Source organism: Silene latifolia, chromosome Y (assembly GCF_048544455.1).
Source record: "Silene latifolia isolate original U9 population chromosome Y, ASM4854445v1, whole genome shotgun sequence".
Classification (NCBI taxonomy): domain Eukaryota; kingdom Viridiplantae; phylum Streptophyta; class Magnoliopsida; order Caryophyllales; family Caryophyllaceae; genus Silene; species Silene latifolia.
This window is the reverse complement of record NC_133538.1, coordinates 343,503,045-343,575,133: the sequence shown is the minus strand read 5'-3', so window position 1 is coordinate 343,575,133 and position 72,089 is coordinate 343,503,045. Positions and strand designations below refer to the sequence as shown.

The 72,089-nt window shown below is 36.7% G+C and overlaps 3 protein-coding genes and 1 long non-coding RNA gene across 4 annotated transcripts; 1 reads left to right on the top strand and 3 right to left on the bottom strand.

Annotated features, from left to right (window-relative positions):
- The first annotated feature begins 26,299 nt into the window (after positions 1-26,299).
- Positions 26,300-34,146, top strand: LOC141626439 (uncharacterized). Its single transcript, XR_012536021.1, has 3 exons — positions 26,300-26,587; positions 26,705-26,837; positions 34,099-34,146. It is a non-coding gene; the product is annotated as an uncharacterized LOC141626439 (long non-coding RNA).
- Positions 34,147-37,581: 3,435 nt separating this feature from the next.
- On the bottom strand, positions 37,582-39,578 carry LOC141631524 (replication protein A 70 kDa DNA-binding subunit C-like). Its single transcript, XM_074444183.1, has 9 exons — positions 39,423-39,578; positions 39,075-39,342; positions 38,886-38,973; positions 38,655-38,785; positions 38,489-38,573; positions 38,278-38,398; positions 37,991-38,166; positions 37,787-37,910; positions 37,582-37,683 (listed from the first exon to the last, which is right to left on the bottom strand). The coding sequence occupies exons 1-9, from the start codon at positions 39,576-39,578 to the stop codon at positions 37,582-37,584; spliced, it is 1,251 nt and encodes a 416-aa protein (XP_074300284.1).
- A 3,016-nt stretch (positions 39,579-42,594) lies between these two features.
- Positions 42,595-43,522, bottom strand: LOC141631523 (uncharacterized). The gene is made up of 2 exons (XM_074444182.1): positions 43,121-43,522; positions 42,595-42,981 (listed from the first exon to the last, which is right to left on the bottom strand). Exons 1-2 carry the CDS (start codon positions 43,520-43,522, stop codon positions 42,595-42,597), a joined length of 789 nt encoding a protein of 262 aa, XP_074300283.1.
- Positions 43,523-54,392: 10,870 nt separating this feature from the next.
- Positions 54,393-57,177, bottom strand: LOC141631521 (uncharacterized). The gene is made up of 2 exons (XM_074444181.1): positions 56,724-57,177; positions 54,393-56,365 (listed from the first exon to the last, which is right to left on the bottom strand). The coding sequence occupies exons 1-2, from the start codon at positions 57,175-57,177 to the stop codon at positions 54,393-54,395; spliced, it is 2,427 nt and encodes an 808-aa protein (XP_074300282.1).
- Positions 57,178-72,089: the final 14,912 nt, after the last annotated feature.

Below are 72,089 nucleotides of genomic sequence, written 5' to 3'. Positions count from 1 at the left end.
GTTGGAATTTATGTGCCTAAACCAGCATTTAGTAATGGTCAGCTTTACATAGAAGCGTTAAAAACACCGTCATCCGAGGGATTTGGCTTCTCATTGATGATAAAGACCAAATGTATTAAGGCCACACGAAAAACATTGTTTACAAATAAATATTTTACATGAAACTTCAAAGGATAAGTAGTTTTAAGTAGTATACATAGTCAAAGACTATTTCGGTAAAAAAATTGATGGTGCGTAAAACAATAATAATGATAACTCTATAGTTCAACTATTTCTCTGAATGTTATACAAGTGATGTATTTAATACCATGGTAACTTTAACCAATGCTTTCAGCGTTGCCATAAAATACTAACTTGATAACCCAACGATTTTAGCGACGTCATAAACTACTAAATGATGTTTCCAAAGATGATACTACTAAGTGCCCCCGGCCCTTGTATCCTATTAAATAGAATCACAAATATTTTTTATTGTTGTTTAAAGACTACCAATTCTGTTGATATTCATTTTGGATTTGATTTTGCGAAAAGTATATAAGGAGCAAATACTCTTAATTGTAAATAGTAAATTATGTTGTAAGAGATTTAACATTTTCTCTGAACATACTAAATATATATAATCTTGACACCTGTTGTTTTATATGACATTGATATCATTTTTTTAAATTAAAATTAAGTTGTGCCTGTAACAATGAAAAAACTAACAATATACTCCCTCTATTTTTTTATGGGTTTTTCTATCCTATGCCCACAAGGCATAGGATAAGAAACTCAAAGAGGAAAGTATTAATGATGTTTTTATGGTAAATTACAATATTCTATCACTTTACAAGAAAAACATCATTAATTCTTTCCTCTTTGAGTTTCTTATCTTATGCCTAGTGGGCATAGGATAGAAAAACCGTTTTTTTATATATGACTTTCTCACATTTCGAGACACTCCCTTCTCTCTTCAATATCTTTTAAAATATAAGACTAAATATTATGATATGTATACTCATATGAAAGAGTTTTTCGTAAAGAATTTAATGGTACAATTTTTATATTTTTTGAACAAATATATTTTTGTAAATATTAAAGTCAAAAGCTTACCTTGTAAATGCAAAACGTCATATATAAAAAAATGGAGGGAGTACTATAACTACTTCACTTGATATTATACTATTGAATGCCAAATCTTTTATGCTAAAAATACTAATAATTCATCGGTGATCAATTACACCAACCACGATTTTTTTTTTTCATCAATGATTTAATATAGTTGAACTTTTTTTATCAACTTTAGTATATGTTTTTATATATAATCCTATTGGGAGCCCCGTGCATCGTACGGGCTTGCAAGTTTGAGAAAATATAGAAAAGAAAATGGAATTGTTGTATTTGGTAAGGAAGGTATTAAATTAATGTCTTCTATATGCTACAGTGTCAGAAGTTGTATATCAATGTCCATTGAAGACAAAACAATCTAGTGCTACAGTGTCAGAATACGGGTCGGATAATATATTACGATAAATTCATGATATATCATGTCTTCAATGAGATTTTCGAGCGATACAACTTGCATAATAATTTATTTCATTAACTTATTATCTCTAACAAATCCACCGTGCTATGTTATAGTGCTTATGGAGCATTCGAAACTGGGTTCTGTTTCAAGAAATGGAGTTCCATCCCATTATGTTTTATAATTTTTGGACACAAATTGTGGGAACGGCTGATCAAGTTATTGAAGGGACTCAAAAGGTTACGGGTATGGGTGAGGCCTCTATCACCTCGCCGCAGATGGAGAGTCATTTATGGATTCGAGAGAGTAAACCTGTCTATCTGGTAGGTGAGATTAGACATTGTGATTATGTTCGAGTGATGGTTGACGCGGGTTGGAAAGGGAAGGACATTGCGGGAGTTAGCTGGGTCACTTTGTCTGCAACTGGAGAACAGATTATGAAGGCTGAAAAAAGGATTAAAGCTGAGTCCGCTTCACAAGCTGAAGGACTGGGTGTACGTTTGGTTCTTCGGCGGGCACAAGATCAAGGAATTCGCCACTTGCAGGTTTCGACTGATTGTTTTTGCCTTGTTACTCAATTGGCAGGGGTTGAGCGTCCCCATCATCACCTACAGGCGGTTCTGGCTGACATCAAGTCTTACTTTCCTTTCTTTCATTGTTTAGCTATTAGTTATATTCCTAGATCGATTAATAATGTTGTACATGGCCTTGCGTGTAAGGCTATGGTTAGTTAGGTACACCTTCTTTTACAGCTGCCAAAAAAAAAAAAAAGATAAACGCCTATTTAACCCTAGCTCCCACATAGAATTGGCTGCTCAAGGCTGAGCTTGGTTTCAAATGTAAGCCAAATGTCTTTTTTTTTTTTTTTGGTGTTGACCAGAAGTATCCCCTACCTACAGTTGGAGCAATATTCTTCGAGAATACTGAAGGTAATTTAATAGGTTTACCCCTCCCAAGTCAGGTCTTTTTCATTCGCGAGAGTGAGAAATCTAACCCATGACCACTTATTTAAGAGATGAGAGCCCTTACCACTCACACCAGCCAGTTTTGGTAGAGTCAAATGTCTATGCTAAGAATTATGGAGTACCCGGCCATTCCCATCTACTTCAGATGATTCATTCACTATTTGAGTATTTGATGTCAAACTTGATAAATTATAATCTTTATTATATTTCGTCAGATAAAAAAAAATACTCCAATATATATATTACTAACATCAAAAAAACGTTTGCCGTTTTTGGGAAGTTCCGAGATATATATCTTGGCTTAGCATCTTTAAGCTTTGAGGAGAAAAGTTCATAGCATCGGCTCTACCTTGTTCAGTTGTTCATATATATTCTCACAAGCTTTGCTTTTGATAAAACTCCTCGTGGAGAAATAAAAATCAATTTTATTTTCACCCAAGAACTCTCTAATTTCAAGCTTCGTGAACTATAAATATGAAATTATAAAATTATAAAATCCATAATTATGCAAATTTAGTTACTAATATTAAAATACTTATTGAGGAATTATTTTCATTAAACGAATAAAATATCACTTCAATATAAAAACTACGTACATATTATTTCAATGGTCAGACAAAGTTAACAAATAGTAGTGCTTAGCTAAAGTTGACGAACCCGATATCTTACCGTCACGTATTTGTTTCCTAAAGTTCCCCTTCATATGATTATAATACATCCTACATTCCTATGTGAACAATAACAAACGAAAAGCAGAGCAAAATGAAGTAATTCGAAAGCATTAATGATTACTCCTTAATATTTTCTGATGAAAAAAAAAGAGCTTTGAAAAATGTTTGTATGATTGAAATTACGTTTGTGTGGTGTTCTACTCATGAATTTCTTTAAGGTCGGCAACATACAATTACTCCGTAGTATATAAAACCGCATTAATCAAAACTAACTCACATAAAAAAACGTTTTGCATAAAAATACTCATGCAAAGTCACCGCAACTAATAATATTCACGCAGAGTAACTCAATTGACTGTACGTAGTATGTAAATAAGCACACATATTACTAAGTTTAATATTAAAAACATATGATTGTTTAACTATTTGCATACTCAACAGTTCGTGTTCTATAGTTTTATACTCCTTCCGTCCCGGTCAATTGTTGTCCTTTGGTTTTGGCATAAAGACTAAGGAAAGAGAGAACCAATAACTAAATGACAAGTGGAACAAATTGAATGACAATGATCAAATTACTCATCAAGTTCATTCTTTATCGACTGATATATAATCTGTTGTATAAACAGTTGGTCAGTCAAGTTAGTTATAGGTTAGTTACAAGCTGACATCAGCATAAGTTAGAAGTCGGTTTATGTGGCTATAAATATACACCAACCACAATCATTGTAAACATAAGTTTTGATCAATAATATTACAATTCACATTGTTCATTACATCTGCATTATGATTTCATATGGTATCAGGAGAAGTTTCTAATCCTGGTCATTAATCTGATTCTTGACAAAACAGATCAAGAATTCAATATTTTTCGCTTCCGCATTCATCAAATATAAAGTTTGTTACTGTATCTCCATCGTCTTTATCACATCATTCATCACATCTTCTTCTCTGAGAATTCATCTCCACGCACCTCCAGTTATGACTATTTTGAAGATCCTTTGTTCTTATCCACATCAGATCAACCCAATGTAACTCTGGCCTCGTTTCTGTTTGAAGGTCACGATTTTTTGGGGTGGAAACAAGAAGTTTACATGTCTCTCACCTCCAAAAATAAAGATGGTTTTTTGGATGTGGTACATGTGCCAAACCACCTGTCACTGACAAAAAGTTCAAGCAATGGTTTCGTTCGGATTTAATGGTAACTAAGTGGATTATTAATTCACTTGATAAGTCTATCAGATAAAATCTGAAGTTTGTTAAGTTTGCGAAAGAACGTGGGCGTAATGTGTTGAGAGATATGGTATACGCCAATGCCATTGAGATTTATCAGCTCAAGAAAGATTTGGGGGCAGTCAGTCAAGAAAATTCATCACTGGTGGATTATTACAGTAAGATAAAGCTGCTATGGGATACTCTTGATAGTGTAGATCCAGTTCCTACATGCAGTTGTGGTAAACTTGATCTTTGTTCTTGCACTTTGATCAAGAGGATCATTACTAGAGAGAATAATGGCAAGTTAATCCAATTTCTCATGGGGTTAAACAAGGGTTATGATATCTTTGTTAGAACACGATATCATCAATGGAGCCCTTGCCTACTATTAACAAAGTGTTAGGACTCTTGCAAAAGATTGAGAGGCGAAGCAGATTACAGATGGTGTTGAGGTTTTGATCAAGTGACTTTGCTTATCTTTGTTGGTGTTCAAGAAGATAATCTGCAGACTGGTTTCCAAAAGCTAAAGTTGGTAATCAATCATCCGGGAATTCAAGGTTTTGTACTCATTTGTAATGTTACAACACATAATACCAAAGGATCTTTTTGGATCAATAAATGTCCTCATTGTGGAAAAACTGGACACAAGCCTTCAAATTGTTTCAATGTTAAAGGTTTTCCCAATGACAGAAACAATAAGGGTAAAGGGAGAGGTGGCTATGGTAACAAATCCACTTCTCAGAGGTCTAATGTTAAGTAGACTGCCAATAATGTTGATATCTTGGATGTGGATTGTCCCCTTGATGATTCTGATCAACAAAATGGGTTTAAGAATGGTGCTTCTTCTCCTCTGGATTCCAGCATGATTGATGGTTTAGTAACCTCTGTAATTGATCAAGTCATGAAAAGGATTGCTGCAGAGAATTCCCAGATATCTCATTCAAATTTTGCAGGTATGGTTTCTACTTTTTCTCAAGTAAATTCTGTTAATTCACTTAAGCATTTCCATGATTAGATCATTGATACCGGTGCTTCTGATCATATATATGACTTTCAATGTTATTTTCTCTAACATTGAATTATAATCTTTATTTCATGAAATAAAGATTAATCATAAGCAAAGATCATAAAAACGTTTGAGAGTATATATTCTAGAGTCTCCAACTTTTCGAGCGATATTATTTTTATTTCATGAAATAGTGAAAGTATTCTTGTGTAAGGCGACTTTACACAAAGATCGTGTAAACGGATCCATACTACAAGAAAATCATGCAATATTAGTGTGAAGTGAAATTTAGATGGTGAAAGGCGGAGTGAAAAGAGGAGTTAGGTTCAGTGGTGTGATATTATATAGTATAACCCGTGATATTGTTTAGTACAACCAGTGATATTATTTATTGTAATGTTGATATTGTTTTGTATAACTTTTGATACTCTTTTATTGGACTCACAGACTAAGATACAATATCACAAGTTATACTAAACAATATCATAGCTCGAAAAAAAAAAAAAAAAAAAAAACTTTTTTTATCCATAATTTTTTTATTCATAAAAAAAAATCGTGATATTTTTGTGTAGAGCGTGTAGTACATAAGTGGACTCACGGGTCTCAAAAAGATAGGGTGGACTCATGTATGTATGTATATATATATATATATATATATATATATTGACAAGTTCTCCTAAGTCCTTAATATCTTTTGAGTCCCTAAGTCTTTATTAGGGCCCTTGGATTAGGAGAATGGAGAGTGGAGATTTGCCTACTTTAATCCCACTATAGGCGTGAAAAAAAAAGGAAATAGGTTGAGGAGGAGAGAGGATGTGTGTGTCAGTACAATTGCCTATTACCCACTGTGGACACACAAACACATGCATAATCACTCAACAACCTTCCTCAACACATTTCTAAACATACTCCACCAAAAACACAATTTGAAAAAAATACTCATCAGACTGGCGATTATTTAGAGCAAATCCTACTTTCTTCATTTATCATCTTCCTTTATCAGCTTGCTTTATCAGCTTCCTTGATCATCTTCCATTATTATCCTCCAATCTCAGAAACAAACAACAAGACCAACGTCCAACGTAAAAAATGACGGATTTGAAAATGATAACATTTGGCCATGGTAATTATTGGATTGTTTTCTTATTTTCTTCATTCAAAGTTAGTTTATATATCATTTTTTTATGAAAACATTAGGTTAGATATGAACAGTTGTTTAAATATGACGAGGAAGTGTATTTTAGATTATTTTTGAAGCTTGTTTTTTATTATGTAAAATCTGTAAATCAACTCTTTTAACATGAACTCCATCATTATAGAGTTCAATATCAACTCTGTGAATAATAAGTTAAACTTCTCGATGTTGGAGTTATTTATATGGTGGAGTTCAACATCATATTTCAGGTTTGAAATTTATAACTGTGAATATAGTATCTGCAACATGACTGTAAGAAGACGAATAAAGTTTAACTGTAACATTAAAAAGTGTAATTATAATGGGATGAAATTGTAATTTTAACTGCAAAAGGTGTGATTTTAAGCCACCAAAGTATTATTGTAATTATTATGGTAGAATTGAATTTCAAAAGTGTAATATCTGTATCTTAAATTGAAATTGTCAAAATTGTAAGTATAACTGATAAAAGTGTAATTATAACTGATAAAAGTATAATTTTAACAGGTAAAAGTGTTATTGTAAGAGACAAAATATGTAAGTTTTCAAACTGTAATTCTAATAATAACAAGTATAAGTGTAATAGACAAAAGTGTAATTATAACAACCAAATGGTTTATTGTAATGAAAAAGTCAAAGTTTTGAAACTGTAATTGTAATAATAAAAAGTATAATTCTAACAGATTAAACTGTAATTTTAACAGGTAAAATTGTTATTATAATAGGCAAAAGTTCTAAATTTGTAAACAGTAATTCTAATAGTAAAACGTATAATTTTAGCTGAGAAACGTGTAATTTTGACTAGTAAAAGTGTTATTGCAAAAGACAATTTCTGTAAGTTTTCAAACTGTAATTCTAATAGTAACAAGTATAATTGTAACAGCATAAAAAGTGTAATTTTAACAACCAAAGGGTTGATTGTAATGAGAAAAGTAAGTTTATAAACTGTAATTGTAATAGTAGAAAGTATAATTCTAACAGACAAAAGTGTAATGATAACTACGAAAAGTGTAATTTTAAGAAATATATAATTTTAACAAATATATGGGTTACTTTAAATTGTTATGAAAACAATTGATAATAATTACGCCATTGTCAGATAATATTGAGCACAATGGAAAACGAAAGCCGAACGAAGAAGAATTTTGCAAAGACGTTGAAGCTAAATTCACCCCCTATGTTGGTCAGGAATTTTTGGAAATAGAGGAAGCAGTGACATTTTATAGAATTTATGCTGTTGCTTGTGGTTTTGATGTGCGTAAGTACACGACTAAGAGATGGCGTGGAGGGGAGATCAAATCTAAACTGTTGGTTTGCAACCGGGAGGGGTTCAAACATAAGGGACAATTGGAGTGTAGTGGCGGCCAGGACTCAGGTAGGAGACACAAAGTCAGGCGTGTTGGTTGCAAAGCGAGGATTAGGCTATTCGTGATGAATGGGGAATTACGAATTGACAGATTCCACAAAGGGCACAACCATGAACTCGTATCGACCCAGATAGAGAGTTTCAAAAGTTGGCATGCAACATAACAGACTATCACAAAATGATAATCCTTTATAATTCAAGGGTGAGTTGATTGAAATTACACTTTTCTTGATTAAAATTACACTTGTTTATGTTATAATTTCACTTTAAATTGTTAGAATAACACTTTTGTCATCTAAAATTACACTTTTTGCGTCTACAATTACATTTTTTCTTGTTAAAACAACACTTTTCTTTTTTTGAACTTATACATTTGTATATGTTTGAATTATGTTTGTGTTGATTAAAATACGTACATCTAAAAGATTGTCTATAATCAACAGCTGAAGATAGGAGCTACGAAGACTTACAAAATTTTGAAGGAACATGTTAATGGGTTTGAAAACATCGGAGCTAGTTTGAATGATTTTAAGAACTTTCACAGAGATGTGAAATGCTACATTCATGAACGGGACGGTCAGATGTTCGTGGACCACTTTAAGGAATTGGCTGTTATTAGACCAGGGTTCTTCTTTGACTACGATGTTGATTCTGACGGTAGCCTTAGTAAAGCTATATGGGCCGACGGAATCGCTAGAAGGAACTACTCAGTTTTTGGGGATGCCGTGTCCTTCGATCCGACGTATTCCACCAATAAGTATGACATGTCATTCACACCTTTCACCGGGGTTGATAATCATAAACGATCAGTGACTTTCTGTGGAGCGCTTGTTGCTCATGAAGATGCAGACTCGTTTAAATGGGTTTTTACCCATTTTCTGGCTGCGATGGGTGGCAAAGAGCCTAAGTACATTATCACCGATCAGGATCCTGGAATTCTTAAAGCGGTGCCATTGGTGTTCAAGACAGCGCGCCACCGATATTGTATGTGGCATATCATGAACAAGGTGCCAAGCAAGTATGAAATGACGAGAGATGATTATTCAGTGTTTCTAAAGAAATTGAATGCCATAATATGGGATGAAGACATTGAAGCGGCAGAGTTCGATGCAAAATGGGAAGAAATTGGCAGGGAACACAATGTTAATAACATTGACTGGTTCCAAGAAATGTACGCTAAAAGGAAGCAATGGGTTATGGCTCATTGTAGGGACCTAGATATGGGGGGTGTTATGAGGACAACCCAAAGATCAGAGAGCGAAAATAGTTTTTTTAAGAGATTTGAGAGTAAGTCCGGAACATTAGTTGAGTTTTCGATGCGTTTTGACAAATAGCGATGGACCAAAAAAGACACACACGAAACAGTTTGACAATCGTAATGTAGACACACTTTCCCTGTAATATCAACGCATCTAGCTATCGAAGTCCACGGGGCGCAAGTGTACAGCCATAAAGTATTCGAGGAATTTCAAGAAAAGGCCAAGTGCTCAATCGGTACTTGTAAAAGCAGAGGATTCACTGAGTGTGGCTCTTTAGAGGTGACCACTGTAAGAGATGCAAACAGGGACAGAAATTATGAGGTCACATACTGCCCAGGTATCATTTTGTAGCATTTGTTTGTTAAAATTATACTTTTATCCGTTAAAATTATACTTTTGTTGATTAAAATTACACTTAGGGTTGTTAGAATTATACTTTGGGATGTTGAAATAATACTTTGGGTTGCTAAAGTTATACTTTAAGCCATTAAAATTACACTTTTGTTCATTAAAATTACACTTTGGGTTGTTAAAATTACAAAATAGGTTAAAATTATATTGTGTTGTTAAAGTTATACTTTTTTCCGTTAAAATCACACTTTTATTGATTAAAATTACACTTTTGTGTATTACAGTCACACTTTCTTCTGACTTATTTAACTAACATATTACTCTATATTGTTGAACTAGATACATTGAAAGCCACTTGTAGCTGCAGAATGCTTGAGAGGAAAGGCATTCTTTGCCGGCATGTCATATGGATTTACTCGTCAAACGGAGTGAAGATTATTCCAGAACAATGTGTTGTTAAAAGATGGTGTAAAGATGCAAGGTTGTCTAAAATGTTCGATTGTAATGGTGAAGCAACTGAGGACGTTGATATAATAGATGGAAAACAGATTGCGATGTCAGTAATGTGGTCGGAGATTCATCAGACAGTTGGTATGCTCATGGGCAAAATGAAGAATGATGTCGACAACTTTTCTAATCTAATTAGACAGTTTAAGGAGAAACTTTCACCATTAGGATCACCATTGAATAAAAAACAACAGTTGGAGAAAATTCTTGGATGTTCTCCTAGTCAGGAGATAACCATTTTGCCGCCCAAGAAATCCAAGAACAAGGGGAGCGGAAAGAGAATGTTGTCGATGAAGGAAAAAGCAGTTGCTTTGGCAAGGAAGCCAAAACGTATGTGTAAAAATTGCAAGCGATTATCTAACCATGACAAAAGGAACTGCCCCAACCCATTCGCAGAGCACCCACCATTGTCGCAATCGTCAACACCCTCGTCGGAAGAAGAAGAAGACGAAAAAGAAGAAGAAGAAGAAGAAGAAGAAGAAGCGGAAGAAGAAGGAGAAGAAGAAGAAGAAGAAGAAGAAGAAGAAGAATAAGAATAAGAAGAAGACGAAGAAGAAGGCATCTTAGAATAATCAATATAATACCTAATAAGTAGTACATTTTTTTGGGTATGTCTACACAAAATACGAGGTACAACATGATGTTTCGTATTGTGTTTAGACATCAAACTGTCAGGAAGGCAACTGGTCGCCTTTGGTATTACAATGTATTTTGTTGAAGTATTTTTTATTGGACGAAACAGTTATAATGTGCTAAACAAGAACGTTGAATTTTTCACTCTTGACTATTATGACAAATTATGTTCTTACAATTACACATATCTAGGGAATAAAATTGCAATGACCTCATATCTGCTTAGGGTAGGCTTGTTATGATCAGAATTACACTTAAACTCCTTATAATTACAGAGTATGCAATTCAGTTACACTTCATCTATAGTAAAGCCTTATAACATAGTTAAGTGTTCATTCAAAAGTATAATTTTAACTTTGACAAGTGTAATTCTAAGGGCAAAAAGTATAATTCTAACGGACTAAAGTGTAATTGTAAGCTACAAAAGTATAATTTTAACTTTAAAATGTATAATTTCAAAGGACAAAAGTGTAATTGTAACAAACAAAAGTATACTTTTTATTTTAAAAGTATAATTTTAACTGACAACCTTGTAATTTAAGCAATTACTGATAAATATTATTGCACCATCTTTTAACAGCATAACTATATTTTCATAAATAAAACACCTAAAATGACACTTTTGCCTTTTAAAATAACATTTATATTTTGTGTAATGTAAGGTCTATCTGTCACTGATATGGCCGGTTAGAATTACACTTTTGTGTATTACAGCCACACTTTCTTCTGACTGATTTAACTAACATATTACTCACAATTGTTGAACTAAAAACATTCTTTGCCGGCATGTCATATGTATTAACATAAAACACCTTGTCTTATAGAATGTTGAAAAAATTGTTTCCACAAAAACTAACTGTCTAGATGAAGGTTGCTAACATCTACAGATAATACAAAGTATGAAATAAGTGTTTACATAGCCAAGGCAATATTCCCACAAAAACTTAACTACTAAATTAAGGATGTTATTTTTTCACATTAGCACGGGCGCCTACGCTTCGTTGTAATACCTTCCACAGTTTGTCCTTTGTGCTAACAAAGGCTTTGACCTTCTCGAGCACACCTTCGCGCAAAACGTTCATGTCTGCTAGAACGAGGGTAGCTATCAGCTGGATCACCAAATAGCGCCTTGATTTCTTCTTCTCAAGGTCTTCATGCTGAAAAGGAAGACCCTCGTATAAGAGCATAGCCATCATGGTGAACAGACCCGACTCTGGTTGGTTGAGAGTAGGTGACATCCCGCTGAAAGGTATCTACCGCAACGCATAATTAGGAATTTCCCGTGCCCTAGTGTTCTTCTTTTCCTTATCCCATAATTCTAAATAATCACTCACTGCGCTAGCCTGCAAATGTACATAATTACCTCAACAAACTGATTGAACAAAAAAGATAGCATTCGGAAAAAAGGGATGGAAAATATCTTACAATTAAACGCGCTGCTCTTCCAAACTGCGACTTTTTCAAATGAGAATGCCTTTGCCCGTCCAGCAAGTCGACTGTATTTGATTTGTGATTGATACATACGCATGTGAAATGGTCAACAATGCAGAACGAGACAAATAGCAAGTCTGTTGTCAAGTTAAAGGTTCGCTCACTGTCGACGATGAAGGTGTCCCAGAGCTGGTACATGTTGTCATAGTTGCTGTATGATTGTGTGCCTGGTTGTTCAAACGTTTCAAGCAATCCCAACAGTATATCCTTTAAAAGGCAATAGTGAACATGATTAATGTGGTTACTTTGTCACCTAAATTGACACTATTGTCCCTTAGAATTACACTTAACACGGTTAGAATGACACTTTTGTTGATTAAAAGAACTAAAGTGAAACATTCACATAATATAACTGTAAGTTAGAAAAGTGTCATTCTAAGTAACAAAGGTGTAATAGAACTGGGCATAAATATGATGCAATGGTTAATGGATTTACCATGTGACGTATACCAAAGAATGACATCCTTATTTGGTCGCCATATTCCTCCTTCTCCAAATGGTTCATCAAAATTGACCAGCACTTGATGACATTCAACGACATAAGGTTTTTAGGCAACAGGGACATAATATTAAAGAAGTCGTTAATTAAAGTAGAATAAATGTGAAAAATAATCTGAGTATCCTTGATTAAAGAAGTCGTTAATTAAAACAGATTAACAGACCGTTCATCATAATTGTGGTCATCTAACAAGCAATAGTCGGCAACATGCTTCCTCCTCTGTTTAATATCCTTGATTAACGCTTGGTTGCTCCGGAGCATCTTGGACACCACATTTGTGTTGAGACCACCTCTACCACAGTCGAGAGAGTAGCCCAACCCGTCCCCCTTTCCACGAGGATGGCTCTTAACAGATGATAGCGCTTTACCAGATGGAATGCGCATGGCAACAGGTGTCGCCTCCATAACGGGCTCTTCAGATTCAGTTACGCGCGCATGTTTTGTGGATTCCGGCCCTATGTCACCATCTGTTTTCCTCTTAACAACATACAACTTTCTTGTCAACGGATGTCCAGCAGTTGCTTTGAAATAACCAACCCGCATCAAGATGTCCTCTCTGATACTGTTAATGTCACAGAGGACGAGTGTTGCAGCAATCTCAGTACGGTACAAACTCATAGCATCCTCTTTCCCGAAGTCACATTGAAAAGGGCTTCCGCGGTAGAACATCATATGTAGCATCATGAAAACACCACAGTCATTTCTCGAATACCCTTGAGCTTGCCAGTTTAACTCTATGTTGACGATCTTAAACCCACTGACCTTTGCCCCCTTAGACAGCCCTTTAGACACCAAATACTTCCCCATTATATTTGCCTGAACATGAATAAGCGTCAGCGAATTAACGTGGTACGACCCATATAAATTGGTTGACTTTTGGATATCGTACACTTACCGAAATATGCGCTATCCCTCCGTAAGGGAGCGTTTCTAATGGGTCATCGTATTTGCGGTTGTCGAGGTAGTCAATATGCTCGGTGAGAAAGTTGATGCACACGCAGCTGTAGTGATCACCGTCACCAGATAACACGGGCAGAAAGATCTGCATCGTATGTGGCTAATATCAGCAAAAGGAAACCTTAAAAACCATGATAAAAGATTACATGTTTTGTTACCTACCATGTCCGTGTCAAGCTGGAATGGTACACGGCAGAGTTCAGCCCAGGCATCCCACCCACCAAAAATGTCTTCGTCTTTGTTCAATACTTTCCCAAGCTTTTGAGCATTCCAAAAAGACCTTGCGGGGTCCTTTTATTTGAAAAGTGTTAAATGCGTGATCAGATAATTAAAATAGCTATTTTATAAAAATAAAGTGAAACTTTAAGCAAAAAAAGTGTACTGTTAACACATAAGAGTAATGTTAAAAGTATAATGTCAACAATAAAAAGTGTGATTCTAACGGCCAAAAGTATCATTTTAACGCACAAATGAGCAATTTTAACATATGAAAGAAGAATTTTAACTTTAAAAAGTATAATTCTAATGGACAAATGTGTAATTTTAAGACACAAAGGTAACATTTGAACTTACAGTGTGACTTAGGCCAAAGAAACAACGGGATATGTCCGAAGGTTTCATGATGTGGTTGAGTAGCAAGCACCAACCATCAATAACACTTGTCATGATTTGCTCCCGAGGGTTCAAAGTTGCAATATCTTCCCGGGTAATGAAATAAAAATCGCTGAATTGGACCAATCGTTCACTACAACCCAAAATTTACTTAGTCAACAATATATATATATATATATATATATATATATATATATATATATATATATATATATATATATATATATATAATTAGGAAAGTTTAGGGCCTCTTGTAAAAATTTAATACACTTACAACTCGGAAAACGCGTCTGACTGATTGAACGCATAGTCAATCAAGTATTTCCTCTCACTAAACATTGGCACCAGGAGCTCCTGACTGAATGCTAGGTTTCTCGTCGCAAAACACAATTCAGGATTAGGTGCTCCACAATCAATAGAACACCCAAGGTTCTCAATGACGTGATCCATGCACGGTAAGGGCTTACTTGAGTGAAGTAAAAAAGGATGGTAGCTCAGATCACTGTGAGGGACGTACGGTACTGGGATAGGAATGTCGGCGTTCTCTGCCTCTGGTACTACGTCAGCTGTTACTTCTCTGGGCTCGATAGTCCCTCCCGAAGACTTCACGGCATCATCCTCCACTGCCGCATCTGTAATAAAAATAGTGTTATTTCATCATCAGAAAGTAAGTGAAATTGTGGCAGAGAAAAAAATAAAGTTTAGTAGACAAAATTATAAATCAAACAAAATAAAGTGTTATTTTATCACAAAAAAGTCTACTTTTAACTAAAAATAGTGTAATTCAAGCAGACAAAAGTGTAATTGTAAGCTACAAAAGTATAATTTTAACTTAAAAAAGTGTAATTGTAGCAGAGAAAAATGTAATTCTAACACCATAAAGTGTTATTTTAACTAAAAATTGTCTAATTGCAGAAGACAAAAGTGTAATTATTAGAAATAAAAGTGTTATTGTAACTTCAAAAAGTGTAACTTTAGCAGAAAAAAATGTAATTCTAACAAAATAACTTCATCCATGGCACTTCTAAACTCTGAAGGTCAATGCATTACCTCCGTGATCCTTCACTGCAGCCCCATCCACCACCTTTTCTACCACTGTCTGAGGACTTGTTTCCAAATTTGGCTCATCATTATTCCACCCCCCTCATTTTCAAAGATGCACGAGATATTGGGTGCTCCTCGAACAATAGCGTTTACGTCCGCAGTAGAATATACAGTACTTGTCCATTCTACGTCCATAAATTCCTTTGCCTGCAACGCAAATACATATTCCGGCTGCTCGTTACCCTTTAACAACCGCTTATCATTCGTTGTGCCTCCGCCGTTTCCGGCACCCTCTTCATAATGTTGTTCGGCTGCGCGCTCTGCTTCACATATCTCAGATGTTGAGAATAGGAACTGACTTGCAGGAGGTGCAACTTCTATGTTCTGAACTTCCACCAAAGCATTATCCGCCTTCTCAGGCTCCGCAGAATCAGGCCCACTAAATTCCAAAGATTTCGAATCCACTTGTACAGCATCGTCTAATGTTGCGGTAACCACTATTGTACTTGAAAATTGGATACCAACCTCAGCATTCCCCTTCCCAATCTTGTCATCGTCCTTGTCCGTCTCGGCATTCATAACTTCACTCACATGCACAACCGTTCCTGTAGAGTCCGAGGCCAATTTCACCAATTCTGTTACCTCACCAATTCCTTGGTCTTCTCTGGCTGGCATTTCTGCTCGGCGCTCCGCTTCAATAATCTCCGCAGACGAAAATAGGAATTGAGTGACAGGTGGATCAGCGTCGGTGGGCCCATCCTCCTCATTTTTTTTGTCAGCTATCTGAGGTTCCCCGGCCACAGGCACCCCCATGTCCATAGTCTGCTCTTGTTCCTTTGCAGCAGCAGCATTCACATAGAACTTCTTCTCAGCCTCATCAACCTCTTCTTTTGAATAATATTCTTCGAGAACTTCCCGGTCAAATTTAGGTGGTCCGTCAACAGCCACCTCCTTTCCAACTACCTTCCTCCTTTTGTAAATAACAGAAATATCACGAGTACTACAAACGTCCACGTTGGTGTTCTTACTGTAATCATCTCTGTTAGCAGCGTCCTTAAATTCAGGCGTGCTGTAAAATTGCACCGCCTCCATTATCTGTTATGTAGACACCTCCTGTGCTTTCTCAATGTCTACTTCATCCGAAACAATTGAGGCGGCCACCGTGCCTTCGAGGTCTGTACCAACATCTACAGTCACCTCTTTCTCATTATCGTATCCATCATCCTCCATATCATCACCATCCTCCTCATCCTCAACATCATCACCATTCTCATCATCTCCCTCGTCCTCATTACCATTGTCCTCCTCTTCATCATCATCCCCAACCTGCTGCTCGTATCCGTCGTCATCTACCTCGTCATTCTGATACTGATCACTTGGACTTTGTTGCAGCACAGGTGCTGATTTCACGGAACGGTTTATTCGTTCAGCTATCTCCTGCATTTCCACAGCATAATCCTTCATACTTTGACTTTTAAAGAATGATTGCGTGCATTGTGTAGCGACAGGGTCACTAGAATAGTTCAGACCCCTTGTTAACCTTTTGAGCGTCATGGCTGCATCTGCATACCATGAATAGAAGACAGTATCATTCCTTTGCATCTTCAAGTAAAGCTCATGCACATCCTACATTAAAATACAGATATTTGGACAAGTGTTCAGTCAAAAGTGTTCATTCAAAAGTATGATTTTTACTTTGACAAGTGTAATTCTAAGGGCAAAAAGTATAATTCTAATGGACTAAAGTGTAATTGTAAGCTACAAAAGTATAATTTTAACTTTAAAAAGTATAATTTTAACGCACAAAAGTGTAATTGTAACAAACAAAAGTCTAATTTTTAAAACATTAAAATTAGCCTTGACAAATGAACAAATAACACTTACATCTACAAATTTCGAGCTTTCAACTCCTCGTCATCATCAACACCAAGAGAGTTCAATCTCGATGAACTTCTTCCCCGTCCTCAAGTTGAAGTCACTTGTAATGCCGCATCACTAACCACATTTCCAATGGCCAACACTTGGCTGTCATTAGGCACCCCGCCAATGCTTAACAGTTCTTTTTGAAGGCACCGAGGGTACTTGACCAAGGACCAAGTTAGCCGACCCAAACGGTTCTTGTCAAGCTCACCATGTAGTCTGTCAGAAAGCGTATGCCGGTCCCAGTGCTTAATGAGAGGCATGCTGTGGCGACAACTCTTTCCACGGAAATCGAAACGTTGAAAGTACGTGATGATTAAGAAGGGGATACACCCCAACAACGTCTGTTTATTTTCACCAGTAGCTGCCGCAGCCTTCACCAAATGTTCCAGCACATAAGTACACCAATCGTACTGCGTAATCGAGTCCACATCTTCAACAGCTCTCAAAAGCTTGAAGTCAACCCCACTATATGACGTTGGAGTTAGGAATGATGACATGGCGAGCAGAACAAACAGCCTGCAAAATTGAGGACCTCCTTTTTTGTATTTTTTTTTAAAATATCTTGGAAGACAATTCCTAAATTAATGCCTTCGTTAACCCCTTTTATGTTGTACGCTTTTCGCCATTTATCTTTCAATTGCTTGTTCTCCGGCGCTTGAGAATCCTTCTGGCGGCCCGTAGGTACTAGATCAACAGTTTTAGGACTAAGTGGTAACATAAAACAGTCATACACGTCATGCTTGCTGACCATGAACTCCTTATCCTTAGCTGCCCGGAAAATATACGATTCGTCACTGAATGCTTTCAGAAAATCTTTAACATGACCCATCGGATATGTTTTGAGCTTAAGCTACAGAATACCACCGAAACCGATCCTCCGTACCGCATCTCGCTTGTGCATCATTAAGCTTTTCAACGAGCTCAACAAGTCGCTTTGGGCACTTGATGACCACCTTTGCAATTTTGTTCGTGGCTGGTTTCGTTGGTTTGGCTGGTTTGGCAACAACAAGCTCCTTATTCAACTTGACAGGCACCTTTGCTTTTTTGGACTTGCCTGATTTACCCTCATTTCCATCTGACATCTGTTAACATTACTCAAAATTAATTGTTGCATAAAAAAAAAATTACTACAAAAAAAAAAGTTTAAATTGTAGCAGCATAAAGTGTAATTATAGCAGCCACAAGTGTAATTCTAACAATATAAAGGTGTAATTATAGCAGCCACAAGTGTAATTCTAAAAAAAATAAAGTGTTATTTTAATGACAAAAAGTGTAATTTTAACAAACAAAAGTGTAATTGTAGCATTTAAAGTGTAATTCTAACAAAATAAAGGGTTATTTTAACAGCAAAATGACATTTCAACGAGAAAAAGTGTAATTTTAGGCGACAAAAGTGTAATTCTAACAAGATAAAGTGTTATTTTAACAGTAATAGTGTAATTTTAGCAAAAAAAGTGTAATTGTAGCAAAGATAAAGTGTTATTTTAGCAACAAAAGTGTGATTCTAACAAAAGGGTAATCAAAAGTGGGATTTGTAGCAAAGATAAAGTGTTATTTTAGCTTACAAAAGTGTAATTCTAACAAAATAAAGTGTTATTTTAACAGTAAATGAAAGTGACATTTTAACGAGAAAAAGTGTGATTTTAGTGACAAAAAGTGTAATTCTAACAAGATAAAGTGTTATTTTAACAGCAAATGATTGTAATTTTAGCAAAAAAAAGTGTAATTGTAGCAAAGCATAGAGTGTTATTTTAGCAACAAAAGTGTGATTCTAACAAAAGGGTAATCAAAAGTGGGATTTGTAGCAGCATAAAGTGTTATTTTAGCTTACAAAAGTGTAATTCTAACAAAATAATGTGTTATTTTAACAGACAACAGTGTAATTTCAGCAAAAAAAGTGTCATTGTATCAGCATAAAGTGTTATTTTAGCAACAAAAGTGTAATTCTAACAAAAGGGTAACCAAAAGTGGGATTTCTCCAAAAAAAGAAAATGGATAAAATGTAATTTTAACAAAGAAAGAGTAATTGTAAGCAACAAAAGTAGAATTTTTCAAAAAAATCTGACTAATCTTAATGAATATGAACATATATGCTAAAAACGTTAGTTGACAAAATACAGTGATCATAAATAAATGTCCTACATGTCCTAAATGTGCTAAAAATAACTGGCTAATCAAAATGAAGAAACCAAATACAGTGATCAAATAGAACAGTACAGCAACAATGGTGACAAAGTACAGTGATCAAATACAGTCCAATTACATAACAATGTCCAATAAATTAAAAAAAAACGTCTAAATAAATGAAGAGAAAAAAATCATAAAACTCTTAAAACCCAAAAACAAATCATAAAACTCTAAAAACCCAAAAAAAAATACCTTCTGAAGTAATATGAATGGACGAAAATGGCAGCTTGCAAGTGAGAAAAGAAAATGGAGAAAAAAACGATAATAAGGTAACAAAAAAAGCGATAAAATTGGGGGATTTAGAGAGCAGTTTGGGGAAAAATTAATGGGGTTTAATTTGGCGGAAATATTTTGGGGGAAAATTAGTTTTGAATAATCAATTGGTCTCCCTTGTGACGGGTTACCATTTGTGACGAATATTTTGTGAGATAAAATGGTAACAAAATGGGTTAGTGAAGAAAGGGGACCACATGAATAGTGTTGCAGAGAGAGAAAAAGTGGGTACATTGTGAGGTAAAATGGTATCCGTCTTCAGCTTGTGACGGATATGTCATGTCTTCAATGAGAATTTGTGTTGAATAATAGAGAGATGATAAATGGGGGGAAGTTTGTAGGACGTGTGTGTGTGATGTTTTGATTGACAACCTGCATGCACGCTAATACCCTATGAGTGGTAGGAGGAGAGAAGTAATTATTTTAGCCATTAGAATATTATTATTAGTTGCTTTTTTCTTTTAATCTAAGCCATTCAATAACATGATCTAAGGGTAGACAATGGAACTTATGGACTCAAATGTAAGACATGGACTTAGTTGATCTTATTAATATATATATATATATATATATATATATATATATATATATATATATATATATATATATATATATATATATATATATATATATATATATATATATATATATATATATAGAGAGAGAGAGAGAGAGAGAGAGAGAGAGAGAGAGAGTTCAAATTTAGTTGAGTCCATAAATCCACATCTCTACCATTTGATCTTACAAGATGAATGGTTGAGATTAAAACAAAAAAACACTCACCCAACATGTAATTAATGATTTGTCTCCCATGATTTCAATTACCAAGTTTTCTTATCAATTACTTTCTCTTTTCTATCAAATAATTTATTAAATTAATATACTATCATTTATATTTCAATTATCAAAATATTAGATTTAAAAAAGGAAATTTCATACCCGCGTAAAATAAAAACGGTTTCGTAAAAGACTTCGTAAATCTTCATCCGGACTCCGATTATGGAGAAACAAAATCCTAAATTTAATATTTTTTTGAGCCTGACGCAATGGTAATATTTTCGATTACCATTGAGTTTTTGAAAATTTGAGTTCTGCTAATTACTCGCAAGTTACACCTTATTTGCTTGAAATTAACTCATTTGCTTGAAGTTACACCATGCCCACCTGAAGTTACACTATTTATACTTGAACCTAATTAATTAATTTACTCATATAATTAATTGGACTCTGAATGAAGAGGCGAGGGTGGTGGGACGGACTAAAGTTACACACTTGCTATATTAAAGTTATACATGTCACCTATTAAAGTTACACCTTCAACAATTCAAATTAGATAGACATGTGATAAAGTTTAACAAATTAAAATTTTTAATGTACAAAATGACCTTAAAGGACTAAAGTTACAACCCAGGTTAAAAGTTACACTCGCAAAACACTAAAGTTACACTCGTAAATCAATAAAGTTCCATAAACTTGTCCTAAAATTACAGAAATTCAAAATTATTAAATTAAAAATTTTATATTCAAAATGACCCTAAAATATTAAATTTACACACGTGAAAAATTAAAATTATACTTATAAAGCACTAAAGTTACACTCATAAAGCACTAAACTTACACTCATAAAGCACTAAAGTTACATAACTTGTGCTAAAATTACAAACATTCAAATTAGTAATATTCAAATTTGTATATACAAAATGACCTTATAAGATTAAAGTTACACTCGTAAAGTACTAAAGTTACACTCGTAAAGAATTGAAGTTACACGATATACAACTGAAGTTACACACTATATAATTGAAGTTACACCCTTACAAAAATAAAGTTACACACTATATAATTGAAGTTATAACCTTCATCAACAATTATCAAACCAAATCAATCAATCTAAATCTCACATCTTCATTGTCAATCTATAACACCAAAGACATATCAACATCTTCATCATCAATCAATATCGCCAACGACTTATCATCATCATCATCATCATCATCTTCATCTTCATAAAAAAATTACAATTAATAATAAAAAAAATTAGATATAATCCATCAAAAAAATAATCATACAAATCACTCTATTTAAAATTATCAAACCATTTTAAATACCTAAGCAACGATTCAACAAAATCTTACAAAAATTAATAATAAACAAATACAAACCATTATATTTCTACCACAACCGATCAATCTATAACACCAAAGACATATCAACATCTTCATCATCAATCAATATCGCTAACGACTTATCATCATCATCATCATCATCATCATCATCATCTCCATCTCCATCTTCATAAAAAAAATTACAATTAATAATTAAAAAATTTAGATATAATTCTTCAAAAAACAATTACAAAAATCACTATATTTAAAATTATCAAACCATTTTAAATATCTAAGCAACGATTTCAACAAAATCCAACAAAAATTAATATGAAACAAACACAAACCTTTATATTTCTGGCACAACCGATCAGTACTGAATATTTTGAAAACTCAATGGTATATAAAAATATCACCATTGCGAAGGGCTCGAAAAAATAATAAATCTAGGCTTTTATTTCGCCCTAATCGGACTCCGAATGAAGATTTACGGAGCTTTTTATGAAGTGGCTTTCATTTTATGCGGAAATAATTTTTTTTATTTGGTTTGCAAATAAAATAAAAATGAGAGATAAAATGAAATTATAAGAAAAATAATTAATTAGTGTATGGGAATTTGGTGTATGAGAGACAAACAATTAATTATGCATAGAGAGTGTGAATTGTGTGTTTTTTAGTGTTTTTTATCTTTTAATCTCAACCATCCATTTTTTAAGATTCAATGGCTTAGATAAGGACTCATGGACTCAACTTAGAATAGTGGACTTATAGGATCCTATTTATATATATATATATATATATATATATATATATATATATATATATATATATATATATATATATATATATATATATATATATATATACTTAAAAGAGGAACTTTTGAAGCGATATTATTGGCTACAACTTTTGTTCAATAAAATATTTATATATCCATCAATATTTGAAAAAGTAGAAAAGATAAAAACAACAATTATTTTTTAATTATGGAATCTACTATAACATACTCCTAAGTCCTATCTCTATCAAATAGTAATATTAATTAATTAATATTAAGAATTAATAATTAATAAGAGAAGTTTATAAAACTTCAAACTAATATTAGTACCTATAAAAGTGGCTTTAAAAATTACAAGTGAAGGACTTCTCTACATACCCATCTTATACGTCTCTTAGCCTTTTTTTTTTTTTTTTTTTTTGAAATACTCTTAGCCTTTTTGTTTAACTTTAAAATCCATCATGTTGGATGAATTATCTTTTAAGATATTGATTGTGTGTAATTGTGTATCAATTGTTTAGTTAGTAATGTGTTTGCTTATACGTTTTATAATTTATATATTGTTTGTTTGGTTTGAAATTCCAGCTATGGTATTCAGAGGCGAACGATTGATGTTGCATGTATTACACCTTAAGGTAATAATATGAATTTATAGTAGGATATAAAATTTCATCAAGATCAATTTTTTCGGGCAGAACTAGCACAATCATGCATAATTGAGAATTTGGAGTTCAAAGGATATGCATATGCCATTCTTTGTAGAGTTAGTTGATCTTCCTTACTCCATAGCCCGTTTGTATAGGAGTTCCATGCTATTTCTGATTGTATATCAGTATATGTTGCGCTTCAAATTTAATTCACAAAAATTGCAATTGTTCTTTATGTTAGGTTGATTTTACCGTTTCAATGTTCATCATAACTATAATTTTCAATCTATGGACTACCATGCTAATTATTCGCACTCTCAAACGCATTAAATATTTTCTACTATAAATTAGGGGAGAAACTCTTGCAAGCTTTTCACTTTGTGTATTGTACATGATAGCTATATTTACAATTAGTCTTTTACTTATTTTCAGGCATTTTTTTTTACCTTGACGTTTAAGAGTTCAATGCAAACCCAATCACATAATGTGAACTTCCAAAGAGTTTAAAAATTGTAAACTAAAGGATATAATAAATTAAAGTAGTTGCTCATTCATGGACGAGTTTTATTCTTTCATTTACTTTTTTTTCATTATTTTTCCATAGTATGCCCTTTGCCTAATTTCTCTAATTCTCTCTAGTTCTCTCCCTCACAAAATTAATTAAATAAACAAAATTATTCAAATCCGTCAAATTACACAATTAAGAATGCTAATTCTTATATGGATCAGGTAATAATTCTAATTCTTAATTTTATTAATTATATTAGGGCTTATTTACACTAATTAGATTAGGGTTCGCATCAATCAAGTAATTAAACTCGCTGAACAACGAAACCAACTCTAATAATTATTCTAGCACATAGGCGCAACAAATAGCCCGAAATCAACTGTAATTAAACTTGCAGGATTTGTGAACATGAGCAATCAAATCGCAATAAGCCACAAAACTAGTACATGAATTACGTTGATTACGTTTCCGAATTTTTCATTTTTTTTTTTGATAAATGTATTGTATTTATTTTAGTAATTTTTAATATTTTCTTTATTTTTATTTCAGGACTCGGAGTCGGGTGGTGGATGGTGGCTGACGGGTGGTGGTTCGATGGTGGTAGTTAGGGTGAGAAAAGAGTAAAGGAAGAAGAGAGAGATAGAGATTGAAAGAAGGGTATAAAAGTGAAATCATTAAAATTAAAGGGGTATTATGGTCATTTACGTCCATGAATGAGTAAAACTCGTATATGAATGAGCACCACCCTATAATAATACTATAATTATACTAGGTTAAAACCCGTGAAATTCACGGATCTGTTTTTAGAGGTTAGATGGGTATGGTTAATAGTAGCAAAAATAAATAGTTTAAAGATTTACGTAGTTATTAGTACACATTTAATTATCTATTGCACAATTTATAAAAATATATAAAGATAGTCTTACATTAAAATTTGTATATTACCGATTGTAACCGGAGTGCAGTTGAAGGCCATGGTAAAGTTGATAAAAAAAATTCTTGGTTTTTTGGAAAATATGAATGAATGGTGGAGCTGGATGGAAATGTGTGGGTTGATGTTGTTATTTTTATAGTGAGGGTACGTCATAGGGTTTCACTGTGATAGCCAATTTCGTCAAAATTCCATTCTCAATATGGATATGATTTGATTTGATCTCATTTTTTATTTTATTTCATACTCTCCTTCCTAAAATACAGGATTTCAGTTGTTTAAGTTTAATATTTTAGTATTAGTTGCCTGCGTTAACTGATTGTAGTCGTAATTGTAGCATATAATCTTATCTTTATTAATCCAGAAGACAATGATGAATGCAGGATGCGCCACGTCATTTGTACAACTTTTTTTTTTTTTGGGAATTCAGGTTATGGTGGGACCGTTGGTGTGCAAAGAATTAATTTATTCAAATCGTCCGTCAATACAAACATGCGACAATTTTCGTCTTAGCAAACATACTATGACATAATTTTACATTCGGAATAAATGATTAATTTAGACCAACTAGATAATTACAATAGAAATGCAAAAAAAAAAAAAAAATGCATCCAAAAACATTAATACCGACCCAAATACATACTCGTGCAATTTTGCACGGATTTAAAACTAGTTAATATAATTGTAGCATATATTATAATTATAATGTCTTTGATTTTAGCATTTGACTTTTAAATTTTTGGTAAATCTTCATATTGGTATGATGAAATCAAAACAGTATATAGGATATAATATTGGAAAATTCCGTGAATGACGTTTTTTATTGAAAAATTCTCAAATATTTTTTATTGAAAAATTCTCAAATATTTTAGCCAGTAGAAGGTCAATAATTCCGTGAATGACGTTTCTTATTGAAAAATGCTCAAATATTTTTGTTGGAAATCACTTTCCTTTGTTTGGAGAATAAAGTCAATGTAAATTATTTTGTTTGAGTTAAATTAGGAAGCAAATAACAATATATAGTATATAAGTATATGGTTGGGTTATGGAATATTCCATCCCAATTTTCACGTTGAATTTAAGTTTAGCATTTTTTTTTCTTCTTTCTTTCTACTGATGCTATGGACCTGCCACGTAGGATTATGCTTGAGTATTATGATGACACGTCAGCAGATGCAGCTTCTGCATTAGAGAAATACTAGGTTAAAACCCGTGAAATTCACGGGTCTGTTTTTAGAGGTTAAATGGGTTTGGTTAATAGTAGCAAAAATAAATAGTTTAAATATTTACGTAGTCATTATTTTCGAATAATTATCCATCTTTGAGCTATATCGTGTTTAGTACTATGACCAAGACTTATACTAAAATTTTTCATCTTTGAGCTATATCGTGTTTAGTATATTAACGATTGTTATAAAACTCGATTAATAAAAATATCATCACAAAGTTGTTTTAACTGATTAAATTTAATAGATTAAGACTACTATTATTATATTTATTAAGCCGGACTCAATCAAACTCTCATAGGATTACACATTTCAATTTTCATTAATAAAATATAATTATTATATTAAAATTTACGGATAAAAAACCGAATCCATCTACAACATTTTAATCAAATTAAACTCGGTATTAGTCATTACATGACTCGAGAAATCACGGACCATGGAAACAAAACTCAGATTTATATCCTCATTCCTCACCTAACTCGTCCAACTCCCTCACCTAACATCACCTAACCCGTCTGTCACTCATCTCTAACAGTTCACCTAACTCCGTCCAAAACTCCGTCTGATTTCATCTTTTTGTCTCCTCAATCGTCACAGCCCACCATCTTCTACCTCAATCATCATATCTCTCAGCCAAACGATCTAGGACTAAATCCAATCTCTCAGCCAAACGATCATCTCCTACTTCAATCATCATCATCAATCATCATCATCTCCAGATCAGGTCTAATTATCCAAACAAAGCTTTGTCCTCGGTGAGTTATTACCCTAATTATTACCTTCAAATCAGTTATTTTGATTATATAATGCTAATTATTGCTGTGTTGGTAGTTTAATTTTATGTTACTTGGTGATTTTTTTATGTTGTGAAGGAAGTAGATCTGTATTTAGAGGAAAAAAAAGCACAACTATGAATCGTATAATAATGGCGTAATGATCGTTTTAAGTGCAAAAAGATCAACTCAGATCACCCGGATTATTTGGATGTTAGATTGTTCAATTAAGGTGAGTTTTCGTACCTTGATTGTTATATTCGAAATTAATTTGATGCGTACTTGTGATTTTATACGAATTTTCTGAATCAATGTGAATTTGACATTCGGGAAATTAATTTGATGCATACTTGTGATTTCATATGAGTTTTCTGAAGCAATGTAAATTTTACATTAGGGAAAAAAAATTTAACAGTAGTCGTTTTGTTGTTCACCGGAATTTTAACAACAGTAACCACACTAAAAAAAATTCTATTAATGTAATTATTTGGGTTTCTAAAAACCGTCGTCACACGATATTTGAACACACGCTGATGATTTATTCGAATACATTGAATTAAAATAGCATAAGAAGCATCGCCTAATTATTTTGGGTTCTAAAATTACGATAAATAGTGCTACCTGCTCAACATGACAACTCTATCATTCATTTTCACTGGCAGCAGCTTCTTTGGTGTTTGAAATCTGGTCTGCGTCTTGATAGTATTTGCAAATAACCATGTAATCTTGATAGTTTGCTTTCAAGTAGCTGCAACCTCCTAAAAATAATGACGGTATAGTTATATGGCTCCTAGATATAGATGGTTCAGTCTCTGCCTTCACTACACAATTATCTATATTTTTGAAACTCTCTGATCCATTTTCTGTGTCCTTGTCTTTAGCCATATTGGAATTCTTAATTTTTTTTAAAGTTTTTTATGGGTTGTGAACAATGGAGATGATTGTGGCTGTATTGTCGATTTTATAGTGATTCTTGTAGGGTTTCTCTTATGACCTAATTGCCGTTATTTTAGGCCGTATATTTCGCATATCATTTTAGTTCAGTTATTTTAGGGATATTTATATTGGAGAAGACAATTTTTTAAGAGAAGATAAGTTGATAAGATATGGGGGTGTTTGACCTTGTTTATATAAAATGTGTTTTTCCTTTTTAAAAGGTTTTTTTGTATAAACTATTTCTTAGAAAATTTATAAGTTTTTGTCGGAATTAAAAATTATTTTTCATTGTTTCATACGTTTCAGCAAGTGAGTAATTTTTTGTTTCTTATTTTAAAAATATCACATGTATACCTAATATTATAATTTGAATGATACTTATACTGACGAAATTTGCAAATATTTTTGTATACGCTCAAATATTATTTTTTTGCATGTCATAAAATCTTATGAATACAAACGAAAAACAAAAGTAGGAGTAGATTTCACGTGAATTTGCTACTCTATTCTCATACTGGGCAGTTTCTGTCTTTTTCCAACTCTGTTTTACACCATTTCAAAAATACTTTTTGATCTAACTTCTGCTTTTTTTCATTTACAAAAAAATCCTTAAACATAAAAAAAGGCTTGCAAGAGGGGAAAAAAAACATCTGTATGATTCGAAACATAAATCTTTTGCTCTAATGTATCGAAATTAAAGAGTAAAAAGAGTCGCTAATTTATTGATCTAAGTTCAAATAGTAGGCAATAATGTACGACGATAACATGCCGTTACAAATTATCAAATATTTCTTTGTAGACGACATTTGTCGTCACATTAGATGTGACCCCTTCTTGGTCACAAATAAGCACTTTCAATCCCTTCTTACTTGTTACCCTTGAGATTGCAACGTATAATTGTCCATGACTAAACACCGGCCTAGGGAGGTAAAGCCCAACATGGGAGAGAGATTGTCCCTGGCTCTTATTAATAGTCATAGCAAAACATACGGTCACTGGAAATTGTCTTCTTACGAACTTAACGGGGAACTTAGTCTCATCCAAGGAGACAAAGATAATCTAGGTATATATACTTTGTCCCCCACCTTGCTACCGGTTATGATAGTGGCACCAATAACGCGTTCCCTTAGGTTAGTAACCACCAGCCTTGTGCCATTGCATAAACCACGGGTTTGATCAATGTTTCGAAGGAGCATTACCATAGCACCGAGTTTTAACTTCAGGTTATGATTGGGGATACCAGAACACTTTATAGTGTTGAGAAACTCGGTAGAGTACAAATCTTGCATGTATATATTGCTCTCTTCTTTACTTATTTCATCAGAGCTTAAGTATTCTTTTTCAATCTCGCGAATCTTCGACAATATATAATCATTGACTGTCTCAACGATTTCATGCGTGGGAGCAAGAACCGCCCGTTCTTGCAAGTACTCGTGGTTCCCTAAATTATCTTCCAGTGATGGATATGTGCTATTGACAATCGCTGCAATAGGGTCGCTTGTTTGGGGTATGAGAATGTCCTCGGGCATCTCAATATCAACCTCCCCATCATTAGGGCCGCCGAGTAACCCATCTCCCACCTTTAATATCCATTCTGAGAACTGTCTGATCTCATCTGCATTGGAATTAGAACCTCCAGCTTGGAGACGCATGTTTCTTGTAAGCTTTAACAACTTTATATTAAAAAAAAAATATAGCTTATCAGAAATGGAGTATAAAACCATATATATATATTAGTAGGTATTAGTAAATTCGTATAAAGTATAGTTTTACCTTGCATTCAGACCATAAGTATGAAGAACTGATCGAAGCGCCCACGATATCTTGCCTACTCCCTTTCGGCACCACCGGTAGAATCTGACGAAAGTCGCCGCCAAAGACGACAACTTTACCACCAAAGGGCTTATTCGGGTCACCACCAGCCGAGAACCTCATAACATCCTTCAAACTCTTATCAAGAGCCTCGAAACAATTTTTATTGACCATGGGTGCTTCATCCCAGATAATAAGCTTAGTCCTTATCAATAATTCCGCTAAATCAGTACCCGGTTTTATGCGCGGACACGTGGAGTGCTCGGACGCATTGATTGGTATACCAAATCTTGAATGAGCTGTCGATCCATTTGGAAGTAGGATTGCTGCAATCCCACTTGAAGCGACAGGAAGTACAATCTCTCCTTCGCTTCTTATGGCGGCGCATAACGTCTTCCATATGAAAGTTTTTCCCGTATCCGCCGTATCCATGACAAAAGAAGACCCTCCTCGTTGAGCCCTTACGCATCCATTATTTCATCATACACGACTCTTTGCTCATCTCATCATAGATGTGATAAGTTTAACATGCTCCTCCTTTAGTGCATCTTTGTCATAAGACAACTCACCTAATATCAATTGGTTTATGTCTCCTGATGTGAATGAATCATCAAGGGATGGCATATTTTCAAACCTACGAAGGGTGCTACCATTGCTTTTGAGCAATGCTTCAATTTCTACCAAAGCATACTGTTGCAGCTCCCTCTCGCTAAGTTGTAGATCTGCACAGTTGTACACGAACCCTTAAAAATGTAATCAAACTATTTCATAAATCTTACATTACATAAAATTTGAGTATGGTTTTAAAATACCTTCATTCCGTAGTGTTAAACGTCTCCTATAGAGAATATCATCGGTCAAATGACGCCAGGTCTTCTCCCATACTAACTCAGGCTTAGCTAAGTTGCCGGCCATTAATAAGGTGGCAAAGAGGTGTCTTAGGTATACACCTGATCCCCAATCACTCGCTTCTATAATAGCATCAATATATTCTTTGTCATCACCAAGCAAGCCTCGAGCGTAGCACGCTTCTTTAAACGTTGGGAAAACTTCCTTATTAAACGTCCGTATGTCCTCGTATGATGTAGGACCCTTGACAAAATTCAATAGTGTTCTCATATAATACAGTTCACCACCACCAGGGGACATATGGTGCATCCTTCCAAGGGAGAATCCCCGCTCTCTTTCGGACCATCTCTTTTGATCCCTTTTCCACACATACTTCATCTAAACTCGGATATGTCAATTCTCTTGCTTCAGGATGGTGTTTGTTATATTCCATCCACTTTATGAACATTGTCTTATTAATATTGTCTCTTTCAAGAACCGTGTTGATGTGGTCTTCATCATTAAAAACAACCCTCTGCTCATTTGGTAGGTGAAAATCTAGCCTCTCAACGGGTGGTGTCCTATAATGAATGTCGAACGCAAAAAACTCTCCAAACAAATTTCGCACGGTGAAATATATCTGCAATCATAATACCTCTGATCTCGTCTATCCATTCGGATTCGATTATTACGACTTAGTGAGTTGATCAACTGTGACTCGATCATAGCCCTTATTAATGTACTTGAATAAGTATTTGATAGATCTCGCCTGATTGCACCACTCCACATTAATGTGTGCGCGATATTTAAGCAACAATGTGGTATTGTATGGGACTACAAAGCTATTGCCAAGAAGTTTGCCACCCTTTTCAACTTCTCGTCCATTATTCCTCCTCCTATACCGGGGGTATCCTTCAGAGTCGACAATTGTTCGGTCGTTAAATTTTTTTGGAAAATGTCTAGAGCAATTCGAATCAACCATACACGGAGATTGTGGATAACCATCCCCACACGGACCGTGAATCATGTATTCCTTAACTGCCTCATACAGAACAGGATGTGTAGCTGGATCTGGTATCTCTGCGCATATCAATTTATCCACGTCAGCAACTTCGGGGAACTTATCATCTCGGTGTAAGAAGAGCAATATATGAGCATGAGGTAGGCCACGTTTACGAATTCAATTGTGTACACCACTGTGAAAATAGAAATGTATAAAATCGTGGATTAGTTCAGTTGTTGGTGTTAAATTCGTTTGATTATAAAAGCCTAATTACATTACAAAGTTGTAAAGGTAAAGAAATTACCTCCTCTTGTGCGGCCAAAAATATGACGTTCTTTCAAGTCTTTCATGAGCTCTTGTAGCTTTATCTTGAAAACTCGATCGAGTATATCAGGTCTGTCTTCAGACCTTAGTCCCTTCTTTTTGAGGAACCTGGTTATTTCTGGCCACTTTGGATTACACGTGAATGTGATGAACAGATCGGGATAACCACACCATTTGCAAATAACCATGGTATCCTGATAGTTTGCTTTCAAGTAACTGCGACCTTCTAAAAATGATGGTGGTACAATGATACGGCTCCCAGATGAAGATGGTTCGGTCTCTCCCCTTGCTACCGGGCGGCTAGAATTTTGAAACTCTCTGATCGAAGTTTTGGCTGGTTGTAACGGATAAAGGAAAGCCGTTGTGATTCCACCATCATATAGCCGTCAACCAAGAATTGTTGGAATCCTTTACCCGATGATAATAACGTTGAAGGTTCTTTGTCCAACGGTCGATCCTCAGATACGGAAAGCAAAAACTCACGAAGAGTTAGGCGATTTCGTGCGTTTTCACCTTTGCTTGACTTAGAAATTGATTTTTCACTGTGCTTGATGCCGAGTCTGTAACCGTCTTCGCCGAATGGAAATAGGAGAGGATACTGCAATGATAGGTAGGAAGGATGCAACTCAGATATTCGTTGAAATCGGCCACTACGCGTCTCAATAATTATGTCCCTCTTCTCTAATGTTTCATCAATGTCCCCAACAATAAGAGCTGCAACCTCAGAAGCTGTTGGGAGATTGTACGTTCTTCCGTCAGTTTCTCGCTTGCTGATTAACCTCATCTTAACTTCTCCTTCCATTCCTGAACTCAATCTATCCCTGACCATTCTGAACATTTTAGCTAGGGGATTGTATCGATCAATCATCTCTCGTAACAGAGTTATGAGCTGATCATTAAATTGTTCAGGATTTGTGGGGCTGCATATCACATAAATATATAAGTAAGTGAGTCTGTTAGAACATAAAATCAGGGGGTCTACTTGAAATATTTTTTAGCTTCTCTCTTACCTGACGGCATTTTTCCTATGCCGGATTTCTTCATCCGTATCATAAATGTAAAGCTGGCAGAATTTTGGGGGAGCTGAATCTGGTCGTAACAAAGACCCTATTAAATGAAAATTCTGACCACCCATTTTGAAAGTGTAAGGTCCTCGACCTCGATTGACTGTATTGTCGATTTTTCCTCCCATTGAGGTAAATGAAAACATAGAATTATATGCTCTGATGTTGTCAATAAAGTGCCTGGTTTGCGGATGACTTTGACTCAACAAATCTCTTAATAATTCAGGAGGATGTTTCAACATAGGGAGTTCTATGGTTCCATCCATGCAACACAGAGAGAAGGTTGGATTTTTTGGCGTCCTATTCTTTCGTACTCTTTCTCGCGTACCACATTTCGCATATAACATTTTTGCAAATCGTAATCCTTATCCCCAATATCCCAGTAACCTTCGAGTGTATCTTCCAGTGTATCTTCCAGTGTTTCTGTTGCATTAATTAAGTTAGGTCACAACATTATGTTAGTAATGGTTGAATAATTTTCATAGGCTTATAAACATTGCCATTTACTTTTTTTTTCCATAGCTACATAAATAACTCATTCTAAAATTACCTTGCTCAATCTCGCCAATATCAACAACATTTCGACTTGATGATGCCTCGCATCTGGTCAATTGTTGTTGTTTATTGGCTGTGTGCATAGTTCTTGATTCTGCCACGACGAAATGCCAATTACCCGAAGTAGAGTAGGTGGTTAAATAAAACAAATAATCATAAATTCATATATATTATACCCACCACTTCTACTTGATGACGCTTCTATATATGGGGAACACATATTTCTAGTCAGGCTTTGAGATATGTTTGTATTCTCCGAAGTGAATGTAGTCACTTGGCGAGATGCTGCAATCACGAAGTGTATATAAGCAAAGGCAAAATAGGTAGAATATAGAAAAAGAGGTGAGAAAATGAAACGTATATATATATATATATATATATATATATATATATATATATATATATATATATATCTATATATATATATATATATACCTTCATATGCGTTACAAATATTCCTAGTCAATTCCTCCAGTATTTCTCTACTGTAGTAAGCAGGTTGCTTCGAGGTTACGAATGAGGTCATTGGAGTTAATGCTGCAATAAGATCAGAGAGAGAACGAAATGCAAAATATTATGCTAAAAGAGAAGATGAAATACATGTTTAACATATATTATTATACATACCATTCTGACTTGATGATGCTTCATATGTGGAGACAATATTCATTTTTAAAGAGTCAACTATATTTAAGTAGATAGCATAGTTAGTAGAGAAGAAAATTATGAGAAATTTTGATGATATGAAGCCAAAAAAAATAGGAAATGTAGTTCTGAAGTTTCGTGTTGATACCAATTGGAGGAGTAAAGTGATTTGAGCTCGTATACAGATTCGTCTGATACTGAATACCATTATTAATATCATCTGCCTTACCTGCATTTTTATTAATTATAATACTTTAATAACACGTCTTCTTATTTTTTTTTTGTTAATATTAAACGCTAACACAGTGATGGTGCTTTATGAACAGGTAAGGTGATGATTGTACCGGTGGCACCACAACTCAAAGATCTGGTAGAGTACCGCGCCAGGTGATGTGTTGTTGCTCATCCTCTTTGTAGTTAAGATCAATTTTCTATTCTGTCTTGCATTGGTTGCATTTGTTCGATGTGGTGCTAAAAGATGTAACATAAAGCATATTATGACCCATACATTATGTACTTGAAAAGTAACAAAACAAAATCATGAGTGGTCTTACAATTAAGTGAACTCTAAAATTACCTTGAAGCATATTAAGTGGTGATGTGCCCGTGTGAAAGACATTTTGGTGAAATGGGCATGTAGCATAGAAAGTAAGCCACTCAAAGGTCGCTTTATTTCCTGTTTTCCTTTGGGATGTAATCAACTTTCGCTTTTGTCTTGCGATTTTAGAGCATATTTGACAATTTTGGAAATATTGATATTGAATAGCTCCTGGTATAAATTAAGTAGATGATTGATCAGAGTGATAAAGTTTACAATTTATCTTTGGAAAAACTTTTACATAATGAATGGATTTGAATGACGTACCGTTACGGATAACATTATTCAATGCATTAGATCCGTAATTTGTCGGGGTGATACTGTTAACAACAGGAGATGCGTTCTGACTTGATATGTGTTGTATGTTTTCTGCAGATAGGCACATTTTCATGTGGTCACTTAAATAAATGGTTATACGTACCTGTTCCAAAATAATGGCCTATTTCTATACCTGTGTGTCCTTTATTCATAATGGCTTTTCCCTTTGCACGAACATTAGTTAGGGCGCTTTGAGTATTGGCTTTTCTCTTTCCTCGAACATTGGTCTCTGTATTTTGAGAGTTTGATTACTATCCAGCATGTATACTTGCAGTATAGACAATTGTGTGATGCAAATTTATAAATTGAAATTTATAGTGCCCACATGCATACCTCTGTTCAGTGGATGTTCAGTGGATTTTAATTATTTGTTCCTTTATTTCTAGGATTGGCTAAAATGTAATTTTGTGTGCTTATAAAATACTGATTGTCCTAAATTAAACGATTCATAAATAAATAAATACCTTCTATGGAATGAAATGGTTGTTTCTTGTTTTCCAGATTCAGATTCGTTATATCACGTAAAGGATTGACCACGTTGGGAGATGAACTCTGAGGTAAGTCTGTCCGCTCCGATTCTGTGGAGGACCGTTCATTTCCTGAAATGATTGAAAAGTTTTATAAATAATTCCAGCAGAAAATTTCAAGTTCATTAACTTGACTGAGTTGTATTACCTTTGTTTCGATTTTTGATTCACGCCTTCCTTTTCTTATCATTAAAGAAATGGTTATAAGAATATCACACTAAATAATGGCCTATATCTTTACCTGTGTCTGTGTCTCTTTTATTCGTAATGGCTTTTCCCTTTCCACGAACATTAGTTAGGGCGATTTGAGTATTGGCTTTTCTCTTTCCTCGAACATTAGTCTCTGTATTTTGCTTGTATTAGTACTGTTAAGCATGTATACTTGCAGTATAGACAATTGTGTTATGCAAAATTAGAAATTGAAAGTTGTAGTGCCCACATGCATACCTCTATTCAGTGGATTTATATTATTTCTGGCTTTGTTTTGAGGATTGGCTACAACATGGATTCATAGATATGTAATATTGTGTGCTTATAAAATAGTGATTATCCTAAATTAAATGGATTCGTAAATAAATACCTTCTATGGAATGACATGATTGTCTATTGTTCACCAGATTCGTTACATCACTGAGTGGATTGACCATGTTGGCGGATGAACTCTGGGTAAGTCTTTCCGCACTGATTCTGTCCAGTACAATTCATTCTCCTAAATTACTGAACCATTTTTTTTAATATAGCATAAGGAATAATCATGTTTTTTCAAAGTGGAGTAAATTGTATTACCTTTATTGCGATCTTTTATTGTTGCTTTCCTCTTCTTTGAATTAGTGTTTGGAGTATCTGGAGCCATGCTCTTATTTGAATCCTCCGATGAGTCTGCTAGGTGAAAGTTTTTTTTTTAATAGCAAGAGTGTTGTTTAGAGTGTTGTTTTAACTGATTGTGAGAAGGATTTCCTCTTTTTGTGGCATGATATCTTCTTGGTGGTTCAGCCAGAGAGAATATAGGGTTCAGAGTCTAACATACTAAGAGTACCTTCATTTAAATTTTCATTTTGTGCCAAGTATGAATTTTTTTTTATTGTGATAACTGCAAAGATTGAAATAACATATAAGGGGAGAAAATGTGTATCAAAATGGCGTAAAAAAAATTTAAATGAAATTTTTATCAGCCACAAATACTTTTGAATTTTTTTTTTATTGTGATAACTGCAAATATTTTGAGTCTCTAAGATTCCGGTCAGTAAGGATAGTCCTATTTCTAAGACTCCAAATTTTTAAAGTAATTTTCGAGTCATGTGCATACTCCTAGAATGTTTATCATGAACTGTTTCTTGGAATGTGTCTCTCAAGACTTGATTGTGCTATATTGTATATAGTTCTTAGTTCTTAGTCAGTTAGGTTAAGTTGTAGGTAAATTTTTGGCTAATTTTATGTTTAGTTTGTTGTTGTCATTCCCAGTGAGGGTAGCTAATAGTTTTATGACGTTTGCCATGGTTTAGCTTGTCGGTTTTTCATATTGAGTGCAATAACCACAAACACATATGATAAATGGTAATATATAATTAAAATCAAAAGTAAACGAATTTTGAACACACGTTCATGATTTATTCGCATACATTAATTGCAATAGCATAATATTAAACCTTAGCCTAATTATTTTGGGTTCTAAAAACCGTAGTCTAAAATAGCATTACATGATTGGGGTCTAATACCCTTAGCCTGATTATTTTGGGTTCTAAAAACCGTAGTCTAAAATAGCATAATATCATTGGGGCGTAGTACCCTTGGCCTAATTATTTGAGGTTCTAAAAACCGAAGTCTAATATGATGATTATGGTCACAATTGTCACCACGATCATTCTTTTTCCATCTTGACAGCTAGCAATTTTTTGGTGGCTGAGAATTCATCCCCTATGATACGAACCTCACAATCGTCATCATTGGTCGCATCTAACATTTTTGACAATGATCGTTTTAAGGGTGGAGTGATCAAACTGTCACTGGCCTCAGTTTCGGATACACATGCCTGCATTTGAAATTAATGTTATTAAGTTTTTCACACATTGAATTTAACACTGAGTATGAAATTACTGTATTCGAATATCAAAGGGTTGAAATAAAATATACCTTATTTTCAGGCAATGCAACTTTACTGCTGGGTTTCACATCATTGTACACACTGCCAACTTCAGATTCCTGCATTAATGTTAAAATAAGACAATATGAGACCATGTTTGGGAATTTTCAATGATGTATATTCATAAAGGAGTTATATTTTGGCAAACCTTCAAGGCCAAGTACTTGGCATTCCATCGGTCCACCATATCTTGATCATCACTCATACTAAGTACTGTGTATGATTTTTATTTCTGCTCCAAGTTGTACTTTGGGTGAATTTCCACTTTGAAGATAAATTGCTTGTCAATGAAAATGTCGAAATCTGGCATATCATCCTTTCGTCCATTCTGCAGGGTGATAAGAAATTAGTCGTAGATATTTAACCTATATTCGTGCCAATGTTTAATAACTGATTATAACTTCTGTTATCATTTACCACAGAAGGATTACCTCTTCAAGGGCAGCAAGCATGTCTGCTGCGGAGACGTTGATGAAGCTTGTGATTTGAGTCTCAAAGATGACAAATTCGGAGACTTCATTATCTGCACCAATGACACGAAACTTTACCTGATACCTGAATGCAAAAGGAGAGTAGTGAGGTATGCTATTCTGAAAAATGCGCTTTAAAATAATTCATTTAGGAGTGTCTAATACCTTGGTATGCTAATTTCAGACCCTTCCGTACTGCCAATGCATTTTTCTTTCTTGCAAACCCACCTACCTGAATCATTCTTCACAACTTTACTTGTACAATGCTTGCAACTATCATAGTACCACTTGACACTCAAATCAACATCATATATAGTTGCAAGTGTCACATATCTCCCAGCCTGTATTTGCATGACAACAAATATTTTCAGTCATATTCACAATATATTCAAAAATATTGTAAAGCCGGTAGTCCATAGTTCAGGATGAACAAAAAAAAAGTACAATATTACCTTTTGACATTTCTTAATCTCCGTAATTGTACTCAAGTTATCTCCTGAGAGCATATCTTCCGACTCACTCGAAATATAGGATATAACATTGGAGTTACTTGGTTCTTGACCGGCATATAGTCTTTGTTGCATTAGAATATAACATTAGTATTATTTGACTGAAATTATCAAAGTCCTAAGAATTTTAACAATAGTAGTTGTATAAGCTTACTCTCCGAGGAACGCTTCCACCTCTGGGATTGCGTGGTTGAAGTAGAAACGGGTGGCGTGTCTTGTAGTTATCACCCTAGGTTCACCTAGATAGGTCATCGAATTTCATATGCCGTCAGGTCAATGATTAATACAATTAAATTTTGCATACTCAAATAGTTGTATACCTTCCCATTTACACCGTTGAACACAGCGGATGACAATAATAGCAGGTTCAGTGGACGATTTACATGCATCAGCAAAAGCCTGAACTAAACCAACATAGTCGTTCCATATTGAGCATGCTAATTTCTCCTTCCTGGGTATATGTTTATTAATTAGTAGGTTATTAAAATGATTGTTGTAAATGAATAGCTATGGAATATAACGTTGAATATTAAAAGTAGTGGTATTGTTACCGAATATTCTCAATGTATATTGTCATCCAACTATTTCCATTCTTTGTTGGTTTGACTTCTCCGACTCCAGAAAACTTACCAATGACATCTGGGTGAATATGTCCAATAGATGTTACAAAATTATATAATAAGTAAATATTTTCAATTAGTGATTGATTTGTTGATTAAGTATGAGTTTCATGGACGTACCTATAAAATGTTCATCAGATACGCGTTCAGATAGAATATCACCAAAGTCCACAAACCTGAATCCATATCTTGGGATGGATAGATTGTGCACTTCTCTAACAACTGTAGGATATGCAAAGTAGATGCGTAATTCTTCAGAAGTTGCCATTTCAGCGCCTTTATTTGCCTCCACGGTGAATCTTGACAGTTTGTATAGATGTCCCTCGCTGATCCTATCCTTGAATTTGAAAATGATGCGCTTGCGAATAGTTACTTGAATTAGATTGTCCTGTAAATTATAGTAATTAAAGAATTTTACAGCATAATTTGAAATCAGAAAGTGACAATTAATACTAAAACATGTAATACCTCTGCATCTAATAATAGCATCTCTAACGCTAGAGTTTCTTCTTTGTTATAGAAGCTTTTTCTTTCCCATAGGTGCACAACACGCACGGAAATTTCAGCGGTGATCATATCTGCTTGCAAATGGCGTAGGGCGACGGGAGTGCAGTTGATGGCCATATCGGAGTTCTTAAATTTTTTCTTGTTTTTTTTTTTTTGTAAATTATGAACGATAGAGAATAGAGATGGATGGAGATGACTGTGTTGAATGTGAATTTATAGTGATTTAGATAGGGTATTTTGAGAACTAATTAGCTATATTTTGGGGAAAAAGATTGACATAGGTCAAAGCAAAAAGGAAAAAGATAATATATATCCAAAAGAAACCTACGTGGTTGAATGATGTTGACTGATTTCATTCCTTATTCCACTCAACTAAATTACCATTACTTAGTAATATTTATTTATTTATTATTTCCTTGCTTATTTTTATTCATTCTGTTTGTCATATTCCACTCCACTAATTTAGGAATTAGGAATTAGTTACTTTATGGTTGACTTTGCAATCAATCAGCATACGTAGGATTTTAGATGAGATATTTTAGACGGAATATATGGAATGGAATATTCCATCACGTAGGAATTTTAGATGAGATTTTTTTTTTCTAAAATCACGTAGGATTTTAGGTGAGATTGGTTTTTTTTTTTTTCCCATTCTACTAATGCTATGGCCGTGACATGTAGGATAGTGCTTCTCTATTATGATGCCACGTCAGCTTTTTGGCTTCTGCATTAGAGAAGTATATGATATGATGCTTGAGTATTATGATGACACGTCAGCAGATGCGGCTTCTGCATTAGAGAAATATATGATATATGATTAATCAGTTGGTTAGAAAAGATAGAGGTTCGTTCACAAGGCTTTCACTACCAAAGTTTAGAATAATAGGATGCTTTTTCATGGACTTTTTGTTATTAGTTTTCCATACCTCCTTCATCCAAAAAAACAAAATAAACACACTCTCTAATTTTATTCCTCACAAAATTAATCAAATCATTCAAATTACTCAATTGTGGACGCTAATTCTCATTTCGGTCAAGGAATAAATCTAGTTTGTTAACTTTATTAATCATGCTATATTAAATTAGGAAGATTAATTTAATATAGACTAGTAAAATTAGGGTTTAATTAAATTAATTAAATTAAGATCGGATGAAATTATGGATGCTATGCACTTGATTTTCCCTTCAATTCAGAAACAAAGCTCACGAATCAAACAAATGTTTGCACATGGGATTGGGTATACATGTTAATAAGAGATGATAAAAGAAATTAGGACGTTGATTAATGTCCACTGTATTATTGACCACCCTGGTTATGCACTAATTGTCCTTTATAACCATTTCCAATGTCATCATTCGGCTGGTGAGGGGTGGTCCAGTAGTAACATCGGTGCGGCTGGTATGCTGGTCCGGGAGAGGAGTGGGTGGATTGATTACTTTGAGAGGATTTTCGGAAACAAAATGGTAGGAAAGGTGTAGAAATGATAAGGGTATAAGGGTCATTCATGTCCATGATTGAGTAAATCATGTCCAGGAAAGTGCATGACCCAAAATTTAATCTGAACATTTTCATATATCTATCCCCTCCCCTCCCCTGCAGTTCAAAGTCAGGGTATATTTTATGAGGAATGACAATACTAAAAGCAGACAGATCGATCATGAGTATTACCTACGAAAACTAGATTTAATAACTTAAGATGTAATGCAAACTACTTATATTGCTTTTTACATTTAATTGAGCAACTAAAGACATTAATATTGTCAAATATTTACAGCCTATCAGTAGGGATAGTCGACATCAAATTCTAGAATTCTCTCCTTTTGTAGGTTATTAGAGATCACAAGGTAAAACTCATATTTTACCTAATATATGACTCATGTTTGAATAAGTCAGCCAATTATACTAAGTTAGAAATTTCATGATAAATAGCTAAGCTAAAACCGATCTTCGTTTTATTCAGTTCTCTTCATTATTTTAATTTTGAAAATTGTAGGAGTATGTGTTCACCAACCCAATCTATTATCTATGTCGCATTTTATTTGTTTCGAGTGACATTAAAGCAATCTCCGAGAGTCGAAGTTTTAAGAAATTATAGAAGCTATTAATAAAATATATAGAAAATTAGCAAATGACCCTCTTAACTTTGTTCAATGGTGAAATTAAGCCATTTTATGTTTCATTTGTAGCAATCAAGCACTTTAAGGCCGTAACTTATGAAAGAATTTTTAGAGCGATATTAGAGAGTATAATTAACTTTTGGAAACAACTTTCGAGTAATATTAATGAATTCAAATTTTGCGAACTACTAATTCTGTAAAATAATGTATTTAGGAGTCGTTTGGTTGCATATAGGAATTTGTATTGCCTATGAAGTCATAAAACACGTGAATTTAGAATTCATGTGAAGTGCAAAAAATTGTTTGGTTGTCATGAAGGAAGTGCAATTCATGTAGGCATTCTAACTTACCTAGGGGAGCCTAGGTAAGCAACTTCCTCCATTGAAGAGGAATTGAAATTCATGGGAACTTCCAATTCATGTGAATTGGGGTAACCAAACAACATACCCATTTTGCAATTCACATGAATTTAAGTTCCTACAACAAGGGTAACCAAACAACCCCTTAGATGTGCAATAGTGAATGATCTTCATCGGAATTCCTACATGTATAGAAGGTATACAAACAAGAGAACTACAATAAATCTAAAACTTCTAAATTTCTATCATTATCTTTTTTTTTTATATCATTATCTATCACTACATTTATGTATATATTGTGGTATAATACATGTTTGGACATCTATTTATAAGGAATACCATTATTGATTTGTATATCATTTGATATGAATGCATAATTTAGACATTTATTGTCTCTATCATTATTTTTTATTTATTTATGTAGTTATACATGAGTGTTTTTTTTTTATAAGGAAAGGAAACTAGGTTGCTCCTCTAGAATAGGACCAACCTATCTCATCCTTTCGGATGAGGGAGGTGAGTGAGAGTCATTGGCTGTCAGCCCACCTCGAAAGAATAGGACACAAATGTCCCAAATTGGCCATAAAGTCCGCTACTTTATTAGCCTCACGGAAACAATGGGTAAACTTAACTTCTTTGAACTGGGAGAGTTCGATTCAAATATCAGCAATAAGAGATGAAATTTCCCAAGGAATCTTCCATGACCCACGCATGGAGTTAATAACACAAAGATTATCCCTTTCAATGGCTATAGACATGTATCCCAAAGATTTAGCCGCGATTATACTTTCTCTAAGAGCAAGAGTCTCAGCTAAAAGAACATTAACATTGCCGCACGATTTAGCTCCTAGTAGCAAAATGTTACCATGATGGTTTCTAATACTGTAACCTAACGCTGCATTATTATTATCTCGTTTAGATCCATCAAAGTTAATCTTGATAAAACTTTCAGGCAGTTTTTCGCAGACAATGTTATCAATACATTTTTTATGGCAATAATCTCGTCGGCAAGGACACGTATCTTGATTATCTAGGTCTCTAAACTTTAAGTTAAACCATGAGAAAAAAGAGTTCAAAATAACATGTGTAATCTTATCAACATCCACCAAAGTGCTCTTAAAGATAAATTTATTTCTGCTAAACCATACATTCCACCAAATAAAGGATGTTTTAAGAAAAGACTTGGGGGAAATAGTCTTTAAAAGCATTAAGTTTTTCTATAAAGCTCAAAGGCTGATCATTCCTCTGGCGATGAAAAAAGGAAACCAAATCACCAACCCCAATAGCTTGACAAACATTATGCAAAATAGGGTAGTTAAAGAAAAAATGGTCACGATCCTCCGTATGATGGTTACAAAGGATGCAGTGCAAAGGCACATGCACATGATATCGCTGAAGTCTTTCTTTCGTAGGAAGACCATCTACACAAGTTTTCCAAAGAAAGAACTTAATCTTAGGCGGTAGATCACACTTCCAAATCCAGGCATAAGGACTTATTCTATCATTATAGTTAAATACTCCCTGCACAAGCCAAGCTGCAGACTTTATCGAAAAAGATCCGTCAACTGATAGTCTCCATCCCATTTCATCTGGTAAATCATTCCATGGGATAGGGACATCAAGAATTTTATTAACAATGTCTATATTGACAAAATAATTCAATTTTGGGACATTCCATTGTTTATCCGATGTGATAAATATCACATACCATAAAGTTATCGTCTCCTAAAATAATGTCATTAGACATTTGAACAATGGGTTTTTGGAAGACCCAATTATCCGTCCAAAACCTAATCCTTTTCCCATTACCAACTTGAGTATTTGTTGATTAATTGGAGTGACCATAGCATTGTTTTTTCGGTATTATTGATCGTTAAGTTACTTAATTGTATATTATATCTGTGAACCCCCGCTATAACGAGGAGAAACATGACTTATAAATTCAAGCGGAAAATAGGAAATTTTTGAAACTTTTAAAATTTAAAGCGCGGGTTCATTAAAATCCAAAACACAAATAAAGAATGCGGAAATAAAGTTAAATTTATACAAACGTGATAGTCAAAGATGAGGGAAAATATATCCCTCGAATGACAATACAATAAAAGGTGAGTCTAAGCAATACTAATAAAACAACTACTAGTCCAAGGTGCTCGCTAGCTCACACGTCTAAACCCCACAAATGCATCTTCATAAACCTGTCATTTATGTAAACATGAAAGCCACAGTCAGTGGGGAGTAACTCAAGGTTCTCCCAGCCACAAAATGTCAAAACGAACATAACAAAGAACATGAACAAATAATCATATTAGATAAGTCATGAGTGAATAGACTTATAACTAAACATGGGATCACACGTGTTTAAACCAACAAGGATAAAAGGAATGATGGGATAAACAAGTAAGGCATAAGCAACGATAAATAAATGGAGAAGAAAGACAAGGAAACAGACACGACCACTTAGCCACGAGCACGTATTTCACGGAGATATGACCAAAGTAACCATCCAAATAATGCAAGACATTTATTACTCTTAGACTATAATTTCCCCGGGTAGGACTACGATAATAATACGGTCCTAGTCTAAATCTGCATTCTCGGGTGTACATCCCGATTCGACGTGCGCCAAAGACAAAGACGCACGCACCAAGACTCGACTACTAATGAGACCGAGTACCCCAATCGCCAGAACAGCACGAAAGTGGCGGAAAGACTAAGATAAGACTCACTTGCCAGAACAGCACAAGTAGGCCAAACCTATACTTGCCAGAACAGCACAAGTAGGTCAAACCCGTACTTGCCAGAACAGCACAAGCAGGGCGGAAATGTATGTCAAGCATATACGATGGTATTATGGCATTTCTACAAGAATACGACTCTTCAATTAATCATGTGGAATAAATTACTCGTATTTGAAATACGATAAATAAATGAGAATAAATGAATTAAAGCTCATATAATAGATAAATGAAGATATTCCATATAATTATGACATGAATAAACAATAAATTCCACATTTACGGTTCATGTGAGACATAAATAAATAAACGAAAAATAATGAATTTAAGATACATAAATCATGTGACGGAAATTCAAATTAATTAAACCCGAACAAAAATATTCCACGGATAAAAATTAACCCAACCGGGGACTACGGCCCACCATGACCGCACCCGCCCGCCACGACTGACCGCACCCTCGATCGCCAAAAAGGCTGTGCCCCAAAACAGCAAAGACTCGCACGATGACCAAAGAACACGCACGACAAAACACGCAATGGTTCCCCTTTGTCCAAATAGTCTTAGGGGCGGTTTCCTAGGCCAAACCAAGACCGATTCCACCCATATAATGGACCCAATCCAAACATGTACATATACTCGAGACATAAGCAAGAAGATTGGTTCAATTTAGCATACAGAGACCCGATGAAACAGCCCGCAAAAACTGCCCGACAAAACCCATTTTTCACGGTTAAAGAAGCTCATTTGTGACCGTCTTAAGACAAAATTTTAAGCACGGAAAGAATGGAATTTCTTACATACAATCGACCCAATTCGCACCTGTATACGTACACACGACTTGAGCTATCAAACTGACTCGAACAACAACAAAGTCAACCTTAAAGTCGGGTTCAAAACTGTCCCAGTGCAGCCCATTTTTCATGGCTTCAACCTCCATTTTTGAGACAAGGTTTCAGACAGAAATTAACACGATGATTTCACGTATACAAACATTCCAATCTCGCCCAAACAACCCTCCAGAACAGCCCATAAACAGCCACCATTCAACCTATAAACAGCTCCTACAAAATCCATGTCCAACCATTCCATCAACCACCAAAACGGTCGCATAAAACTACCGAATGGATATTAAATTTCACCAAAAGTTCCAAAGTCTAAAGAAATGACAATATCAGCTATTTAGGACCACTTCAATTCAATGCTAGTTGACTTATATGAGGCAAAGGATTAGCTAAACGTGGCTATTTGACTATTCATTACCAATCCCATATTATTTACTCTTCAGGTTGTCAAGATAATGCCTCCATTTTGTGAGGATGACATTTCCTTAATGACCCTTTTTGCTAAAATCAGTTTTAAGTGCAGATAGATCACACTTTCCATAACGTCAGTCGATCAGTTTCTCAGCTGGGTTGAATCTGACTGATTGAATTATTATACGTCATCGATTCAACAGCCATCATCTTGTCTCAAAGGTTTCCAGCAACTAACCCATCGATATTCAACACCATTAAAAGTTTAAGACTAAGTTTGACAGCTATTTAGGCATAACAAATAGAGCCCTCACATACATTACAGTCAATCTACGATAACCAAAGCAATGACCCTTGTATGCGTCTCCAATTTACGAGCACATTGAGACGGAAATTAACATTCAAATGAGAAAAATGCCAAGATTCAAACTTTATCAAACAAGAGTATATAAAACGGCATATAAGACGGAGTTTTGACATTTTTGTCGAGTAACCTATCACCGTTACCTTTTTGCCCTTCAAAACTCCGAGGAAAGCGCCTAAAGAGTACGAGTTTCCCTCCGGGTCTTCAGTTTCTTCAACTAGAGCAAGAAAACGAAATAAAGAAGCTGGAAATCGGGACTATCATGAGGCGGGTCAAACTGAAATCACAACAAAAACGAGACTTGCTTACCTTGAAAGAAGGAGGAAGGAATGAGGAAGATAATGGTACTAAAATTATGGCATTTGGTCGAGAAATGAAGGCGGGATCTCCGATTGAAAGCGGGTAACAATGGTGTATTTGGGTTTTGTTGTTACAGCTGGGTTTGAATGCTTTTGCTGCGAAAAGAAAAAGAAAGGGGTGGGGACGGGTTGGATAAGAGGAAGTGAGAAGAGGTAATAATAATAAAAATAATAATAATAATAATAATAATAATAACAAAAGATTATTTAACTTAGAGAGTAAGAGAGTAGGTGAGGATGTTGTGTTGTCGGAATCGGGTTGGTCCAAAATAAATTAGCCTTACTAATGAATTATGACGGTCTTATGCTAGATGGGAATAACGTCTCAAACCTAATACAATTTAAGACGTGAATTATTATTATTTTCACCTATTATTAATATCCGACTATATACCTATACTTTAATATAAACAAGCTTATAAAAATGAAATCTTTACGAAAATTATGTTAAATACGAAATTAATTAAATTAAATAACTTAAAATGTATATAAAGAAATTGGACGGTTAAATAAATCACAAATGCTAAAAATGGGAAATTCGCGGGTGTTACAATATCGCACATAATGTTTGTACTTATTATATTCCATCTACAATTTTCATCCAATTTCTACGATCAATAATGTATATGTATTCACTACGCCGGATTTTGTCGCTCTACAAAGGTTACTATTTGACCCTTGTGCGATCATATTAGTGGCCAAGTGTAGCGGAGTTCTAAAAGATTTGTACAATTAAAGCAAACATAAGACATTTTTTTCTCAAATTAATGCACTATGTCACGAGTAAGAATTAAACCTCCAGAGATCATAAGACATTAGTACGAATTATAAAATACAAGAAAAGGAAACTCTCTACATTGCAACATTAAAGCATTTTTCGTTATAAAATGCTTCAAAGCAACCATCTCAAGATCAATATTCAGAAATTATTTTTTGATATTACCCGGCCAACGGCCGGGCATGAAATCTAGTATCAATCAATCAATCAATATCAATCAATATCAATATCAATATCAATATCAATATATATACTTAAAAAAGGAACTTTTGGGGCGATATTATTGGTTCAAATTTTGTGAATTATAATTTAAGTTGTAAAATATTGAAATTAGATAAATATATTAGTAAGTCTCCAACTGAAACTCTATTTAAGAAATATTTGAGACTAACTTTTAATAAATTCAATTACTAATATAAAATATAAAAATCTAATTAGTTGTAGTTTAGTTTTGCACTTCTACGTACAAAACTACAAATGGTCTCTACAACTAGAATTTGTGTAGAGTTATAATTCTTCACCATATTATATATATGTTTCCTACGTCTAATTCTTTTTTTTTTTTAATATGAAACTTTCCCTGCATATATTCCTCCCCCATTCCCCTTCCCATGTTGTGTACCCCTAAATGCATAAATTTGATGTTTTTAACCTTTTTCTTTATAATAATTTCTAATAATGTTTATTTTTTTATGCAGTCCAAAATCAAGGTATATTATTAAAAGTCGAAAGGATTCGGGAGCATTACGTACGAAAATTTGATCTCATAACGTAAGATGTAGTCCTATAATTTCTAAGTATTGAATCTTTTATGTGTTCTATATTCTCTATTTAGAGAGTTATCTCATATTTGGAGAGGCAAATATCGAGAACGTTACCCATATAATACATGGTATCAATTTAAGCTGTTTAACTTGATATCTGGAACTTATTAATTAGCAAAGACCATAAGTGGTCAAGTGTAGGTGAATTTTCTATGCGTAAATTACATGTTGCATTATATTTGCATCTTTCGTATTTTTATTTACGATCTTTTAGTTGATAGTGTTGCTCTAAAACATTAAGATATACTTCAAATTCCATTTTTTTCCAGGTTTGATGATGCTACACACCTATCAACTATACTAAAATTGGATGGAAGATGCTAAAAATTAGTTTACGAGTCAAAAGTAACTACAACTAGCCGTAAATTGTTTTACTACGACTCAAGAAGTGTTGATTGAATTATGACTAAAAAATTGAAGTTCTATACGAGGTTATTATTTCCTGAAAGTATGTAATCCCTTAGCTAGGGTTTGATCTTCTCATTCCAATATATAAGCATACAAAGATATTATTTACATATGGTTAGCTATATTCAAGGCTAAAGATCCTAACTAAATAATACACTAGCTTATAATAGAAAAGATACATATCTACAGGATATTTGACTAATACACCCCCGCAGTCGGAACGGGAGCGGAGCAAACGCTGAGACTGGTACGAAAACGAGTAAATAAGTGCTTGGGAAGGCCTTTAGTAAAAATATCCGCATATTGGTACTCAGCGGGGACGTGAAGGACCTTGACGAGGCCAAGTCGGACTTTTTCCCGAACAAAGTGAATGTCAATTTCAATATGCTTAGTCCGTTGATGTTGGACCGGGTTGCCGGATAGGTAAACCGCAGAGACATTATCGCAATAAATGAGACTAGCTCGTGAGATGGGAACGTGAAGTTCGAACAATAAATTACGGAGCCAACTCGTCTCGGGAACGGCATTTGCAACGCCGCGATACTCAGCTTCCGCGCTTGATTTAGATAAGGTAGGTTGGCGTTTTGAGGACCAAGATACCAAATTGTTACCAAGAAAGACACAATAGCCGGAAGTCGAGCGTCGTGAGTCGGGACACCCCGCCCAATCCGCATCAGAGTAGGCAGTTAGGTCATGCGAGGACGACTTCGAGAGGGTGAGACCAAGATCAATAGTTCCTTTAATGTAACAGAGAATGCGCTTGAGGAACTGCATATGTGGCTCACGAGGGGCGTGCATAAATAAACATACCTATTGAACGACATAGGTAATATCGGGCCTAGTAATAGTTAAGTATTGGAGTGCACCAGCTAGGCTTCGATACAACGTGGAGTCCGGGATTAAAGGACCAGCCGTGGAAGACAACTTTGCGCCGGGTTCGACAGGAGTGCTGACGGAGTTGCAAGAACCCATGTTGGCACGTTTGAGGATGTCGCGGGCATACTGAGCTTGGGATAAAAATAAACCATGTGCATTGCGTATAACTTGAATCCCAAGAAAATGATTAAGCTTCCCAAGATCGGTCATAGCAAATTCGGATGATAGTGCTCGAATAATCAGTCGAAGAAAGGAGTCACTTGAAGCTGTTAAAACAATATCGTCGACATACAATAAGAGATATGCAGTTTGATTCCCACGCTTATAAATGAATAGTGACTGATCACAAACGCTACTTCGGAAACCCCGTGATTGAATAAATGTCGCAAACTGATGATACCAAGCCCGCGGAGCTTGCTTTAAACCATATAAGGACTTACGAAGGCGACATACGTGATGCGGAGCGGAGGGGTTAACAAAACCTGGCGGTTGATGCATGAAAACAGTTTCAAGGAGATCGCCATGTAAAAATGCATTCTTGACATCCAATTGATGGATTGGCCAAGAGCGGGAAGTAGCTAGACTGAGCACGGTCCGGATGGTGGTTGGCTTAACCACCGGGCTAAAAGTTTCGTCGCAATCTATACCAACCTGTTGACACTTTCCATTAACCACAAGGCGAGCTTTATATCGCTGTAAAGAACCATCCGATTTGAACTTGTGACGGAACAACCAGTGACATCGAATAACAGAGGCATCCCGCGGACGCGGAACCAAGTCCCACGTTTTATTATCAATCAAAGCACGGTATTCAGTTGCCATGGCGGCATTCCAGTTAGGGTCCTGGAGGGCTAGTTTTGGGGACTTGGGAAGAGGGGATATGGCGGGGGAGGTGGTGGTAGCAACCATGTTGGGTTTGGGGTTGGGCTTAAAAATACCGTGCATAGCACGAGTACTCATGTTATGCTGTCGGGGTGGTGGTGGTGGTGGGGGAGGGGGTGGTGGTGGTGGGGGGGATGGCGTGGCAGGTGGTGGCGACAGTTGAGGAGGGGACTGGTTATGGGCAGCAGGGGAAGGTGGGGTGTGGGGCGTGGCAGGGGAAGGGGGAGTTTGGGGGTGGCAGGGGAACGTGGTGAGTGAGGGATGGGTGGGTTGGGTGTGGGTGTGGATACGGGTCTGGTAAGGGCATCAATGAGGGTGGGTGGCAGGGAGGATTGGGTCGGGTCAGAGGTTGTAGAGGTGTCGGGTTTGGAGGAGGCGAAGGGAAAGACTGTTTCATCAAATGTAACATGGCGCGAGATGATGAGTTTGCCACTAGATAAGTCATAACATTTGTATCCGCGGAACTCTTGCGGGTATCCGAGGAAGACACATTTTGTGGACCGTGGGGCGAGTTTATGGGGTCGTTTTAATGAAAGGTTGGGGTAGCAGACACACCCAAAGACACGGAGATGAGAGTACGAGGGATTTTTATGGAATAAGGCGGAAGTGGGTGAGCGGAAATGGAGGAGTTTGGTGGGCAATATGTTGTGTAGGTGTACTGCTGTGTGTAGGGCATCGACCCAAAATTCGGATGGGGTGGAGGAATGGTGAAGTAAGGCTAAGACAATTTCATTGATACGGCGTATCATACGTTCAGCTTTGCCGTTTTGGGAGGATGTTTGGGGACAAGAGAATCGAAAAACTAGGCCATTATTATTTGCAAAATTGCGGAAATCGTTGTTGTCAAATTCTCGGCCTAAATCGCACTGAAAAGCTTTGATATTTCGTTGGAATTGCGTGGTTACATATTTTAGAAAATTTAGAATTTTGGTGACTGTTTCGGATTTGAATTTTAGTGGATACACCCAAACAAATTGTGTGAAGTTATCGATTAAAATTAGGTAATATTTGTAACCCGCTTTGCTTGTAATTGGTGAAGTCCACAAGTCGCTATGAACAATATCAAAGGGAGCGAGAGTAGTAGAAGTTGAATCAATAAAAGGCAGCCGTCTGTGTTTACTAATTTGACAAGAATGACACAAAGACGAATTTATTTTGCTACTACAATCAATGCTAGACTTGGACTTAAGAAAACTTAAAATATTGGTTCCCGGATGACCAAGACGGGAATGCCAGACGTCGGAAGAAAAGGCAAGAAGGTGCGGGCTTGGCTTGGATGGCGTCTGGGAGGGCTCGGTTGAAACGGGGTAAAGGTCACCATCACTATTGCTCCTCATTATCAGATTCCCAGTCGCTAAATCCTTCACAGAAAAACCACAGGGGTCAAATTCAACGGAAACATTATTGTCTTTGGTAAATTGCGAACTGAGATAAGGTTTTTGATTATTTTAGGAGTTTATAGGACATTATGAAGGTGTAGGGTCCTATTGGGGCTTGCTAGGTGGGTAGTTCCGGAACCAAGAACTGGAATGCTAGCACCATTACCGACGTAAATAGAATTAATTGTGCTTGAATTGAGTGGGAAATGAAACATACCTGCATCCGCGCTCAAATGAGACGAAGCACCGGTGTCCATATAAAACGGACCTGATGAATAGGGATGCGGCTGCATCTGGAGGGCCGCAAAAACTTGGGCCAAATCCGTTTGTTGCTGCTGCTGTTGGCTCGTGTCAGATGCGACGTGGGCCTGTCCAAAAGGAGAGCTAGGCTGGCGAGCAGGGCCACGGGTGGAAACAGAGCGAGAAGCAGAGGACTGGGCCGTATTTGGCCAAGGCTGCCACGGATTACTCCAACCCGGAAAAGTTGGATACGGGCACGGTGGTGGGGTCCAGGGAGCAGGCCAGCCAGGCATGGGTCCCCACGAAAAACCTTGCGGAACAGAATTCGTGGAGGATGGGGATTTGGAGTGATTCTTACCGCCGCTGTTGTTACCACCCTTGTGATGACCGCGCTTGCCATTGTTTCCACGTTTATTGTTGCGTGAAGGGGCAGAGGGTTCATCCCAGGTGTTCGTGTCAGCAGCCGGGGCAGAGGAAGCAACAAGAGCCGTGACATCGTCGCGGCTAGACTGACGATGGTTCTCGAGTTCAATCATACTGCGAGCGGTCTCGAAATTAGGCAGTGTTTGATTGATGTACGCAGCCACCGTGTCGTATTCTTTTGGCAGGCCGCGGACCATTTGGAGAACCAGCCTTTGATCGGTGATGGCAGCACCAACATCCTTTAACTGACCGGATAGCTCACGGAGTCGTTGACAATAGGCATCGAATGATGGGAATTTCGCAAGTTTGAGATTGTGAAACTCGCTTTCGAGGCTAGCGGCGCGAGCGTCCTTGTTGTTAAAAAAGATGTTCTTAACACGATCCCATGCTTCCTGGGCAGTGGACTCGGCTTCAAGGACACGGGGCAGCAGATCATCGGACATCGTGCCGTATATCCACTGTAGTACGTGGGCATCGATCTCATACCATGCCGCATACAGTGGGTCGGTCTTGGCAGGAGCCGGCGTGCCATCGATGTGGTGCAAGACCTTGTATCCGCGTGCATGAAGTGTGAAGAGATTGACCCATGACGCGTAGGATACTTTGGCACCGTCTAAGACACGAACCTTGTTTTGTATGTTCGTGACGGTATAGACGGGATGAAGAGAGGATTTAGGTGAGTTCGAGGTGTCGCCGTCGACCATGGTAGCATGAGGCTAGGTAACGGCGAGGGTGCAAAAGGGGTTTTGCCGTGGGCAAAAACCGGAAAGAGGCACAAGGATCGAAAAACAACCTGATACCATGAAAGTATGTAATCCCTTAGCTAGGGTTTGATCTTCTCATTCCAATATATAAGCATAAAAAGATATTATTTACATATGGTTAGCTATATTCAAGGCTAAAGATCCTAACTAAATAATACACTAGCTTATAATAGAAAAGATACATATCTACAGGATACTTGACTAATATTTCCCACCCTCAAATTCTCAAAAGCAATGTGTATGTATCGCGCTTTTGTTGTATAATTCGTATATTACTTTGGTTGATTTCTTTTATTTTCATCATTTGCGCTTTTATAAGCTAAATTATGTAAGTTACTGATAATCTATGGAGGTAATTCAGGTAAATGGTAATGGGGATGGTGATTGAAAGCATGGACATAGAAAAGTAAAAAAGAAAAAAGGATGATGAACATTGAATTTGTAGAATATGCATACATCACAAAGAGGTGTGGAAAATTAATTTTTGAATAGTTTGAGTCCTTATCGAAGTGTTAACTCCATTAATAAGCCTGAATATGTAAAGATTTGCAAGATATTCTCATCACAAATGTAAGTATAAACTCAATTTTACCATAATTAATGAGAATATCTTATCAATCTTCCCCTATTAGGCATATTAATTTGTGCCCTTATGATACAAGTTAGAAAAATCGAATTAATTATTACTACTACTATACAACACTTTGATTATATGGAGAATCAATTTTTTTTGTTATTATTATTATTTTAGTGCCCTAGATCTAAGATTAACTCAAGATGAGAAGCGGCCTGTGCTTCTGCATGCTATACGGTAGTAGAAACTGAATCTTTTCTTTAAAATATGGGCTAACAATTATGATCTACGAAACAGTTTAAATTCGACTTAGTCAAATATTGTCAAAACATTATTACGGAATATGATGTACATAATGTAACAAAAATGAAACACTTAAGAAAATCAATAATAATAATAAAAGATAATATAAAAGAATCGGAAAGTACAAGATATAATATAAAAGGATATGGAGGAAACCAATAATATATGATCCACTTCAGATAGATCTTTTCTAAGAGTTGTAACTAATACGGAATTGGATGAGTATTTTGTTTAAGAGTATTTTTTTTTTTGACAAACGTGTACTATCATATTATAGACAATAAAAGTATTACACGAAACCACTAACATACCAGTTAATATTACAACTAAGATAAAATTTAATGCGACTAAGACTATTAGAAACCGAAATAGGAACTTTATGCACACTATCTTTGTCGAGCAACCGGAGAAGTTGGTTGTTTTCAACTATGAAAAGAACATTTTGTAGACTACCAGCAGAGGCTATAACCATAGCCTTAAGTAGGGCAGTAATAGAACTTTGAAGACGAGAGCAACGAAGGTCTTTGCTAACCTCATGATCAATACGGTTGTTGTATCTGATATGAAAAGAACCTGTCAAAATCTTCTTGTTGAAAGCCACATTAATCTTAAAGCAGTGATGAAAGATCTCTGGTGAAGAAATTGAAGGCCTGGTAATATTAGACTTGGCTGAGGCGAACACATCACTCTTAGTGTTGGACGCAAAAACATGCTGTTGCGAGTATAGGAAATCAGCCTCTTGTAAAATAGCAATAGGGTTAACAGGGCAGCCACGAAAGATAACATTATTCCTATGCTTCCAGATAGCAAAAAGAGTGAGAGAAAAGCGCATTGCTTGCCAAATACCTTGAATATCAGATTTGAACAAGTAGATAAAACACTTTTGGACCCAAGTAAGAAAGGGAATGTTATTTGAGGCTGGCTCAATCCGTATTCCAAGGATGCTAGCAAGCCACAGTCTCTTAACTATATCACAATCTCTGAACAAGTGAGACAGAGATTCGGAATCAAGGTGACAGAAACAGCAAGTAGGACTCACATTCATACCTCTGCGAATTAGGACATCTGCCGTAGGTAAAATTTGATTGACAATTTTCCACAAAAAAAGCTTGATATGGGGTTGACATGGAAGTTTCCAGATCAAACCAAAAAGAGAAGAAGTATGAGATCTTGAAGCAGATGAGTGCTGAGCTAATTTAAGAAGGTACGAGTAACCTGATTTAGCAGAATAGCTTCCATCTTCCGTGAATTTCCAGTAGATATAATCATCCGTAGGCTCTGATGGAAGTTCCATAGCACAAATACTTTTTGCTGAAGCTGTATTGAAGTATTTGAAAACAGCCTTAGAGCTCCAGTGAGTGGAGTCTAGCAGGAGATCATCAAAACTGATCGTCTGTGCTTGTGTTTGTGACTTAAAAAAAGGTTTGTTACCAAGAACCCAAGCGTCATTTTTTAGATCAATCGATCTTCCATTTCCAAATTTCCAAGCAATACCGTCACGAAGTAAAAAGGTGGACTTGACAATACCTTTCCAACCAAAAGATGCAGCTGAATATTTAGAAATTTTGTGAGGGATAGGAAAATCTTTCTGGTATTTTGAGCGGGTAATTTTGGATAAAAGAGAAGTAGAATGATGCTGACTTCGCCAAAAAATTTTCACCAACAGAGCTTGACTAACAAGTCTTGCATTCTTTAAACCCAAACCACCATCCGATTTTGGTAGTTGTAATTGCTCAAAAGGTAACCAATGTTGGGCGCGTTTATTATGTGATTTCTTCCACCAGAAAAGGTCAATCGGATAATTAATCTTCACGGTAATCTGCAGCGGAATTGGAAGAACAGAGGCCACGTAATTAACGGAAGCCATCAAAATTGAATTAACAAGGATTAACTTAGCTGCTTGAGAGAAATTTGCAGGGCCCCAAGAGAGAATTTTACTAGCAATCTTGTCAACGAGAAACTGGAAAGCCGATAATTTCCTTCTGCCTAAATCGATTGGGACTCCAAGATACTGTCCAAAATTACTCTTAGTTTGCACTTTTAAAATATCAGTAATATGCTCTTTAAAATCGGCAGGAGAGTTGGGGCTGAACTTGATATATGATTTCTGATAGTTAATCATTTGACCCGAGATAGAACTGAAATGGTTCAAGATGCTACGCAAAGTTTCGCAACCATTTGATGTTAGCCGGATGCACAAGAGCGAATCATCAGCGTATAAAAGATGAGAAATAGCAGGACTATGCCGTGATAGCTTAATACCTTCAATGAGTCAATTAGATTCAGCCTTGTTAATCATAAGAGAAAGGATTTCCATACAAAGGATAAAAAGATATGGTGAAATAGGGTCGCCTTGACGTAACCCGCACTGAGGAAAAATACGGCTGGAGGGAGTACCATTAATGACAAACTTGCAAAGAGACCGTTCTGACACAAGTTTTAATAAGCCTTCTGAACTTCTTTGGAAAACCAAAAAGCTTTAGAACTCTGAACAAGAAGGGCCAGGAAACACTATCAAAAGCCTTATTCATATCAAGCTTGATAGCTCCAAAACATCGAGTACCCCTTTTGCGTTGATTAATGTAAGTAAGAATCTCATGACCAAGAAATCCTCAGTCACTGATTAAACGTCCTGAAACAAAAGCATTTTGATTTTGGCCAATAATAGTATCAATCACCCTCCTCAGCCTAGAAGCAATACATTTTGAAGCTGCTCTATAGATGACGTTACAAAGGCTGATTGGGCGAAACTGGGAAATATGGTCAGGTATATCAACTTTCGGAATGAGAACAATATGTGTGTTGTTCCATGCAGGAAGAAGGTGACCAAAGTTTAGGAAAGAAAGGACTGCCGAAGTAATATCATCTTTGATAATATCCCAATAAAGTTGATAAAAGCGGGGTGGAAAACCATCAGGTCCAGGTGATTTATTCGGCTTCATCGAGAAAAAAGCTTTTTCAACATCATTAGAAGTGACGGGTTGAGAAATATATTCTTGCTGAAAAACGTCCAACTGAGGAATAGACAAATCTTCAAGGGCCGAGGACGGAAGATGTTTAAGAGTATTTGACATTGAGTACAAGTACAATTAAATGCTTTGTTTTTAACATTGAGTACATGTACAATTGATGATAGAATTGCACTTTCGCATTACAAAAGTGATAGACATTGAATACAACTAATTGGCACTACAAAAGTAATTGACGAACTTTTCTTAACAGTTTAATTGTACTCCGTATTTAATTAGAAGTTGTATTTAATTAAGATAAAATTTTGATGCAAATTTGAGAGCCCTCCACGTAAAAGCCCTTCAATGCGAGTATGTAATGCAATTAAGGATGCTTCAATCCGTTTACAATCTTTTAGTGCCGGTTAAGTGTATTTGGTTGTCAATAATCATATCTTCTCCGTGAACTTTTCTCGCCAATTGCAAATTTCAATGTATTATTTTACGAACCAAAGTTAGTCTCTATTGTTAAAATACAACTTTTGGTGAATTATCAACGTTACTCCTTAAATGAATGGTGATAGTCTGTTATATAGGGGCAATGTTGGATAACTAAAATTTTTCCTTATTAAATCTAGAAAGTAGACAATAATTATGAGATAAAGTACTTAAAAGGGAAAGGGACAACACGGTAGGATGGAGGGAGTAGCATTTTTAAATACATTCTTGATTCTTCTATAACATCCTAAAAGGTTAAAACGACTTATAAAATGAATCGGCGAGATTTTTAAGCGCACAAAGTAACCAAAACAAAAGCAGATAGTCATTAGAAAAAGCCTTTTAGTTTATGAAGATCGGCCTCATGATTATATTAATCAAAAGCACCGTTGAGAAATGACAAGCCCGGGCTTGAGTTGAAGAGCTTATTGAAGTGTTGAACCAAGTGAATTAGTTTCAGGCTTTGGGACTACTTGAAACTTGGACTACTTCAAACTTGAAAGCAATCATACTCTAATAATTCAAACATTATACAAAATGGTCTACCCAAAAAACCAATTAACAGTCTGTAACACCCCCTCATACCAAGGTGCCTTACCAGGACCACCCTGCCATGAATGTGTGTTACCATCTCGGTTGCCCGAGGTTAGTACATATCAAAAGCGTCTGAACTGAGCACATTTATTAAAGTACTGCAAGATATAAAGTTTACAACATCTCAAATCCAAATACTGATTTAACCAAAATACAACTCCAATGTCTGACAATAAAAGAAATCAGCTAAGACTCAGACAGTGATGCTATGACTGGTGATGACAATACTCCCATGACTGTCCCCAAGCTCACACTAGCAATACCTGTCAAGCCTGCTCACCATCCCCGAATGAATCACCGCAGATTCCACAAACAACAACGGGGTCAGTATTACTCAAACATTATAAAACAGACCAACAAGTAATCAACTGATCATCTTCCAATTCCAATCTCTATTATCACACTGTAACCGACTACACACCAAAGTGTGTAGCCCTGCCAGATTACCCATCGCAACAGGTAATCCTTGCCGCCAGTGGGTGACCGCAGCCGATCCCACCTAGTCCAGCTCCTCAATGAGCGACAAAAATCCCTGTCCCTTAATGTGCACATCCCCTCCCGTGGCGGGTTCCACGGAGGGCGAACTAGGGTGTGAAGCCACTCCCGCAAGTGACTCCACCACAATCACAATCACACGACATCACAGCCGTATCAATACCCTCACACCAACATTGTCACAATAATCTCCATACTCCGATGATCAACAGATAACAATAATCACAACAAGCATGTCTTACAAAGAGTAGTAAACTGAGTAGGGAAACCCTACCTTAGCAATCAACAGTAGCACGCAACACGGACAATCATAAAGGCTCCTCTACGAAGTTTTCTCCTATACAATAATCATATAACACAATTACACAATGCACAATTCCCCATATTCCCAACTCCATATAGGTATACAGTAACCCCAAAGAATACAAATAACATAAAGATAGAACTTACCAACAGTAGAATGAGGGATTATACGCTAGAACTCCGACGATTACACACACAACAATGCTATGGAATGATTAGGAAGTGCTTAGGGAGATATTAGGGTGATCGTAGAAATGATGACGTTTGAAAATGCTCTTTTAGAAACTGACGCGGGATATAAAATACCCTAAACATTCCCTAATCAAACCGTCGAAATAATACTTCGCCAGACCGGATACTCGGTCGAGTAAGTGTATACTCGGTCGAGTATCCACTATACTCGGCCGAGTATTCCTCGGCAGAACCGAAACAATCTATTCCAACAACACTACTCAGCCGAGTAGGCTCTACACGGTCGAGTAGTCACTTAAGAAAATCCGTAGTATTACAGTCTTCCCCCCTTAAAAAGAACTTCGTCCCGAAGTTCACACCCCATTCTAAACCAGGCACAACACAACGCAACAAGACTATACTAACCACATATATCAACACCAAAGAACTACACAAGTCACCACAAAAATTCACTAACCCGACTCAAAACAAAACAAAAAAAATAAGACAAAACACAACCGCGACCATCTCCTACCCCCTAAAAGACAACGGTTACGTCCCCGTAACCAAACATACCGATAAAAAGGTTAGGAAAACGTTCTCGCATAGCTTCCTCGGGTTCCCATGTGGCTTCCTCCACATTATGATTAGACCAAAGAACCTTGAGTAAGACCGTCTCACCATTCCGTGTCTTACGAACTTTGTGATCAAGAATCTCCTTAGGAATCTCGGCGTAGGACAAGGATTCATCAAGCTCGATGTTCTCCATCTCAAGGATATGCGATGGATCGCTCACATACTTCTGAAGTTGAGATACATGAAAACATTGTGTACCCTATCCAAAGCTGGTGGTAACGCTAACCTGTAAGCTACCTCGCCAACACGGTCTAAAATCTCATAAGGGCCTATAAACTTTTGGCTTAGCTTACCCTTTTTCCCAAATCTCATAACACCTCGCATAGGTGACACTTTCAAAAGGACCTTGTCACCTACCGCAAACTCAATGTCCCTGCGATGTAAGTCGGCATAGCTCTTCTGACGATCTTGAGCTGCTCTCATCTTTTGCCGAATTAACTGGACTTGCTCAACCATATCTTGTACCAGTTGTGGCCCCAAAACCACTGTCTCAGAACTATCATCCCAACAAACTGGACTTCGGCATTTCCGACCATACAAAGCTTCACAAGGTGCCATCCCGATGCTTGTATGATAACTGTTATTGTATGAAAACTCGATCAGATCAAGCCTATCTTCCCAAATGCCCCCAAACTCCATAACACATGCCCTCAACATGTCCTCTAAGGTCTTGATGGTCCGTTCTGTCTAACCATCGGTTGCCGGATGAAAGGCTGTACTCATCTTCAAAGTAGTACCCATCAACTCTTGCAGTTCTTGCCAAAACTTGGATATGAACCTCGCATCACGATCAGAAACGATATCTTTAGGTATACCATGTAACCGAACCACATGCCTCCTGTAACCCAATGCTAGCTGCATCTTAGACAAAGTATCTTTCATGGAAACGAAATGGACTGACTTGGTTAACCGATCAACAATAACCCAAATCATGTTGTTACCCTGCTGTGACCTAGGCAACCCCACAATGAAGTCCATAGAGATCGACTCCCACTTCCACTCAGGTACTTCCAAAAACTGTATCTTACCTTGTGGTCTCCTTTGCTCACCCTTGACCCTTTGACAATCAAACATCTGGCCACAAACTCAGCTACATCTCTCTTCATGTTTGGCCACCAGAAGGTCTTCTTATGATCCTTGTAAAGCTTATCACCACCCGGGTGAACTGAATAAGGAGTACAATAAGCCTCCGTCAAGATCACTCTCCGCAACTCTGCATCCTCAGGAACACACCATCTCCCATCAAAACTAACACTCCCATCTGTATGGATAGAAAAACTGGAAACCGTTCCACTCTCTACCCTTGACTTCCACTCCTGAATCTTAGGATCAAGCTCTTGCTTACTCTTGATGTTCTCATACAACTCTGACCCGATCGTCAAGTCCCCGATGGTATCCCCCTCTCGAATCATAAAGATCCCCAACCTAGACATCTCATCCCTCAGCTTTAGCAAGGACATGTCGGTACATAGCGAATGAATACTCTTCCTACTCAAAGCATCTGCAACAACGTTAGCCTTACCCTCGTGATAGATGATCTCCATATTGTAATCCCCGATCAGCTCCATCCACCGTCTCTGTCGCATGTTAAGCTCTTTCTGGGTGTAGATATACTTTAGACTCTTATGATCAGAGAACACCTTAAAAGTTGCTCCATAAAGGTAGTGCCTCCAAATCTTAAGAGCGAATACAACTGAACCCAGCTCCAGATCATGAGTAGGGTAGTTCTCCTCATATTGCTTCAGCTGCCTCGAAGCATAAGCTATGACTTTCCCTTCCTGCATCAAAACACAACCAAGACCGTTCTTTGAAGCATCGGTATATACCTCAAAGTTCTCACAACCCTCTGGCAAGGCTAGGATAGGAGCTGTGGTCAAGCGTTCCTTTAAGGTCTGAAACGCCGTCTCACAACTCTCATCCCAAACAAATCTGACTTCCTTCCTCATCAAAGATGTCATAGGCCGCGCTATGGTAGAGAAGTCTTTCACAAATCTCCTGTAGTAGCCGGCAAGGCCTAAGAAACTCCGAATCTCAGCAACATTCTTCGGCGATTCCCACTTGGTTACGGCCTCAATCTTACTAGGATCCACAGATACTTCCTTCTTAGATATCACATGGCCTAGGAAAGCCACTTCTTCTAACCAGAACTCACACTTAGATAGCTTGGCATAAAGCTGATTTTCTCTCAAGGTCTGCAAGACTACCCTCAAGTGCTCCTCATGCTCTTCCTTAGTCCTAGAATAGACTAAGATATTGTCGATGAAAACAACCACAAACCTATCCAAGAACGGTGTAAAGATCCGGTTCATCAAATCCATGAAAGCTGCTGGTGCATTGGTCAACCCAAACGGCATCACTACATACTCGTAGTGACCATATCGAGACCGGAATGCTGTCTTAGAAATATCCTCATCTGCTATCCTTAACTGGTGATAACCCGACCTCAGATCAATCTTGGAGAACACCCCTGCTCCACTTAGCTGATCAAACAAGTCATCAATCCTAGGTAACAGATACTTGTTCTTCACTGTAACACGATTGAGCTCTCTGTAATCAATGCACAGTCTCATACTCCCATCTTTCTTCTTGACAAAAAGAACTGGAGCTCCCCACGGTGACACACTAGGCCTGATGTAACCCTTGCCTAGCAACTCATGTATCTGCTTTTTCAACTCTGCCAACTCTTTAGGTGCCATACGGTAAGGTGCTTTAGATATAGGACCCGTTCCCGGCTTAAGCTCCACGCTGAAATCAACATCCCTCTTGGGAGGCAAACTTGGTATTTCCTTAGGAAAAACATCTTCGAACTCTCTCACCACAGATATCTCAGAAGCTGTCGGTGACTCTACTCGGTGGTCTCTCACATGACAGAGAATCAAAGGACACTTCTTCCTCAAACATGACTTTAAAGTCATCACAGCTATGAACCTACACTTAGGCTTTACCACAAACCCTCTATATGACACCCTTACACCCTTGGGACCCTTTAAGGACACTCTCTTTTGCCGACAATCTATCCTGGCATCATACCTACCCAGCCAATCCATCCCGACAATCACCTCGAACCCATCCATAGGAAACTCTAACAGGTCTACTGGTAAATCTACCCCTCCAACTACCATGGATACCCCCTTATACAGCTTGAGACACGGCACAGACTCCCCTGAAGGTATGAATACATCATCTTTTACAACCTCAAACTTCCCCAAACCCATAGACATAGCATGACTCTTAGACACAAAATAATGTGTAGCCCCGGAATCAAACAAAACAAAGGACGGTACATTATGAACAAGAAAGGTACCGGTAACTACATGAGCATCATCCTGTGCTTCCTGCTTGTCCATCATGAAAAGCTTTCCATTTTTTTTTGTCCTCCACCCCCGAATCAAGCGTTGGAGGTACTTGGCTTGGCTGCCGAATCCTGAGTGGTGCTGTTGTTCTGGCGCTGATAAGATTCACCACCACTGCGGTTGTAAACGCCCTGGTTGCCCTGTCAACCTCTGTTGCTCCATGAACCTCCCGGTCGTTTACTAGCAAAACTCTGAGTCGGCCCCTAAGAAAAATTCCCTGACCGAGCTCCTGAACCAGTGCCAGGTTTGTAGCTCGTGCATTCCCGTCTTTTGTGGCCTATCCCACCACAATTGAAGCATGTAAGGTTAGAGTTGTCACTCACACTCTGACCTCCATTCTTTCCCCAGCCACGAGATCCTTCCGAAAAACCAGCTCCCCCAGAAAAAGCCTTAGCATGGCTGAAGTTCCCTTTCTTGTTGGCCGACTGACTGTTGTTTCCACCATCAACCTTCCTCTTTTCGATGAGGTCTCTCATCGATCTCTCTTGAGAGATCTACCATTCTCTCAGCTTGACCCGCTCTCAGGTACACTTCCTTGAGGTCAGTAGCAACCCCAGATGGCATACGACTCACGATCTTAGCAGATAAACTCCTCTCAAAACGGAGAGCCAAACCTCTCTGTCCTAGCTGCATGTCCTCAACATAACGAGATAGCTCCAAGAACCGATGATAGTAGTCAGTGACCGTCATCTCCTCAGTCATGGTGAAGGAATCAAAGTCGGATCTTATCTTGTGTCGGATATGCTTCGGCACAAACTGCTCTCTCATAGCACTCTTCAACCCAGACCACGGAATAGCTCCTTTCGCCTGGTTAAAAGCTCTAGCATCTTCCTTGACGTTTTGCCACCAAACTGCAGCTTCACCTCTCAGGTAGTATACTACCTGCTCAACGATCATGTCTTCGGGACACTTAACCATTTCCATGAGAGCTTCAATCTCACGGTGCCACTTTTCGAGTAGCTTTGGTTCACCTACTCCGTCATATGTGGGAGGGTTGAAGCGAGCAATGATGATGCTGAGCTGAGTAGCATCCATCGACTTCTCGTTCCCCTTTCCCACAATCTTGAGAGCTTCAAGGAGAGCCTCTTGTTGCTCAATCATGCGAGCAACCTCATCAAGAGTCATCTCAGAAGCTTGGATCTGCGCGGGAGTTCTTTTGGGCGGCATTTTGAGCTGATAAGAAACAAGGAAACGTAAGCACAAAAGCCTACGGCTCAAAACGTAACAACCTTCCGTCAAAGGAACACTCGGCCGAGTATACTACCATACTCGGTCGAGTAAAGACTACTCGGTCGAGTGTCCCCCCAGATACTCGGTCGAGTATCGACTCCAGAAGCAAACGTCAAAAATCCAGAAACAACACTCGGTCGAGTAAAACAACACTCGGCCGAGTAGACACTACTCGGTCGAGTATACTTATTTACTCGGTCGAGTTGTCACATACAGTAGCGATTGCTACTTACAATCAAACAACACTCGGTCGAGTGCTTGGTTACTCGGCCGAGTACTCTATACTCGGTCGAGTACCTGCCCTGCTCGGCCGAGTCTCACTATAGACGGGTATACAGTATAAGGTTTTCTATCATGCTCACTATTCCCGCAGAAAACACATCGTATCAAGAACTTTAATGCCACGTTATAATCATACAGCATACAATTCAAATATCAATAACTTTAATGCCACGTTATAATCGTATCAGCATACAATTCATGCATATGCTAAATCCAACATGACAAACATTCACAAACCCGTCACCTCCACCATTTCTCCCATCACCACACTTACAAATTTCAACTATTACCAACATGCATCTTCACATACATGTACATACAAAACCTAACTCTCATCACACTTCCCCATGTTACCGGTTCGAGTTAGTGAGGGCCAATTTGCGACTCCGGGACGTCTCCCGAGTCTTTGCGGTAGCTCCAAATAACTCTCCCCCGGGTTCATTTTATTTAGACTCCCTAGGTTCATTAAATTCATTTGTTTAGTCGCTGAATCTTCGGCTCGATACCACTTTGTAACACCCCCTCATACCAAGGTGCCTTACCGGACCACCGCTGCCATGAAAGTGTGTTACTATCTCGGTTGCCCGAGGTTAGTACATATCAAAAGCGTCGAACCGAGCACATTTATTAAAGTCTTGCAAGATATAAAGTTTACAACATCTAAAATCCAAATACGATTTAACCAAAATACAACTCCAATGTCGACAATAAAAGAAATCGGCTAAGACTCGAGACGGTGATGCTATGACTGGTGATGACAATACTCCCATGACTGTCCCCAAGCTCACACTAGCAATACCTGTCAAGCCTGCTCACCATCCCCGAATGGATCACCGCAGATTCCACAAACAACAACGGGGTCAGTATTACTCAAACATTATAAAACAGACCAACAAGTAATCAACTGATCATCTTCCAATTCCAATCTCTATTATCACACTGTAACCGACTACACACCAAAGTGTGTAGCCCTGCCAGATTATCCATCGCAACAGGTAATCCTCGCCGCCAGTGGGTGACCGCAGCCGATCCCACCTAGTCCAGCTCTTCAATGAGCGACAACAATCCCTGTCCCTTAATGTGCACATCCCCTCCCATGGCGGGTTCCACGGAGGGCGAACTAGGGTGTGAAGCCACTCCCGCAAGTGACTCCACCACAATCACAATCACACGACATCACAGCCGTATCAATACCCTCACACCAACATCGTCACAACAATCTCCATACCCCGATGATCAACAGATAACAATAATCACAACAAGCATGTCTTACGAAGAGCAGTAAACTGAGTAGGGAAACCCTACCTTAGCAATCAACAGTAGCACGCAACACGGACAATCAGAAAGGCTCCTCTACGAAGTCTTCTCCTATACAATAATCATATAACACAATTACACAATGCACAATCCCCCATATTCCCAACTCCATATAGGTATACAGTAACCCCAAAAAATACAAATAACATAAAGATAGAACTTACCAACAGTCGAATGAGGGATTATACGCAAGAACTCCGACGATTACACACACAACAATGCTATGGAATGATTAGGAAGTGCTTAGGGAGATATTAGGGTGATCGTAGAAATGATGAAGTTTGAAAATGCTCTTTCGTAAACCGACGCGGATATAAAATACCCTAAACATTCCCTAATCAAACCGTCGAAATAATACTTCGCCAGACCGGATACTCGGTCGAGTAAGTGTATACTCGGCCGAGTATCCTCTACTCGGTCGAGTATCCACTATACTCGGCCGAGTATTCCTCGGCAGAACCGAAACAATCTATACCAACAACACTACTCGGTCGAGTAGTCACTTAAGAAAATCCGTAGTATTACACAGTCAACACCATGGTACGGTGTTCTACTGTTCTTTGTGAGAATAACAATTATCGCACAAATTGACCAAAATATAGGTATATATTCATTATAAAATGTTTGAACATTAAAATCTCAAAGCAAATATTCAGAATTTTTTTTTTGATATTACCCGACCAACGACCGGGCATGTAATCTATATATATATTTAAAAGAGGAACTTTTGGAGCAATATTATTGGCTATAACTTTTGTTCACTAAATTATGTGTATAAATTAGAAGATATACATTAAGCTTAAAATATTCAATTAACAACAGCTATTTGATTAAAATAAAAATTGATGTAACATTAGTTTTACTTTTACTCACATAGAAACTCCTGGAGACTTTCCCTTCAATAAAACTACATTTGGTCCTTATTTAAGATATAGATAGGAATCATATGATGCTTAAATACAAATTATATATAAATACAATTTGGTCATGTTAATTTTCATAAATTAGCTTACTACGCTGTAGCAATTTACTTTTTTCCCCTTATTTATGATGCAATTTGCTCTTAAAATTTACGTACTTTAAATTGTTGATTTCTATTGTTGTTCGGTTTAGGAGTAATTTCTTTTTCGTTCTATGCTCTTTTAGTTGCTCAAGTGTTTTTAGTTGTCACTATATGTACATAATTATTGGTACTAATAATGCATGCGTTTTTGTATGTGTTCAGATTATCATAAAGCCAACAACATATCAACCCATACCATGACAAGTACGTAGCCGTCTTTCTTTCTCTTAAATAATACATTGTGTATTAATGGTAGTTTAGATTATGAGTCACGATAAACAATAAATGGATCACGAAAAATATATAAAGAGTGATAAAGGAGTGGTCTCTCAATAACTTAGTGAGAGACCGTCTTTCCCAAATTTTAGTAATATATCAGAAGATTTTAGGACGGTCTTAAACTAAAAGACCTCTCACAACTCCCTTTTTATTTTTACATTATTTGAATTGAATCGGTTGTTAGTGTCGTCTTAACTTACGACGATTTTAAACAATAATTTGTGGTTTTCTTATGATATAACATGTTGATAATCATGATTGTAATTTTGATTATTTTTAAGAGTAACTTATAAATAACTATCTTATATAATCGATTTTTTGGAAATAACTCTATTAGCATAATATTAGGAATAATATTATGAGATTAGCTAGGATAAGTGTTTATATTATTCTGATTGTATTCCTATTGTATTTCCTAGATTAGAGGATTTTGTTATAGCTAATTCCTAATTTGTAGAATAGGCTTGATGTATAAATAGGTCTTTGCACATAATGAAAACACACACAATATTTTCCAAAAATCCTTCTCTGGCTCATACGTTACTTTGCTATATGGTATCGTGAGCAAGGTTCTCATCCTCTGATAATTTTTTTTTTCTTTATCAAATTTGGTGATCCTTCACAATGGTTGATGGCAAGTCCGTCAATGGTGAAGGGAATAATACTGTCAATCCGATTTACGCCTTGTCAAACCAGGATAGTACTGGGGCACGGATTACTCATGTTGTTCTTATCGGGACCAAAAATTATGCTGAATGGTCTAAGGGTTTCCGGGTTGCGTTGGGAGCCAAGAGGAAACTCGGGTTCATCGACGGAACTCTTAAAACACAACCGGCTGATCCAAAAGAGTTGGATGATTGGACTGCTATCAATTACACGATAATTGCGTGGATATTTAATACCATTGAAGCAGACTTACGATCGTCCATCTCCTATCGTGACACAGCTTTTGATCTCTGAGAGGATATTCGTTTGCGTTTCTCTGTTGCAAACGATATCAAAATTTATCAGCTTCAGTCAGATATCTCCGAATGTAAGCAAAAACCCGGTGAGTCTGTCATGAATTATTTTGGTAGAATTAAGATGTTGTGGGAGGATATCAACGATTATGATGTCCTTCCAACTTGTACTTGTTGTTCAAGGTGCGATGTGCAAGGAATTATTCGTAAACGCAGAGCTACTGAACAAGTACGTGGATTTCTGATGGGGCTATATTCGGTGTATGCAACTGTCCGCTCAAACATACTCGGTATCTCATCCTTACCTGATATTCATGTTGTCTATTCACGTATAGTTCAGGAAGAAGAAGTCAGGACTGTTATACAGTCCCGTGAAGAAGTTGTACCTCCAATGGCGTGCGCCGTGTCTGGCAAGAACCAGGCTGCTAAGAGTGATTCTAATAATCGTCCTCGTTTTAAATGTTCGCACTGCAACAAAGATGGTCATACGGTGAGTCGCTGTTGGGAAAAGATTGGATTTCCTGTTGGACACCCTCGTCATGTTCCCAACACAGGGGAAAACTCGTCTGCCTCGACTTCCAATGCTAAAGTAAATGCGATTTTCGGTGAGACTCCAATTGTTGCTAATATGGCTCGGCTAAGTGGTAAGCTTCCTTTCACATGGATAATTGATTCGGGTGCATCCGCACACATTTGTTATAATGAAGAATTGTTTGAGTCGTGTATTCCTATTGCTCCTATCAACATTGGGTTACCTACAGGTGCTAGTTTGACGGCCACTAAAGCTGGAACCATTGGAATCAATGACAAGCTATTACTTTATAATGTCCTTTTAGTTCCGTCTTTCACATGCAACCTCTTGTCTGTTTCGCAGCTTTTATCCACACAAAATTTATGTGTGCAATTTACTAAGACTCAATGTTTGATACAGGACTATGCCTTGATGACGATTGGGGTTGGTGATTCTTTGGATGGGCTTTTCTACTTGATGATGACGGAACCTATTCGTGTTAATGCTGTGACCGGGGCGGACAATGCAACTTTGTGGCATTAAAGAATGGGACATCCTTCATCTCGGGTTATGAAGCACATTTCTTCCATTTCTAGTTTTTCGTGTGATTTTTCGAATTGTGATGTTTGCTTCCGCGCTAAACAAACTCGTACTCCTTTTCCTTTGAGTGATAATAAAGCCGAATCTTTGTTTGAATTGATTCATTGTGATGTTTGGGGTCCTTACAATTCTAATCTTGCTTGTGTTTCCCGTTATTTCTTGTCTATTGTTGATGATTTTTCGAGATGCGTTTGGGTTTATTTATTGAAAACTAAGGACGAGGTTCCTAAAATCATGCGTGATTTTTTTGCCTTAATTGCTCGTCAGTTTGATCGTGTTGTAAAAATTGTTCGGAGTGATAATGGGACGGAGTTTAGAGGGCTTATTCCTTATTTTCAAGAACATGGCATTATTTTTCAAACTTCAATGGTTAAGACACCCCAATAAAATGCTCGAGTTGAAAGGAAACATAGGCATATTTTGAATGTCGCCCGTGCCTTACGGTTTCAAAGTTCGTTACCCGTTGAATTTTGGGGGGGAGTGTGTTTTGACAGCGGCACATTTAATAAACCGTACCCCTAGTCGTGTCCTTCAAAATAAGACTCCGTTTGAATTATTATTTGGCAAAGCTCCTGATATGAGCTTAATTCGAGTATTCGGATGTTTGTGCTATGCTAAAAATCTTAATTCACGTGACAAATTTGACTCTCGGAGTCGGCGTTGTATTTTTATTGGTTATCCTTTCGGGAAGAAGGGTTGGCACTTGTATGATTTGGAGACAGGTACTTATTTTCAGTCACGTGATGTTCATTTTGTTGAGAATCAGTTCCCTTTTGCCTCGCCTGAAGATAGCTCAAATCAGTCTGTTCTTGATGATCCTTTTATCGAGTCTGTTTTTGCTGAGATTTTTGAGCCTCTTATGTCTCCAACTGTCGAAACAGAGGAGCCAAATACGCCTGATAATGCTGAACATACGCCTGAAGAGGGTACGCCTGAGGAGCACAGTACTGCAGACACGAATACTGATGTGTTGACTGATATGTCGTCTGGTACAGAGACGAGTACTGTAGCAGGAGGGGGTATGATGTCTAATACTACGCATGATACTACGCATGATCAGGGGCATGTCAATGCTACTAATGATGAGGAAATGGGTCGCGGGAAAAGACAAAAATTTGAGAACTCTCGAAATAAAGACTTCATTCAATGGGAGGAGGTCCATGAACACATTAACACGACTTTGGTTCCGTCAAGCCTTTCACCTACGCCATCGTCTGTCACAGGTACTCGGTATCCCATTTCAAATTAAATTAATTGTAAGAATTTTTCGAGTGCCCATCAACATTTTCTTGCAGTTATTACTAATGATGTTGAGCCGAATTCTTTTAAAGAGGCTGTTGTTAATCCAAAATGGAAGCAAGCCATGGAGGAAGAAATAGCAACTTTAGAAGAAAATAATACATGGTCCATAGTGGATTTACCACCAAATAAGATCGCTATTGGATGTATGTGGGTATACAAAATTAAGCGAAAATCAGATGGGACAGTTGAGCATTACAAAGCAAGACTAGTCGTTTTTGGTAATCATCAACAGGAAGGGATTGATTTTGCCGAGACTTTTGCCCCTACTGTAAAGATGGTAACGGTTCGAACTTTTCTCGCTGTGGCTGCAATTAATAATTGGGAATTACACCAAATGGACGTTCAAAATGCTTTCCCTCATGGGGATTTAGAAGAGGAAGTGTATATGCGACTTCCGCTTGGATTCGGGCATGGGCAGCGTGGTAAGGTGTGTCGTCTTCATAAATCTTTATATGGTTTACGTCAATCTCCGCGTTGTTGGTACGCGAAATTAGCCTCTGCTTTGTGTGACTATAGGTTTACTCATAGCCCTTGTGATCACTCTCTTTTTAATTATCGCAAGGATGATATTGTTATTCATATTCTAGTGTATGTTGATGATTTGGTGATCGCTGGAAATAATAATATTGCTATTCAAGAATTTAAAAAATATCTCAGTCAGTGCTTTCGTATGAAGGACTTGGGGAAATTAAAATATTTCTTGGGTTTTGAGGTAGCACGAAATCCAAGCGGCATTTTTCTTTGTCAACGAAAATACACTCTTGATTTGTTGACGGAAACCGGACTCCTCGGATCAAAGCCGGCCCCGGTTCCCATGGAGGAGAAGCACGAATTGGCCTTACAAAAAGAGCCATTATTTTCCGACCCTACAGGATATCGTCGCTTGGTTGGTAAGTTGGTTTATCTTACTCTCACCCGTCCCGAGATTACCTATCCGGTCCATATTCTTTCTCAATTTTTGCAAGCTCCGTCTCAGGCGCATTGGGATGCTGCTGTGCGGGTTGTACGTTATCTCAAAGGAAATCCGGGGCAGGGAATTCACTTGCGAGCAGACACGGGTATGGTACTTGAGGCCTATTGTGACGCTGATTACGATAGTTGTCCTATTACTCGTCGCTCTTTGTCTGCATATTTTGTTTTTCTCAGGGGTTCTCCAATCTCTTGGAAAACGAAGAAACAAGCGACCGTTTCTCGTTCGTCGGCTGAGTCTGAATACCGTTCTATGGCTTGTGCTACTTGTGAAATTCTTTGGCTGAAGGGTTTGCTTCGAAGTTTAGGTGTTGAGCATTCCACGGCTGTTATCCTCCATTGTGACAATAAGGCGGCCATTCATATTTCTAACAATCCCGTTTTTCATGAACGAACAAAACATATCGAGATTGATTGTCATTTCGTTCGTGATGAAATTTTACGAGGCACTACTAAACCGTCCTATGTCACCACAT

What these genes read in the sequence shown, in the direction of transcription:
- LOC141631521 (XM_074444181.1), bottom strand. Translation starts at nt 57,177, where the DNA reads ATGTCAAATACTCTTAAACATCTTCCGTCCTCGGCCCTTGAAGATTTG. An exon ending in TGTTTCAGGACGTTTAATCA is followed by an intron (nt 56,366 to 56,723) that starts GTGACTGAGGAT and finishes GACTCATTGAAG; the next exon opens with GTATTAAGCTATCACGGCAT.
- LOC141631523 (XM_074444182.1), bottom strand. Translation starts at nt 43,522, where the DNA reads ATGGGATGGAGACTATCAGTTGACGGATCTTTTTCGATAAAGTCTGCA. An exon ending in TTAAAGACTATTTCCCCCAA is followed by an intron (nt 42,982 to 43,120) that starts GTCTTTTCTTAA and finishes TTTAACTTAAAG; the next exon opens with TTTAGAGACCTAGATAATCA.
- LOC141631524 (XM_074444183.1), bottom strand. Translation starts at nt 39,578, where the DNA reads ATGGCCATCAACTGCACTCCCGTCGCCCTACGCCATTTGCAAGCAGAT. An exon ending in TGCTATTATTAGATGCAGAG is followed by an intron (nt 39,343 to 39,422) that starts GTATTACATGTT and finishes TATAATTTACAG; the next exon opens with GACAATCTAATTCAAGTAAC. An exon ending in AGATTAAGAAATGTCAAAAG is followed by an intron (nt 38,167 to 38,277) that starts GTAATATTGTAC and finishes ATGCAAATACAG; the next exon opens with GCTGGGAGATATGTGACACT.